At 38.1% G+C, this 54,281-nt stretch overlaps 1 protein-coding gene and 1 pseudogene across 1 annotated transcript; both read left to right on the top strand.

Annotated features, from left to right (window-relative positions):
- Positions 1-11,897: 11,897 nt before the first annotated feature.
- LOC100581285 lies at positions 11,898-13,784 on the top strand (annotated as a pseudogene).
- Positions 13,785-28,589: 14,805 nt separating this feature from the next.
- On the top strand, positions 28,590-48,040 carry LOC115834145 (tripeptidyl-peptidase 2-like). The gene is made up of 4 exons (XM_030808910.1): positions 28,590-28,754; positions 36,293-36,421; positions 45,635-45,730; positions 47,912-48,040. The coding sequence occupies exons 1-4, from the start codon at positions 28,590-28,592 to the stop codon at positions 48,038-48,040; spliced, it is 519 nt and encodes a 172-aa protein (XP_030664770.1).
- The last annotated feature ends 6,241 nt before the right edge of the window (positions 48,041-54,281 follow it).

Below are 54,281 nucleotides of genomic sequence, written 5' to 3'. Positions count from 1 at the left end.
GTTTTGAATTTTAAGGAAACATTTCTGTTTCATAAGACTCTTTTTTTTTTTTTTTTTTCTTTCCTGAAACAGAGTCTTGCTCTGTCACCCAGACTGGAGTGCAGTGGCATGATCTTGGCTCACTACAACTTCCACCTCTCAAGTTCAACCAATTCTCCTGCCTCAGCCTCCCAAGTAGCTGGAATTACAGGCCTATATCAATTATTTGGGAAAAGCTGTGAGATTTTATTCTACTCAGCAGTAGGCCAGAGGAAAGAACCCCCCGTCAGAATCAACTATTAAATGCAGTGGAAATGAAAGCCTGCAAACAAAATCACTGCACCTCAAAACTCTCCGTGAAGTAGCAGGCAAAAGGAATAGACTCTGGAGCCCAGGGTCTAATCCAGCCAAAGGTGGTGAAGTGCCCCTCCAAAGCAGTTTGCTCCCAAACCCTTGGGATCTCTTTCAAAACCTTAAGCCCCTACCTCATCAGAAATCCTACCAAGAAATCCTACCAAGAAGAACTCGCTTGGTTTCCAGAGATCAGGAGCTTAAGTTCCCAAACTCTGCTGCCCCAACTGGGAAGGGTATTTTCAACGTAAGTCAAGTTGGAATTCATGTGTCAACATTTATCTATGGCTGCATATGTTGTTGTACAGGCAGGTAGGTTAAATAAACATATGGGAGGTATGGTTTCTCTGTTCAGATTTCAAATTGCTGACTTACAGAAATTTCTGAGGAAGCAGAATAGCCTGGTAGAAAGGCTTGAGACTTTGACATCAAAGACACAGTAAATTTCAATTATGATTCTGCCCTATATTTGCTGTCAGTTAACTTCTCTGAATCTCAGCTTCCTTATTATTAAAATACGGATATATTTATATAGATACAGTATAAATGTAGACCTATATTATAATATATAATATATACTTATTATATCTATACCTATCTATGTATATATAATATATGTAATATAAATATATGTATCTATAGATATATATTTTATATAATATATGTAATATATATTTATGATCTATAGTGTATATTTTATATAATATATGTAATATAAATTATATGTATATAAATATATTTTTATATATCTATAGAGATAGTTTTATATAAGATGTAATATAAATATAATATTATATATTATATATTTATATATTATAGTTATATATATATATTATAATATTATATATTATATTATAAATATATTATATTAATATATATAATAATATTTATATATAAATATATATTTATATATTAATAATATATATATAAATAAAATATATATTATATAATTATAATATATAAATATTTAATAATATAAATATAATATATAAATATAATAGTATATATTATTATATATAAATATATTATATTAAATATTTTATATATATATTTTATTTATTTATATATATTTATATATATATAAAATATATATTAATAATATATATTTATATGTTTATATATTATTATATATATTATATAATATATATTATTATATATATATATTATATTATATATGTGTAAAGTCCAGATTATAGTATATCTATAGATATACAGAAATATATATTTATATATCTAGAGATATATTGTATCATATATATAGATTTATATCATATATATTTTATAGAGAGATATATATAAATAGGGATATATAAATAAATAGAGATAGATAGCTATATTGCTATAGCTAAAGGATTTACAAATGACATATATTAAGCATACATAAATACTACATGCTCTATAAATGGTAGCTATTATTACCAGTCATGACTAACCTGTACTATGTTATACAAAGCAGGAGCAAGTTTGATTGATGTGCCAAAATGCATAGTTCAGACACTGAAAAACGACAGGCCGTTAGGAAGGAGGGGATCGATGTCGACAGGAAATAGGAGTAGACTTTACAAATAAGTGAGATGAAACCTGATCAAAAACCTGACAGTTCATTTGGAAAAAATGTCATTACCACCTTGAAATATTTGCAGAGATAGAAGATATAAATTTACAACGCGCATTCAAGCTTGATTAAATATTAGACCACTATGAGAGATTTGTTATCCATATCAAGAAAATCACTTGAGTCATGAGATTATACCTCCTAAATATAGCTTTGATGGCGACAGATCTATATAATTCTGAAAAATGGATCCTGTTTTCAAAGAGGCATTCGATTATGGATAAGAGTTTATCCCAATAAAACACCGTATGTTAGAGGCCTTCCTGAAACTGCAGTAACAAATTATCAGAAACTTGGCAGCTTAAAATAACACAGAATTATTCTCTCATAGTTCTGGGGGCCAGGAGTCTAAAACCAAGGTGTCTGCAGGGCCACATTCATTCCAAAGGCTCTAGATAAAAATCTTTCCCTACCTCTTCCAGCTCCTAGTGGTTGCCGGCATTCATTGGTGTCCTTGGCCTGTAGCTGCAGAACTCTAGTCTTAAAAATATTTACAAGAGTATAAAACAATGCTACTCTTCTCACGCATTATGTTTGTGTTTGAAAATATAGTTTTTTAAAATTAAAATTTCATTTCATGTTAAGCATATAAATAAAATTTAAAAATTTGTGTTTTAATTTAATACAGTAAATGTCAACAGAAAAAAACGCAAAAACACAAATGCTCTTTGAGATTCTCCATGCTTTTTAAGAGTTAAAATAATCCTGAGACCAGAAGGTCTGAGAACTAACAAGTTAAGAGAATTTGATTTATTGATTTTTCATGTCTGATTTATTAAAGACATAGATGTTTCCTAAGAACCTCAGAAAATCTTCCTCATTAGATTTGTAATTCTGTCTTTTGAAGAATTTGAGAGAACTGTATTTTTTCCTGTGTAAGTGTAACTTAAAATATCCTAGGGAATGTCTGAAGTATATAAGTAGTGTTGATTATCTAAGGTAAATCAATTTGTATTTACAAATTAATTCAACGTTCATGAAAGAATCAGTGATAACTTTGTTCATATTTTTGTATAGCATTTACTAGTTTGATTTTATAAATTTAATAAGATTTTTTGCAAATGAAATTGATTTCTTGACTTCTTGCTAGTTTATTGTTGGTATATAAAACACTATTAATTTTTGTATGTTGATTTTGTATCTTGCAGCTTTACTGAATTTATCAGTTCTAAGAGTTTAAATAATTTAAATAGTAAAGGCTATATTTTTTAAAAGTTTAAAATTAAACTTTTAACAAGTTACATGTTATTTACAAGACAAGTAAGCATAATAATCCTTTCTATGCACAATAGAAATTCAGATATTAAAATATATATCTAAAACCCGTTAACAGGTGTTAGGAACATAGACAACTAAGAAAAGTGGGCACAGGACAGGCACATTTTGATAAAGGGCCAAGAGATATGAGAAGTGTCTCCAGGAAGAACCCAATAAGTAGCATCTTGGGGGTGGGGTTGTCAAGGAGGGGGTATCACAAGGCCCCTGGTAAGTGCCAGGAAATTCTAGAGAGGAAGAAAGCCCAATAGAGGCCGTAGACATTGAGGATAATCTTTATCAACCTCTTAGGTATTAATCCTTTGTCAGATAAATAGTTTGCAAATATTTTCTCCCATTCTGTAGGTTGCATCTTCACTGTTGACACAGGAAGGGGAACATCACACACCAGGGCCTGTTGGGGAGTAGGGGGCTGGGGGAGGGATAGCATTAGAAATACCTAATGTAAATGATGAGTTGATGGGTGCAGCAAACCAACATGGCACATGTATACCTGTGTAACAAAACTGCACGTTGTGCACATGTACCCTAGAACTTAGAGTGAAAAAAAAAAAAAAAAAAAAAGAATGGTCCCCCTGGCTGGGGTAAGATGGTATATTATTGAGGTTTTAATTTTTCATTTCCATGATTATTAGAGATGTTGAGCATTTTCTCATATATTTGTTGGTTATTTGTACATCTGCTTTTGAGAAATGTCTGCTCATGTCACCTGCCCACTTTTTAGTGGAATTATTTAGTTTTCTGTTGTTGATTTGTTTGAGTTCCTCGTAGATTCTGGATATTAGTGCTTTGTCAGATATATAGTTTGCAAATGTTTTCTCCTATTTTGTAAGTTGTCTGTTAATCTGTTAATAGTTTATTTTGCCCTGCAGAAGCATTTTAGTCTAGTTAGGTTCCATTTATGTATTTATTTATTTTGTCACATTTGCTTTTGACCTTAGTCATAAATCCTTTGCCTAGGCCAATGTCCAGAAGAGTTTTTCCTAGGTTTTTTTCTAGAATTTTTATGGCTTCGGGCATTAAAGTCTGTAATCTAGCTTGAGTTAATTTTTGTATATGATGAGAGATAGGGATCCAGTTTCATCATTCTACGTGTGGCTATCCAATTTTCTCAGCACCGTTTATTGAATATGATGTCCTTTCCCCAGCATATGTTTTGGTCTGCTTTGTCAAAGATCAGTTGGTTGTATGTATTTGGCTTCATTTCTGGGTTCTCTATTCTTTTCCATTGGCCTATGTGTCTACTTTTATACCAATAGCATACTGTTTTGATTACGATAGCCTTATAGTATAATTTGAAGTCAGATAATGTGATGCCTCCAGATTTGTTCTTTTTGCTTAGGATTACTTTGGCTAATCAGACTCTTTTTTGGTTCCATATGAATTTTAGAATTGTTTTTTCCAATTCTATGAAAAATTATATTGGTAGTTTGATAGGAACTACATTGATTGTAGATTGCTGTGGACGGTATGGTCATTTTCACAATATTGATTCTTCCAATATATTATAAGCTTGGTCTGTGTTTCCATTTGTTTGTGTCATCTGTGATTTCTTTGATCAGTATTTTGGAGTTCTCCTTGTAGAGATCTTTCACCTCCTTGGCTAAGTGTATTCCTAGGTATTTTATTCTTCTTGTGACTATTGTAAATGGGATTGAGTTCTTGATTTGATTCTCAGTTTGGTTGTTACTTGTGTATAGCAATATTACTAATTTGTGTACATTGATTTTGTAACCTGAGACTTTACTGAATTCATTTACCAAATCTAGAAGTGTTTTGGAGGAGACTTCCGGGTTTTCTAGATATAAGATCATGTCATCAGCAAACAGAGATAGTTTGAATTCCTCTTTTCCAATTTGAGTGCCTTTTATTTATTTCTCTTGCCTGATTGCTCTGGCTAGACCTTCAGATTCTTTCCATGGTAACCACTGTAGTGTCTCGTTTTTTTGTTTCAGATTGTATTTATTTGGGTCTTCTCTTTTTTTTCTTGGTTTGTCTGGCTAATGGTTTCTTGATTTTGTTTATTTTTTCAAAAGGCAAACTTCTCATTTTGTTAATCATTTGTAATTTATTTTAGTTTCAATTTTATTTTTTTGCCCTGATACTTTTTCTTTCCTTCTACTAATTTTGGGTATGGATTGTTCTTGCTGTTTTAGTTCTTTGAGATGCATTAGTAGGTTATTTGAAATCCTTCTATTTGTATGATATAGGCATTTATTGCTGTAAACTTTCCCCTTAATACTGCTTTTGCTATATCCCATAAGTTTTGCTGTGTTGTATTTCTATTATCATTTACTTAAATAAATTTTTTAATTTTCTTCTTAATTTCTTAATTTACCTATTGGTCACTCGGGAGCATGTTATTTAATTTCCATGTATTTGTAAAGTTTCAAAAGTTCTTGTTATTGATTTCTAGTTTTATCCTATTGTGTTCAGAAAAAAAATACTTAATATGATTTAACTCCTTGTAAATTTGTTGAGACTTGTTTTGTGGCCTAACATGTGGTCTGTCCTGGAGAATGTTCCATGTGCTAATGAAAAGAATGTGTATTCTGCAGTTGTTGGTCCATTTGGTCTAAAGTACAGTTTAAAACCAATGTTTCTTTATTGATTTTTTGTCTGGATGATCTGTCCAATGCTGAGAGTGGGATGTTGAAGTCCCCAACTATAATTCTATCATAGTCTGTCTCTCCCTTTAGTTCTAATATTTGCTTTATATATCTGGGTGCTCTGGTGTTGCGTGCATATATATTGACAGTTGTTATATCTTCTTGTTGAATTGATCCCTTTATCATTATATAATGAACTTCTTTATCTCTTTATACAGTTTTGACTTAAAGTCTATATTATGTCAAATAAATATAGCTACTCCTGCTTGCTTTTGGTTTCTGGTTTTTTGAGATATCTTTTTCTATCCTTTTATTTTCAGTCTACATGTTTCTTTACAGGTGAAGTGAGTTTCTTGTAGTACGATATAATTGGGTCATTTTTTTTTATCCATTCACTCAGTCTATACCTTTTAAGTGGAAGATTTAATTCATTTATATTCAAGACTAGTGTTGATAGATGATAAATTACTCCTGTCATTTTATTAATTGTTTTCTGATTGTTTTGCGTATCCCTTTTTCCTTTCTTCTTACTTTTGTGTTTATCATGGTGGTTTTGTGGTTTTCTTGAATTAAAAGGGTTTTCCTTCTATCCTTTGTTTATCTGCTCTATCAGTGAGCTTTATACTTCTGTATGTTTTCATGAAGGTGATATAATAATCTTTGACTTCAAATGTAGTATTCCCTCGAGCATTTCTTGTAAGGCTGATCTAGTAATAATTAATTCCCTCAGGTTTTGCTTGTCTGGGAAACACTTTATTTCTCCCTCATTTCTGAAGGATAGCTTTGCTAGGTTCTTGTATCTGTTTCTGTATTCAATATATTGTAATATGTTGTTTTGGTTAAAGTATATAAAGAATATTCAGATTAACAGAGATAAGTATTTGGAAAAGGTAGTAGTATTTTTAATTACCTTTTCAAATAATTATGGCTATTCTTTGATACTACACCAGAATTCCGTAAGTGATAGTTTCATAAAAGTTAGTCGCAATTTGGAATCTGAAATCATATTAATGAACCTTTTGTACTCTGTTACATTAAAATCCAATGGTCTTTCTTGCGATTAAAATAGATTTTTTTACCTATGTATGATTTTGTAACATCATGCATTGGTCATTTGGAATATATTGGTTCACTGAGTTAATTAATTCTTCCAAATGTGGACACATTTTATTTCAAAATATCAAAAAAAAATGTCAGTATCACCCCCAGTCTCACTAAGTGCTGGGAAACTGTTGAATTCACAGTGACAGACTCAAGTATCTAATTTTATCTTGAGAACTGAAATTGTATGATTGGCAAAAAACTGCCGGTTGTTTTCTTAAAAGTTGCAGGCTCCTAACAGGCAAATAACATGTGAAGGGGGAAGCATATAGCAACTTATATTATGAAAATAGTCTTGACTGCAAGGATCCCCTGAAAGGGTCTTGGACAACCTAAGGAGTCTAAGGATATACTTTGAAACTCACTCTTTTTTAACTGCTTTAAACATTTAAAAGCAGAGAAAGAAAAAACAGGCAAAGAATAGACTAGCTAGAGAACTTACTGTAATACCTATGTGTATCCAACTTCCACAAAATTATAAATTTATTTATCATTTCTATTCTTACTTGAAAACCTTTTTAAGGATGCAGTTTAATCCCTTAACTAAGAAAGCAGAATACCTTTCTTGGGCTTGCAACAGCAGTTGGGCTTATGATATCAAGTACCAGGGCTGAGAGCTTCTTCCAGGATGATTCAATGTAAGCCATTCCCTGAGCAGCTTCTTACAGAAAAATAACTTAGCAGATGTAACTTCTTTTTTTTTTTTAATTTTATTATTATTGTACTTTAAGTTTTAGGGTACATGTGCACAACGTGCAGGTCTGTTACATATGTATCCATGTGCCATGTTGTTGTGCTGCACCCATTAACTCGCCATTTAGCGTTAGGTATGTCTCCCAATGCTATCCCTCCCCCATCCCCCTACCCCACAACAGTGCCCGGTGTGTGATGTTCCCCTTCCTGTGTCCCTGTGTTCTCATTGTTCAGTTCCCACCTATGAGTGAGAACATGAGGTGTTTGGTTTTTTGTCCTTGCGATAGTTTGCTGAGAATGATGGTTTCCAGTTTCATCCATGTCCCTACAAAGGACATGAACTCATCATTTTTTATGGCTGCATAGTATTCCATGGTGTATATGTGCCACATTTTCTTAATCCGGTCTATCATTGTTGGACATTTGGGTTGGTTCCAAGTCTTTGCTATTGTGAATAGTGCCGCAATAAACATACGTGTGCATGTGTCTTTATAGCAGCATGATTTATAGTCCTTTGGGTATATACCCAGTAATGGGATGGCTGGGTCAAATGGTATTTCTAGTTCTAGATCCCTGAGGAATCGCCACACTGTCTTCCACAATAGTTGAACTAGTTTACAGTCCCACCAACAGTGTAAAAATGTTCCTATTTCTCCACATCCTCTCCAGCACCTGTTGTTTCCTGACTTTTTAATGATGGCCATTCTAACTGGTGTGAGATGGTATCTCATTGTGGTTTTGATTTGCATTTCTCTGATGACCAGTGATGATGAGCGTTTTTTCATGTGTCTTTTGGCTGCATAAATGTCTTCTTCTGAGAAGCGTCTGTTCATATCCTTTGCCCACTTTTTGATGGGGTTGTTTGTTTTTTTTCTTGTAAATTTGTTTGAGTTCATTGTAGATTCTGGATATTAGCCCTTTGTCAGATGAGTAGATTGCAAAATTTTTCTCCCATTCTGTAGCTTGCCTGTTCACTCTGATGGTAGTTTCTTTTGCTGTGCAGAAACTCTTTAGTTTAATTAGATCCCATTTGTCAATTTTGGCTTTTGTTGCCATTGTAAGTATTTCATATTATCTCTGATAAAAAGCATATAACTACATTTTATAAACACAGCCTTGTACCTGAAGATTTAAGTCCATTTATATTTGTCATAATTACTAAATTTATAAATTAGATTTATTTGTACCTGGTTATCTTGTGCTTTTGTTTGTTCTCCCTTATTCTATACTTCATTTCTTCTCTCTTCTCACCTTCTTTTGGACTGATTATTATTTTCTCATTGTTTTTCCTCTTCTATTTTGAAAGTTGTATACACTGTATTCTAAAGGAAAGCAGTATTTTTATCCTTCTCCCCCCAAACACAAGAAACTCAATATTATTCTCTTCCCATCTGTATGCTATTGCCAAGTATTTTAGTCCTATCATGCTTTTCTAACTCCAAAAGATATTTTAATTATGTTTCATTCCATCAATATTAGCTTTGGTTTACCCACATTTGCCATATTCTTTGTTCTTTAATCCTTTGTTTACATCAGACTTTCCATCTGGGATCATTTTCTTCTGCCTGAAAAAAATAGCCTTTAGAATTTTCCTTACTGGGTGTTTAAATGTTGCAAACTCTCTGAGTTTTGGGTTGTTTAAAAGTGTCTACTTAGCCCTCTATTTGAGAGATGTGGAACCTGGGATTCAACTTCTGCATCAGTGTTTTTATTCCTCTCAGTACAGATCTGCCATTTTCTGGCCCCCATTGTTGCCATTAAGAAGCAAGCTATCAAATTAAGCATCACTTCTTGAAAGGTTGTATGTCTTCTCTCTATGGAGGACTTTATCTTCTCATGGTTTTCAGTTTTCATTTTGCTGTGTCCAGGAGTGCAGTTCTATGCATTTATCCTGCTTTATGATTATATTTATAGCTTTATTTATTTATTTTTTTTTTTTTGGAGACAGAGTCTGGGCTCTGTTGCCCAGGCTGGAGTGCAATGGCACAATCTTGGCTCATTTCAACCTCTGCCTCCCAGGTTCAAGCGATTCTCCTGCCTCAGCCTCCTGAGTAGCTGGAACTACAGGCATGTGCCAACACACCTGGCTAATTTTTGTATTTTTAGTAGAGACAGGGTTTCGCTATGTTGGCCAGGCCAGTGTTGAACTCCTGGCCTCGAGTGATCCACCCACCTCAGCCTCCCAAAGTGCTGGGATTACAGGATTGAACCACTGCACGCAACCATAGCTGGGTTTTCTCAATCTGTAGATGGCTTTCTAAAAACCTCTCAGCTGTTCTCTCTTCGAATATTGTTTCTACCCGATTCTTTCTTTCTCCCTGTCATTCTCACATCAGACCTGTGTTAGTCCTTTTCATTCTCTCCTCCATGGTTCTCAAACTCTCCTGTTTCTCATCTTGTTTTCTCTCTATGCTTTATTCTTGTGGTTTCTTCAGGTTTGTCTTTAAATTCACTATTCTGTCTTAGGCCATATCTTACCTTCTGTTTTTAGAAGCAAGGTAGTTCTTCCAGAAAAGAACTGCACTTGGTTCCGCTAGGCAAGCAGCACTACTACCAGCCTGGGATCACTTTAAACTACATTTTTGATGGTATGTTTTTTAGACAACATAGATTGTGTGAATTTGGGTTACAAACCATGTGAGGGCCAGTGTATAGTTGCAAATTCCCAAAGGAGACTTTCCCTGTGTACTCAGTGATATGGTTTATATCTCATCTTGACAAATCTCATCCTGAATTGTAGCTCCCATAATTCCCACAGGTTATAGGAGGGACCTGGTGGGAGATAACTGAATCATGGGGGCAGTTTCCCCCATACGGTTCACTTGGTAGTGACTAAATCTCATGAGATCTGATGGTTTTATAAGGGGTTTCCCTTTTCCTTGGTTCTCATTCTCTCTTGTTTACTGCCATGTAAGACATGGCTTTTGCCTTCCACCATGATGGCAAGGCCTCCCCAGCCACATGGAAATGTGAGTCCATTAAACCTCTTTTTCTTTTAAATTACCCAATCTCAGGTATGTCTTTATCAGCAGCGTGAAAACAGACTAATACAGTCAGTGACTCCAGATAGTATGTGTCCTCACTGTCCCCTGGGGAGAGGGGCAGAGAGCATGTTTATTTGTAGGGTATAGGCTTTGGGGTCCAGGGTTTATATGTGGGGGTGGGGTTTCTATTAAATCACAACCTGGTTGGGCCCTAGTCTTTGTCTCTGTTTTTCCATATCCTGCAAGACCTTGCGCACCCAGGCTCAAATTCATGGCAAATATCCTCAATGCAAAAGTTGTCTCTGCTTTTGTTTCTGGGTGCCTGTCTCGATTCAGTTTTTAATCTGAGGATTCCTTACTTTCTTGCCAGCTTGGAGACATATTTATGATGGTGAATTTTTTGTTTGTTTTCATTTTATCAATCATTTTAATTGTTTTTAATGGAAATGAGTCAAACTGTATATATAACCCACCCTTATTTTTTAAAAATTCACAAGAACAATGAGAAGATAATACAACACGAACATAGGTGCTGCTGCTACGGAAAATTACAGAAACCCACTAGAGTGAGCAATGGATGGAGCTGAGGCAGAGCCACAGCCGCCTTTCTCAGGATGTCAGCTGTTGCTAGGGAAACCAGCTGAATAGAGGGCAATTACCTAAGGAAGACTCTGAGGAGAACTTTGATAAACTGGTCAGCAGGTTATAAGAACACATGCATCTTGTTTTATGATTGACAAGTGTTTCTGTAATATCTGCAAGACCAGCCTCTAAGTAAGTGTGGTTTACTATTTTATTCAGCAATAATTTAATAAGTGTCCACACCATTCCCGGCTCTAGATGCTTAGTGAATGTTCGATGAATTCTCTGCATTTTCAGAGACATGAAAAAAGGCATCCAAGTGGGCAGCCTTGATTAACTGGTCATCCATGTCATTGACTCCAAGTTTTTAAAAAAATGCAATAGGTGGCCGCAGTGCTCGGAACACAGAAGCTTGAGGCGGATTGTGGTGTCACCCAGAGCAACTAGACCAACATTCCAGTGTGGGCGGTGGTGGCGGCCGGCAGGCAGTGAGAGGAAGCCCGCTAGGAGTGCCCTCGTTCCCCGCCTCTCTGGATGAACCAGACGGAATAAGCCGCGCCTCCCGCAGGGGCTGCGCCTCCATGAATCCCTAGTTGTTTTTTTTTCTTTCTCTCCCCTCTCCTCACCCCCACTCCGAGCTCCGTCCCGCCTTCTCCCTTCGCCGTGGCCGCCACGGCCGCGTCCATGTGCGGAGTCCATACCAGCGCGATGGTGTCCAACCCCCAACGGGGGGAGAGTCTGCTCAGGGAACTGCAGGGGGATTCCCGAAGTCTTCCGTTTTCTGAGAATGTGAGTGCTGTTCAAAAATTAGACTTTTCAGATACAATGGTGCAGCAGAAATTGGATGACATCAAGGATCGAATTAAGAGAGAAATAAGGAAAGAACTGAAAATCAAAGAGGGAGCTGAAAATCTGAGGAAAGTCACAACAGATAAGAAAAGTTTGGCTTATGTAGACAACATTTTGAAAAAATCAAATAAAAAATTAGAAGAACTACATCACAAGCTGCAGGAATTAAATGCATATACTGTTGTATCAGATCCAGAAGGTATTAAAGATTGCCCAAGGACTCCAGGTAAAAGATTTCTCAGAGTTCCTCAAATGAATATTATTATTGCCATTTGGAGACGGCTAGTAAGAAGAGCTATTCCTACAGTAAATCATTCTGGCACCTTCAGCCCTCAAGCTCCTGTGCCTACTACAGTGCCAGTGGTTGATGTACACATCCCTGAGCTAGCACCTCCAGCTAGTGATTCTACAGCAGTGAAACTGGACTTTGATCTTGAGCCTGAACCTCCTCCAGCCCCACCACGAGCTTCTTCCCTTGGAGAAATAGATGAATCTTCCGAATTAAGAGTTTTGGATACACCAGGACAGGATTCAGAGACTGCTTTTGATATTGAGAATGACAGAAATAATATACTTCCAAAATCTCAATCTGAATACAAGCCTGATACTCCTCAGTCAGGCCTAGAATATAGTGGTATTCAAGAACTTGAGGATAGATCTCAGCAAAGGTTTCAGATTAATCTACAAGATTTCAGGTGTTGTGCTGTCTTGGGAAGAGGACACTTTGGAAAGGTGCTTTTAGCTGAATATAAACACACAAATGAGATGTTTGCTATAAAAGCCTTAAAGAAAGGAGATATTGTGGCTGGAGGTGAAGTAGCCATCCTGATGCGTGAAAAAAGAATTTTCGAAACTGTGAATAGTGTAAGGCATCCCTTTTTGACGAACCTTTTTGCATGTTTCCAAACCAAAGAGCATGTTTGCTTTGTAATGGAATATGCTGCTGGTGGGGACCTAATGATGCACGTTTGTACTGATGTCTTTTCTCAACCAAGAGCTGTATTTTATGCTGCTTGTGTAGTTCTTGGGTTGCAGTATTTACATGAACACAAAATTGTTCATAGAGATTTGAAATTGGAAAACTTATTGCTAGATACAGAGGGCTTTGTGAAAATTGCTGATTTTGGTCTTTGCAAAGAAGGAATGGGATATGGAGATAGAACAAGCACATTTTGTGGCACTCCTCTATACCTTGCCCCAGAAGTATTAACAGAAACTTCTTATACAAGGGCTGTAGATTGGTGGGCCCTTGGCGTGCTTATATATGAAATGCTTGTTGGTGACACTCCCTTTTGTGGTGAGGTTGAAGAGAAAATTTATGACAATATTGTAAATGGTGAAGTAAGGTATCCAAGGTCCTTATCTACAGTAGCCACTTCTATAATGAGAAGTCTGTTAAGAAGAAATCCTGAGCGGCGCCTTGGGGCTACTGAGAAAGATGCAGAGGATGTAAAAGAGCACCCATTTTTCTGGCTAATTGATTGGAGCGCTCTGATGGACAAAAAAGTAAAGCCACCATTTATACCTACCATAAGAGGACGAGAAGATGTTAGTCATTTCGATGATGAATTTACCTCAGAAGCACCTATTCTGACTCCACCTCGAGAACGAAGGATACTTTCGGAAGAGGAGCAGGAAATGTTCAGAGATTTTGACTACACTGCTGATTGGTGTTAAGTTGCTAGACACTGCGAAACCAAGCTGACTGACTCACAAGAAGACCTCTTAAAAATAGCAACCCTTCATTTGCTCCCTGTGCCACCAATAGCTTCTGAGTTTTGATTTGTTTTGTTTTTTTTTAGCTGAAACACGTGAAGATTTGTTTAAAAGTACCATTCTAATACTTCTTCAAAGTGGCTTCTCATTGTACTTCAGCGTAAATATGAGCACCGGGAACAGTTTCATGGAGTTTAAGTTGAGTGAACATCGGCCATGAAAATCCATCACAAATACTTTTGGATCAATAGTCTATTTTAAAAAAGAAAGAAAAAAAACCGCTTTTTTATAGTCCCTAGCTTTGCCATATGCCCGCCTTAAGTGGAAGGAAAATTAATCCCTTAACGATGTTTTACAAAAAGCATTCCAAGCCCTTTTTTTCTTTTTGTAAAACATAGTTAAGTGACTAATTTTCCTTCCACTTAAGGCGGGCATATGGCAAAGCTAGGGACTATAAAAAAGTGGTTTTTTTCTTTCTTTTTTAAAACAGACTATTGATCCAAAAGTATTTGTGATGGATTTTCATGACCGATGTTCACTCAACTTAAACTCCATGAAACTGTTCCCGGTGCTCATATTTACGCTGAAGTACAATGAGAAGCCACTTTCGAAGAAGTATTAGAATGGTACTTTTAAACAAATCTTCACGTGTTTCAATTAAAAAAAAAAAAAAAAGAAGAAGCTAACACCAGTTAGCACGTTAGGGTGATTATACCTCAGGAATAGCAAGCTGTTAAGTACCCATACTGAATTAACTATTTAATCACAGCGAGCTCATCTCTGAAAAATTGTTCAGGTGTAAATCTTACGAGAAACATGAAAAAGAACACTGATTTATGGAGAGTTGAGCTAAAAACATTTATAAATATTTGCTGGGATGTTTTAGCATCTTTTCATTGTACTCTGAGAACAATTAAAATTGTCCAGAGATGATTTATATTACCTTCCAAATTGTTTATTACCCAAGATCCTTTGGGAGTAAATCTTATAGAAAGGGGGAGCAATATGTGGTTTAAAGTTATTTTAAAATGCCAGTTAATTTCCTTGGCAAAGGACAATAGAGGAAGTTAGCATATTGTCTGGCTTTAATTTAAACAGCGTTAATACAACATTAAAATAAAACACTAAATACTTTTGAGGTACAGTCTGCTCACTTTTTCGGTTCTCAAATAGCAAAGAAAGTAATGTCTAAAATAGGCTTTTAGCATTAAAAACTGACAGCATTTTGTAACTACACAGTGTACAGAATTTTTTTTAATTGAAGTCAAATCACTAAAAAAATTAGAAGGCAGGGTCTATTTACACAATGAAGCTGAAGAAAGCACTAATTTTTTGTAGTTTAAAATATATATATTTTTTAGTCAGATATAAAATGTTAAGCTTTATAGAGTGTAAATATATTTTGCTATTACTGTATGTGTATGTGACTGCTCAAGCACTTTGTAAAGAAATTTGGATATTTTAGAATGGTACACTATGCATTCAAATGAAATGTGCCTTTCACTATGTCATTCTAAAAAACAAGTGTTTTTTTGCGTCATAAATTATCACAAATGCGCAAATTAAAATCTATATAGATTGAAATTTGTAAAAAAAAATGCAATAAAATTTGACACAATTTAAAATCATTTTTCAATACACAAGAGGGACTACATTTGTTACAGGTTTCCTGCAGTCTTTGGTCTTCCAAAGATTTTTGATCTTCCAAAGATCTTTCCAAAATATGGGGTACTTTCACCACTCCCCAACTGAGGGAGCTTACTGATTTCATTTCCTTTCTGCTATAGACACAGGCAGTATTACAAACTCCCAACAAAACAGATGTCAGTATAATTCTTTTAGCAATGTTAGTAGAATACATTTGGCCAGATTCAATGATTTATTGTCTCCAAGTTTTCACAGAAGTGGATTCCTGATTTTGATGGAGAGCTCAGGGAGCATTGCAAGTGACCTGTATGCCGTCGTGAGTTTCTCAACTGGATCCTAAATCTGGTTGTAAAGTATATCAGATGATGAGGACTTCCAGATTCTAGCTGGTCTGTAAGGACTGGCATCTTTCTATTCAGATGTCTCCATATGACATTTCCTCATGCCATCTGTCTTGGGGTTTTCTTTTCAAAAGTAGTAACACCGCTTCAACTTTTAGGAACTTCCCAAATGTTGCCTCCAAATGCCAACAGCTTTTGAATTTATGGATGAGAGTTTGCTTCTTTTGCTTCTCTTCCTCGCTCTTCTTTCATCCTTTTCTCCTTTCCAACCTCCCTCCCCAACTTCTTATTCTTTTCTCTTTCTTCTTTCCTGTCCCTTTTTTGCTATTGCTATTAAAAAGTGAATGATTCCTTTAGTCTTTCTTGGAGCTTTTCACTTCTTTTTCTTCTACTGAATTTTCATCTTATACCCTCACTTTATTAAATTGTCTATTTTTTTGTGCATAAGAATGATGATTTCTATCTAGTCCAGTAAGACTGTGGCCATTGGATGTACAAGAGTATCTATTTTGGCCGATTTGATTAATTATTCCAGAAATTCTTTTTAACATTATTACTAATTTAGCACAATTATTCTTCTTCTAGTTACTTTATATTAGATAAACATGATCATAAAAAGTGTAGAAAGAGTTATCTGTATAACTTTATTGGTTAGTCCACCTGAACAATTATTTTCTGTTAGTTTTTACTGGGTTTGACTTAAATAGATTTTTGTCCTCTTTTCATTTTAAGTTCTCTATTTGTTTTTCCTACTTCTAGTCTCTTCTCACCATGTTGTTTAGATTCTGGGTCTTCATAGTCTAAGTTTAAATTATTAAATTCAAAATTCAGTTTGTAAATCACTCTAACCTCATTTCAAGTGCTCAGTAGCTGCATGTGACTCATGGGTCTTGTACTGTGTGGTGCAGATTATAAATGCAGAAAGTTCCATTGGAAAGCACAGTTCTATATTCCTCCCAGTTTTTCCTTGCACCACAGAGGACAAAGTTCTAGTGCCAATGGAGAATAAACCTTTTCTGTGTACCCAAGTTATATTTTCTTCTCAGATATAAGGCATACTGTTCTGTCCTGTTTCTGTTTTTGTCCAAGACAACAACTTTGTCCACGGGAGCACCTTGAAGGGCATAAGGCAGACGTTGAAGGGCATGACACAGATATTACCCTACACACTGTGCTTCAATGTGAAAAAGCATGTTTTAGTTTATTTTCTGTTGCAAATAACAGTGTATACCTAAAATGGTTAATTTAAAAGAAAAACAATGTGTTTCTTACAGTTAAGGAGGCTGGGAAGCCCAAGGTCAAGTGGGGACACACCTGGTGAGAGCCTTCTTGGTGGCAGGGACTCTCTGTCTTTGGGTTTAGGGCCCACCCTAATCCAGTATGGCCTCACCTTAAATTGATTCCAAATGTAAAGACCCTATTTCCAAATGAGGTTACTCTAGGTACCAGGGGTTAGGACTTTCACAGACACATCTTTTGGAGGGACACAATTCAACACACTGCTGGGGTGAAAAGGTTAAGGGCTTCAGAATATTTCTTTTGGGAAAGAAGGCAAATAGCTGCTGAATCTTAGTTGACATAGATTTAAAGTAAAAAAAACTCATACACAGTGCACACTATACATGAAATATGCTGTCAATCCAAATAAAATAAAATGCTATCCTTATAGGACTACGAAAGGGAGGCCACTTGTCTCTTTAACCCACTCTGGGTTCTAAAATCCTGAGTGTAAGAAACAGGTAGGAGCCACCCTGCTCAAAGCCCGTATATAACACATTGAGAAATTTTATAACTCAATACTTCATAAATATACTGGAGTAATTTTAGAACAGTTGAAATGAGAATTATTTTATATTTAACAAGGCATGCATACACACATGTATTGATACATTGATACAGTTTGGATATTTGTCTTGGCCCAAATCTCATGTTGAAATGTAATCCTCAGTGTTGGAGGTGGGGCCTGGTGGGAGGTGTTTGGGTCATGGAAGCAGATCCCTCATGGCTTGGTGCTGTCCTTGTGATAGTGAGTGAGCTCTTGTGAGATCTAGTTAAGTTAGTGGCACCTCTCCCTTCCACTCTCTCACTGGCTCCTGCTCTGGCAATGTGATGTGCCTGCTCCCCCTTCACCTTCCACCATGATTGTGAGCTTCCTGAGGCCTCCCCAGAACCCAAGCAGATGTCAGCACCATGCTTCCTGTAAAACCTGCAGAACTGTGAGCCAATTAAACCTCTTTTCTTTATAAATTACCCAGCCTCAGGTATTTCTTTATAGCAATGCAAGAATGACCTGACACACATATATACATTCACATATATATATATATATATATTTTCATATATTCATGTATATGTGTATACACTCACACATACATTTAAAAACATTCATCTTCAAGGCTGGGTGCGGTGGCTCATGCCTGTAATCCCAGCACTTTGGGAGGCCGAGGCGGGCGGATCACGAGGTCAGGAGATCGAGACCATCCTGGCGAACATGGTGAAACCCTGTCTCTACTAAAAATACAAAAAAATTAGCCGGGCATGGTGGCAGGTGCCTGTAGTCCCAGCTCCTGAGGAGGCTGAGGCAGGAGAATGGCACGAACTTGGGAGGTGGAGCTTGCAGTGAGCGGAGATCGCACCACTGCACTCCAGCCTGGGCAACAGAGACTCCGTCTCAAAAAACAAACAAAAAAGCATACATCTTTGAAAGTTATATGTAGTGGGATTCTTATATAAAATTTCAGTTCTTGCAAAGAATCTAGGCAGACCCCTTAATCAGTGTGTTTTGAGAAAGAGTCTTTATTCCGGTATAGCTTGGATCTCTTTTCCTGTTGCATCATTCAAATTCCACTGATTCTCTTCCACGAGTCCCATGACATCTTGTCTCATGCCATTCTGCACGAGGATGGGACTTTTAAAACACTGTGACTATCTCTAGATGATCTTCAGTCATAGCCTATGCAAAACACAGTCCACACTGAATATAGTTGTTGTGGAGTCTTTGCTTCCTTTCTCTACACCCTGCAAAGTGCCGATGCTTTTTTACATATTAGTCAAAGGGATAATATTTGATTCTTTCCTCGATTTTGCAAGTTTCTCTTTAATGTGAGCTGAGGTCTTGCGTATGTTCTCTCTGCCAGCTGCGCTATCTCTGGGATCAGCATCCTGCACTGAGTTCCTGGGAGGAGGATATAAAATTTCTTTTAATAACAAAAGCCACTACCTGCTTAGAATATGGGCAAAGGCATATCCATCGCTCACTCTGATCAGTTTGTCAGAGCGAGCTACACATAGCTTCGATAACTTCAAGGCTACAAGTGTGATGTTAAAGCATACCCAAGTTGACAAGGACTGTCTTCCCTCACAGAGGTTTCCTGGTATGTGTTTGTCCAGAACTGTTCTTGTCATCGGGTTCATCATTCTGAAATTCCTCTATACAAGGGTTATGGTTTTATTTTCCCATAAAAGAAACCCACTGGAATGTATTTCCATAGGTAAAGAATCTCTTGCTTTGTTAAAACCACATTTAATATATCCTTTAATATTAGTAGATTAGAAATACAAGGAACAAATATAAAGAGATGAAAATCACCTTCATGTATTTCTTTTTCAATATAAGCGGTAATCAAAGACATAGAGAAGAGTAGAATTGCGTATGGTAGGTCATCCACAGATCCTTCCCACATCTCACTCTGGCTTAATAGCATTCTGTAAAAGGTGATAAATAGTCTGATTCAACTTCTCCCTGAACCCAAAAGAAGTGCCACCAGCTGCGATCTTACTGGAAGTTGGAGTTCACTTCAAAAGCTAAGCTGATCATAACTTGAGCCATATGCAGGGAAATTTATAATTTCAACATTTCCCATTAGTAAGAGTTTGCTTTGAATTAATCTTTGGCTTGGCAGGAGTACTTTTTACCCAAGTGTGGATGAGTGTGGGTGGTCTGATGTTAAATTTACAGTCAACAACACTCAAAGAGACATTTTAATAAGGTTGGGTTTCTCTCCTCAAGTATACCAATAATGATTGAAGTGAGAATATTATATGTGATTGAGAATTGGGGAAGAGTTGCACCCAAGAATTTCTAAGAATTGCTGGTCATTGAACATCTTAATTCATGGACAGACACAGAAGACCACTGAGTGAGTTGCTGAAGGTAGTGAGCAGAGTCAGAAATAATATGTAGGGCCTTATATGCTCTACTGTCCCATTGGCTAAATGGCTACCCTGATTTAATGTAACTAAATCATCTCACAGAAACATGGTGCATAAGCAGAGTAGAGGAAGGAAATCAGTATAATCCAAACTCCTTCCAGGGCAAAAAAGAGGAAACTAACTTGAATCAATTATGTGATAGAGTATTTGAAGCTCATTCTACCTGAAGCAACGTGTTCCTATGGAAGGTGATTGGAAATTCCTAAGATGATACTTAGGCAGGTAACCAAAATCTTTTGGCTTCATCCTCTGGGGCTTTAGAATTTAAGGAGTCTAGACATACCTGAGGACCCTCCTGGGTGTCAGGTTAAGATGATTTCTGTCGTGGGCCTGCAGGAGACCTGATTGTAGTCCATTTGTTGAGGACTTTAAACTGTGAGCTCCTGTAACTTGCACAGCATGTCATCCACCGGCATCTTGCTCCCTGTTTCTCTTCTCCCAAGCCCTGAGTAAAATCCGGTGTAAGGGTCAAGGCAGCTCTCAGCTGGGATAAGGGCATAAGACTCTCAGTTGCCATTGAACCCAGGACATGAAAGGTAGCAATTTCCTCTCTAAGGCCTGTGGGTGGCAGCAGGGATAGGTAGGGAGGTGAAGGAGAGCCCTCAGGTAAAAAATAATCTACAGAGACACAAGAGTTAGGCTGTGGACCCAGCTTTTTCTCTCCATTTGAAGCTTCTATCACCATAGTCAAAATTGGAAAGTTAGGGTGGGCCCAATGTCCTGACTGATAGAACTTACAGAGAATGGTTTTATTGGAGAAGTGGGATTGTCAGTCTCAAACTTTGTGGGATGAGAATGGAATGAAGTGAGAGGCCAATTAGAATACTTCGAGGCCCAGATTTTGGAGTCAGACAAATCTACCTTCACGCTGTGGCTCTGTTGCTACTCATTAGATGTCACATGGGAAAACAGTCATCTCTACTTAGTTAAAAGAATATTCAGGCAATTTGGTCATGAGCATGTGTCCAAATTCTATGGAAATCTCACAAGGAGAAAAACATCCTCTTATAGGCCAAGCAGGGTTCACTTTTGGTAGAGACATTTTACAGGAGTAGACAATGTAGGGACAACTACAGGCACAAGCCACCAGGCCCAACCAATTTTGCTTTTTATTTTTTATTTTTTTGTAGGGATAAGGTCTCACTATATTGCCCAGGCTGGTCACGAACTCCTCGGCTCAAGTGATCCTCTTGTCTCAGCCTCCCAAAGTGTTGGGATTATAGGCATGAGCCATGATGCCCAGGCCTAAAATTGTTATGTCTTAAGGTGTTATTCAGTATATTTGAGTACACATTCACAGTGGGTGGTCTTGTACTGAATAAAAGATAATTAGGAGTTGTGCCAGATACTGCTAGTTGCCTACCCAATAGTTCTTTTTCCTTCTTATTAAACAATTAATAAGAAGGAATGTATTGTGCCTGTGAAAGCAGCTAAACATCTCCCAGGCTCCCTTGTAGACAGAGAAGGTCAGCACCGTGTAAGAAGTAGAAAGTTATTTTAAAATATTTAAAATATTTACTCAACTGGCAGATACCTCCGTTTTGTCCTCCTCTCTTCTTTCTTCCTTCTTGAAACATGAATATAAAAGGCTAGAACCCCAGTGGCCTCTGTTACCCAGGAAGAAACCTTAAGGATGAAAATCCAGGTGCAAAGCAGAAATGCAGAAGGAGCCTGGCTCTCTGATACCGGCATGCCAATGAGAACCGACTACATCTGACTGTGACATTTTATTTTATTTTATTTTTATTTTTGAGACAGGATCTCACTCTGTCACCCAGGCTAGAGTGCAGTGGCGTGACCACAGCTGATTGCAGCCTTGACCTCCCAGGCTCAGGTGATCCTCCTACCTCAGCCTCCCGGGTACCTGGGACTACAGGTGTGTGCCACCGTGCCCAGCTAATTATTTGTATTTTTTGTAGAGACGGGGTTTCACCATGTTGCCCAGGCTGGTCTTGAACTCCTGGGCTCAAGCAATCTGCCTGCCTAGGCCTCCCAAAGTGCTAGGATTAAAGGCATGAGCCACCATGCCCGGCCTTCCATAATGTTTTAGGAAAGAAAAATAAGCCTTCATTTTGCTAAAGCCCCTGTTATTTCAGATCTCTGTTCTTAGCAATGAAACACATTCCTAACTCTTATAGGAGCCTGATTTTTTTCAAAGTTTTGTTTAACACTTAAATAAAGATAAAAAAGTCTGAACTAACAGTTTTAATAATATAATCAATACGTTTCAATGAAATATGATTCCAGGAAAAGTAGAGAAATAGAATTATAAACTATCACTACCATAATATTTACAAAGATAACACTTTCCAAACTAGAACTTAAATTTTCTTTAAAATATTATAATGCCTTTAAAATTCTGTTTCTTTTACTGGATTACTTAATTTTAAATACCTTTTTTGGAAAGTGGTCTTTCTTTTTAATTGACAAGTAAAAATTGTGTGTGTATCTATATGGTATACTACATGCTGTTTTGATATAAGTGTAAATTGAGTAATGGCTAAATCAAGCTATGTAGCCTATGCATTAACTCACATACTTATCTTTTTATGGTGAGAGCATTTAAAATCTACTCTCTTAGCAATTTGCAAGTATACAACATATTGTTATTAACTATATTTACCATGATGTACAACAGATCTCTTGAACTTATTCCTCCAGTCTAACTGAAATTTTGTGTTCTTTGTTTCTCATGGTTTCTAGAACAGGGGATGGCACATCCTAGATACCTTACACATATTTTCTTTTCTTTTTTCTTTTTTTTTTTTTTTTTGAGATGGAGTCTCGCCCTGTCACCCAGGCTGGAGTGCAGTGGGGCGATCTCAGCTCACTGCAGCCTCCACCTCCCGAGTTCCAGTGATTCCCCCGCCTCAGCCTCCCAGGTAGCTGGGATTGCAGGCACATGCCACCATGCCTGGCTAATTTTTATATTTTTAGTAGAGATGGGATTTCACCTTCTTGGCCAGGCTGGTCTGAAACTCCTGACCTCAGGTGATCTGCCCGCCTCAGCCTCCACAAGTGCTGGGATTATAGGCATGAGCCACCACGCACGGCCCCTTATACATATTTTCAAGGTAAGGGAGGCTGGCTCTTGGCATAGCATAGTACTTATCTAGCACTGATAGAATTTTGGGGTGATTAATCTTCTCTTGGTTTTAGTTTATGAAAAATAAACTATTTCCTAAAGAAGAATGTGGGAGAGAGAGAGAAAGGAAAGGAAATATCAAATAGATCAAAGACAAATTCACTCTTTTGTTTTGAGCCATCTTCTTTCTCAACAATCAAAATTCTGAAGTTTTTTCAACCTGATGGACAAGGTTAAGAAAGACAAGGCTGAGGTTAATAGATAATTCACCAAATTGTTTCCTAATATCCAGCTTTCAGAGGCATGACTCTGAATTCAAACATTTGCTTCACTGCTTTCTCTGATGTCCTTGGACGAGTCACTGAACCTCACTGAGACTAAGTTCTTGCATCTCTAAAAATGAGAATAATAGAACCTTATGTGACACTCTCCTGCAAATCAATAAGAACAAGTCAAATGGACAAAAGATCTGACTAGGAAACAAAGCGCCATTACATTTATCAAGAACGTTTCAAATACGTTGGATATCAGAATTGCAAATTCAAGCAATGATGAGGTTTCATTTTAGACTAATCAGACAGGAAGAACTTAGAAAACTGGATAATTCCACTGCTAGCAGAGAGACACAGAGATAGGGTTGCCTGTGCTGCTGGTGAGCCTTGGCCCGATTCTCAGCAGCCATTCTGGGGAGCAGTCAGACAGGTCCCTGTCGAAATGCAGGTAGACTGCTCACTGTGGCCTACCAAGGATGGATCCTGGGTGTGACTCTCATAGGAATTCTCACCCAGCTCTGTACGAGGCATAAGCGGAGACAGTCCTTGCTCTGCCATCCCTGGGAAATGGAGGGGTAAACCAGGCCGCAAGCACATAATAGAGCACTAGCCAGCTGTTGGAGGTAGTCGGATGGTGTACACAGGACAACACATAGAGATTTTTAAAATAGTGTTGAGTGAACAAAGAAAGAAACAAAATAAGACAATACCACAAACATAAGTTAGAATAAAGAGGCACATACAACAGCAATACACATTTTGCCGGTAGCACACACATGCAAAAGAGTGTGCACTGCACTCCTTAGAACTGCACCCTGTGAGGATGGGAGTGAGAATTTTGGCTACAGGCAAGGAGGAAAAGTAACTGAATAAATAACTTTAAAAGTAATTGAGGGGGTCAGGTGTGGTGACTCATGCCTGTAATCCCAGCACTTTGGGAGGCCAAGACGGAAGGATTGCTTGAGCCCAGGAGTTTGAGACCAGCCAGGGCAATATAGTGAGACCTCTCGTCTCTACAAAAAAAAAAAAAAAAAAAAAAAAATTAATTTGCTGGGCATGGTTGTGTGTGCCTGCGGTCCCAGCTACTCAGGAGGCTGAAGTGGGAGAATCGCTTGAACCCAGAAAGTGGAGATTGCAATGAGCCCAGATGGTGCCACTGCACTCCAGTCTGGGCAACAGAGTAAGACCCTGTCTCCATAAATAAATAAATAAATGTAACTGAGACCACAAGTGTAAAAGAATTTTAGTATAGTGCATGGTACAAAGTAAATGCTGAAAGAATATTAGCTCATATTACCTCTTCTTCTTTCTTTAAAAATTAAAAAATAATAGTAAAATAGGTTGGGCGTGGTGGCTCAGCCTGTAATCCCAACACTTTGGGAGGCCAAGGTGGGAGGATCACTTGAAGCCAGGAGTTTGAGACCAGCATCGGCAACAAAGCGAGACCCCCGTCTCAAAAAATAAAATAAAATAAATTAACCAGGCGTGGTGGTGTGGTCCCAGCTACTTGGGAGGCCAAGGCATGAGGATCATTTGAGCTTAGTAGTTTGAGGGTGCAGTGAGTAGTTTGAGGTGCATGATCGCACCTCTGAACTCCAGCCTGGGCAACACAGCAAGGCCTTGTCTCAAAATAAATTAATTAATTGTTTAATTAGAATAAAATGAAAATGGGAACATATGGTACATTAGCATTAGCATAGCCTTTGGAATCAGAGACGTTGTCAGCTATTCTATGAAACTGACCAAGATACCCAACTTCCCCCCACTGCCCCTCGAGACAGAGTCTCACTCTGTTGCCCAGGCTGGAGTGCAGTGGTGCAATTTTAGCTCACTGCAACCTCCGCCTCCCAGGTTCAAGCAGTTCTCCCTGCCTCAGCCTCTGGAGTAGCTGGGATTACAGGTGCCCACCACCATGCCCAGCTAATTTTTGTACTTTTAGTAGAGACAGGGTTTTGCCAGGCTGGTCTCAAACTCCTGACCTTGGGTGATCCGCCCGCCTTAGCCTCCCAAAGTGTTGAGATTACAGGCGTGAGCCACAGTGCCCGGCAACATACTTAACTTTTTGCGCTTCTGTTTTCTGATATCTGAAAGGATGATAAGACCAATTGTAAGGCGTGGTTGTCTAGACAACTAAATTTAGATCATATAGGTAAAATACCTACTATATAGTATGTTCATACTTTATTTTCCATCTCCCTTCACCCTAATATCTCCCCAAATTTGCTATAATTTGTAGAGTGTGGCTCTCTTTCGTAACTTTTGGCTGTGAGAGTCTCCTTCGCCCCACAATATCATAATTATTTTTTCAGAACAGTCATTAAACACTGCATTGCCTCTGTCTGTTTGTTCCAAACTGTAGAAAAACCCTAGTCTTTTGGACATAATCATTTTATTTGACCTTTTCTGCAACTTATTCAGCTTCATTCTATCTTTCCAAAGGAGCACTGATCAGTCCAAAGAAAACAGCATTCCAATCCATACTCTTGGTTTGTTTATATTCTTAGCATAACTTCTCGGTTCTATTTTCTTTATGTTGTCCTGCATTCTGTATGCTTTTTCATCTTCCAGCACATATCAAGCCAACATCTTCAGGGAGTGGTCTGCTGGGACTGGTTGACCATGCCTCACTCAGGTGTCTCCTAGAACAAAATCACAATTTACCAAGCGCAGTAGGATGAGTCTAGACAAGATGCTGTCTTGTAAAGAAGGAATTCAACCAGAAGGTGGCACTATTGCAAAGCCAATCTAAATACGTTGCTTTTTAAGACGCATTTTCTAGGATTTAATCGTATACACAAAATAAATATTGAATCAAATTTCATATCACTAAAAGAATAAAGAAATGTGTACTCCTGCTTATGATAACTATAGTGGAATTATAATTATAAAACTGAACATGTGTTTTAAAAGTTTGCTATCAGGACAGCATGCTTCCTTACAATATGTAGATTTGCAGTTAACTATCAATTGTGGCCAGTTTTAAATATCACAGCCATCTAAGCAAAAAGGCAAACACTTTTCTGGCTCTCATCATGGGCTAGGGATAGTTCTAAATATTTTGTACAAAGTCATTTAATTTTTGCGGCATCCCTATGGAATTGGTATTATTGTTGGATTAGCATCTTTATTTTTTTTTCTAGATGAGGAAACTGAGGCACAGAGAAGTTAAGTCACTGGCCCCAAGTCACAGAGCTGACAGGTGAGAGAGCCAGGACTCAAACCCATCCAGGCTAGCTCCACTCCGTGCACTTAACTACTGCAGTGTGCAACCTCTGCAAGTCAGAAGGAACTGTCAAGGTCATCATGTCTCATTCCCACTGGCAGCAGAAGCCCTTCCTTGGCTACTCTGACAGGACAGTGGAGGAATCCCACTCTTCAACATGAGCACACATCAGGGATCCATGGGCCAGATCACCCCCATGGGTGATTACTGTTTTGTAATCCATGACAGTCAGTTAACTTTGTTTCTTTATCTGTAAAATGAAGTGATTGGACTATGGTTCATTTGAAACTGGGAGCCATTCTATTCTATCACTATAAGCTCTATACTGAATGTCTTCTGCAAGTTTGTTATTCTGTTTTCGTCTGTGTTAATTTGAAATTCTTTTCTAGAGTAATGTAAACAGTTGGGAATAAGAAGAAAAACATTCAACTTTTCTCTTTTTCCTCTGCACTAAAGAGAACAAGCTTGTCTAAGACTTAAGGACTGAATAAATGATCAAGGAATCAGCTGAAACCATTGCACAGCCATGAGAATAATTTTTGAGACTTCATGGAGGATCTCTGAAATTCTGTGGGTTGGAAACCGCATGCATAAGGCTTTCCTTTATACCAGGTATTCTTAACTTGGTGTCCATAGACAGAATCCAAGGGGTTCAAAAACTTCCGTAGAAAAAAGATACAAACCTCTTTTTTTTTTTCACATTAAGTATGAATGTAGGCAAAAACCAGCTGTTATGTCACCAATAAAAATCAGTTCATCATACTGCAGTTTTCACTGCTATCTCCAAATAATTATATTCTTCACTATTTTGAAGTTATGGTAGTTCATTAGCCTTGGCCCTAACTCCTGTTGTTTAATGCAAAAGAAGCACACCTGTAACTATATACACACATGTAAAGCCCCTGCTATATAACAAAATTGCCTTTAGTATTTTTGATAACTGCATTTAAACATAATTTATTTCCTGGGTAGTCCTATATATTTCATTGTATGCATTTTAAAACACTGCTTGAGAAATAGGCCTCACCAAATTGCCAAAGGGGTCTTCGGCACAATAAAAGGCTAAGATTACCCGGGCATGAGCTTAGACATAAAGATCACCAGAGGACCACTGTGCAGCTTGCAGCAACTGACGGCAGGCACTGTGAATTTGGAAAACTGCAAATTATGGCTCTATAATTGAGTGGAGAGCCGTAAGGAGCAATCAGAAACTTCAGTGTAAGAGGAAAAAATGATGTTTTTCAGAAATCCCGGAAACTAAGGATCAGCAGAGGATAGGAGGGGCCCATTTCAGTCTCGTGCTTTGTTACTGGCTACAAAGGCGACGGAATGGCCAACAACCCACTTCCTGTTGACTGAAACTATTGCCTGTCTCCACCCTATTGCTCCCCGTCACCACCTCACCCTCATCAAAGGGGCATAACAACACAGGGGAACCCAAAGTCTACACCCCCTAACCTACGACTTTCCAAAATCATGTCCGGAGCTTTCGCCGACACCGCAGGCTCCTTAGCGGCTAAGCGTGCGTGCGCCGGCTCCCTTGCCTCGGGTCAGCACCCCGGGGCTGAGGCCCCTGCAGCAGCCGCACCAAAATGTTTCATCCACAACCTTAAGTTTGGAAACTATCGTTTGCCCAGCGAAGGGTTCCCATTATTCCTGGCTTGCGGTCCATCTCCTTGCCCGTCGCTCGGGGAGCGATTCGGTCCGGGACAGCAGGACTCTTTGCTTGGAGGCCTGCTGTTGCCTAAAAACCCCAAGCGCGGGCCTCTTCAAGACCCCAGGTTGGAGATCCGAACCCTCCAGTAATGGCCTCAGACTCCGCCCCCTTCACTGCAGCCCGGGCAATACTCGCGCCCAGCTCCTGAGAGCGGCGCCGTTGGCTTACGTGGAAGCACGTGATTGGTCACCGTTCCTGGGCAGGCCGGGATTGGTGGGAGATGGGCTGACCCCGCCCCTCGCCCCCGCCTCCGGCCCGAGGCCGCACGGGTGTCCTCGCGCTGCTAGTCCGCGCGCAGCCTGGAAGTTTGCCGCTTCCTCGTCCTCCATCCTGCGTCCATGGCCACCGCTGCCACTGAGGAGCCCTTCCCTTTTCACGGTCTCCTGCCGAAGAAGGAGACCGGAGCCGCCTCCCTCCTCTGCCGCTACCCGGAGTATGACGGGCGGGGGGTGCTCATCGCTGTCCTGGACACGGGGGTCGACCCGGGGGCTCCGGGCATGCAGGTGAGGCAGCCCCCGAGGGCCCGGGCGCGGGGGCGCGGGCGGCCGGGGACGCGGGTGGGGACACAGTCTTGGAGCCCGGCGGGCCAAAGCCCCACTCTGCGGCCGAGTCCGGGCCGGGGTGGGCAGAGGTCACAGCCGGGCGCGGGAGGGACGGGCGCCCGTCAAGGGGACTCAACGGTGCACAGTGCCAGGGTCGCTGGGCGGGCGAGGGCCCGGACCCCGGGTTGGACCGTGTTCCCAGCTCAACAAAAGCAGCGTGCCCGGCGCGGCTGCCTGGGGGAGCCTGGGTCCCCCTTTGGCCCCAGGGACTCCCCTTCCTTCTCGCTTCGGCGCTGCCAGGCCGGACCCCCCCAGGCTCCTTCCCTCCACGCCGCCTTCCTCTGCATACCCCTGGTGCCTCGGACACCGGTCGCTGCCTGACGTTTTTAAAGAGAATTTTACAGCTTTTATCATTGGGGTGGGGTGGAGACACCAGATAGGCAACTGACATGTGAGAACTTAATGTTTAGGGATCGGGAGATTTGGTTTGGGGAAGAATAGTTTGTCTTTAAGCACGAAAGCTGGGTTTCCAGAAGATAACCCAGTCCGCTTCCGGAATTGTTTCCTGTGGTAGTTTTGTGTATTCTATTTTTAAACGATCTTCTGCAGCGTATTTGCTTAGGGTCATTGAATCTTGTGGCTAGTCTTCGTTTACATAAGGAGAATTCAGTTAGGTTTGGTTTGGGCGAGCTTCTCAGACCTTATGAAATTATGCGACTTTTTTTTTTTTTAAACCTGAAAACACGACATTTTAAAAACATTGCTTAGTTTTTTGCCTTAGGCAACTTTAAAATCTGTAGATTCAGGGTATCATACCAGAAGGTAGTTTTTTTGAAAGTATGTTGTCTCTCGTTAAAAGCATTCTGTTTAAAGTCTTTAAAGTTTAACTTTTGTACATTTAGCCCTTTACTGAATTCCAGTAATAAAATTTCACCATTGTTCAAGATCCATCTCCCAGCATCCCTGACTAATCCTACTGTATGCTGATCTCTCGTTGATCAGCCCCTGGCTATCTTATCCTCCTTTCTACACTAAACACTCATCCTCCTCCCCACAATGTCCCTTCCCTTCTGGATCCTTTATCGTGCTTTCTGATTATTGAGGTAGCATTTTGGAAGTAACGAGGGGGAGTCTGGCCGAATCTGCTTAGAAACCCCTGGGAATCTTGATTTCTGGTGTGTGTTCTTCAGCACCGCTCTGGAGTACAGCACACCTTTTATGAATCAGGAGAGGATCAGGTACTGAATTCCCTCCCGGTAACTGGAGTTGTATAATTGTCGTTGTATTAATAACTTAGACTTAAAACAATGACAGCTATCAACTCATTGAGGCTTTATGACAAAGTAGTAATGCTTTCCATTCTGCTGTGGAGTGTGTTTACTTTTTATAGGATAAGTGGGAGGAGAACAGCTGGGATAAGTGGTTCACGGGTTCTTTTGTCAGGATAATAAGAGGGTCAGAAAAGTTTGGAGAAGTGCTGCTTGGTAGAATTTGTTGGTAGAATTTCCAGATCTGTTTCTCACATTCTTCTGTTACTCTCTCTAAAGTAGCAATAATTTTCACCCCACAGCATTGTTGTGAAAATTGATTATAAGAGGACTAATTACATGTGACTTTTTAAAATGCTCAAGAAAAATATTAAACTATCTTGGCAATGATATTTTATTCTTTTATATATGTATAATTTCAACTTTTATTTTAGATTCAGAAGGTAGAAGTACAGGTTTGTTACATGGGGATATTGCCTGATGTTGAGGTTTGGGGTGTGATTGATCCTGTCACCCAGGTAGTGAGCATGGTACCCAGTAGGTAGTGTTTCAGCCTTATTTCCTCCCCTTCCCTTTGGGATCCCCAGTGTCTGTTGTTCCCGTCTTTGTGTCCATGTGTACCCAATGTTTAGCTGCCACCATAAGTGAATAGAAGTTTACGCTGGATGTTTCATCACCAGCTATTTGGAGGGTAAATATATGTTAGATATTTGCATGTAATAAATATTCAGATAATAAAATATTGAAATAAAATGAAAGCATAACTCTTCTCTTTTAACAACCTTGACTCAGATGTTGACCTAAACATAGCCAGTTAAAAGAAATTGGGTACGGTGGCTTGCAAACATGAGGATTTTTTTTTCCTGTACCTTTAACAGATTTATTTTGTAGATATATGTGTACGTCATTAAGATTAGAAGATGGATAGAAAGAAAAAAGGAAGGAAAGAATGAAATAGGAGGAAGATGAGGCTGAATTGGCCATTTGGAAAGCCGGCGGGGTCTGAATAAAGGACTAGAGGCACAAGTGAAAACTTGGAAGAACACAGTGGGTTGTCTCAGTCTTTGGTGACTTCCTTGGGCCCAATTCTTTTGTGACAGCTCTGTGGGCATGATAAAGTGGAGGATGGGTGGCATGAGAAGAGTAGTAGTTACGTAAGTGATTTCATATTTCCTCAGCAGATATTCAGGCACCTATCAGGTGCCTAAGTTTGTGTTAAATGATACAATCTTGCAAACTGTCACTCTTACAGAGATTGACAAGGGTTATTGGGGGGATGGGGCAGGGATTGGGGGCAGCACTGGCCAGTAAGAGCTGGACTGGTCAGGTTTCACAGACCAGATGGAACTTGGACTAGACCAGAATATATATATGCAATAGCCAGGAGGTCTCCCTTCCACCAGTCTTGATCCATCCTTCACATTTCTAGAGTTAGATTCCTTAAAAAAACAAACCTTGTATTATACCCTCATTTAAAACAAAGCCATTTTGGAATCTCAATTGCTTTTGTGTAAAAATAAAAAAAAAATTGAATGGTATCTATGAGGCCGTTTGCCATCCAACTCTGGCCTCCTTATGTAGCCTCAGTTCTCATCATTTCTTATGTCCATAGCCCCTTCATCCCCACCTTTCATCCTTTGCCTCCCCTCCAACATTTCACTCTTTCACTCACCTAGATGTTTCAGGTCTTTTTGCCAATACATGCCTTTGCATGTGGCGTTTCATCTTCCGTCAGGCTTCTACCATCCATCATCTGTAAACTCCTGCTTCATCCTTTAAGATCCAGTCGGGTCTTGACACCATTATGTTTTGGAAAATCAACTGATTTAATTCTCCGCCCGCCCCCCCACCTCGTATTTATGTGTGTGTTTGCCATTGTGTTAGGGCCTGCAGCTTCAGAGGTGAGTAAGGCCCAGTCCCTCCTGAGAGTTATTTAGACTTTTTGTCTCTTTGCTGTTACAGCAATTTGCTCAGATCCCCTTAATAGCACCTGAAATATGTATTTTAGTATTTCTGTTTAGATAACTTTTTCCTGGTTAACTTAAAAATCTTTGAAAGCATGTATCAAAATTGTATGAAATGTGCTTGTAATGTTAAATGTTTTTGTTGAATGGAAAAAATATATATGGGCATAATGAAGGAATATAACTTCCTCACGGAGGGAAAAAAAAGGTTTGAGGAGGTTATGAGTAGTTTCGTAAAACTCTATTTTTACATTCACTAAAATTTTATTACCTTTCAGTTAGCTTTCCCTCATTCCCCCCAAGCTGGGTTTTGTGTTCTTACATGTTTTTATATGCTTTCATAGATAGTGTCCCAACCTTTTTTTTTTTTTTTTTTCCCTCAAAGACAGGGTCTCACTCTGTCACCCAGGCTGGAGTACAGTGGCACAGTGGCAGGATCACCGCTCATTTCAGCCTCAAACTCCTGGGTTTAAGCAAGCCTCCTGCCTCAGCCTCTGCAGTAGTGGGACCATAAGCATGTGCCACCATACCTAGCTAATTTTTTTATTTTTTTGTAGAGACAGGGTCTCACGGTGTTACCCAGACTGGCCTGACCTCTATTATGTATTGTCCTGTTTTGTCATCATCTCTCTACTTAGTTTTTCTTTCCAACTGATAGTAACCTTTCCAAAAGCAAAGATTGTCTTATTTATATTAATCATTATATTCTCAGAATAAAAGTCACTGGTTAATATTTACTAAATCTTTATTTGCTTAAAAGAATATTTTCAGTACCTTTCCTGAAATTTTAAGTCAATTCATTAACTTTGTGTTGTTTATGATAGATTGCAAACTTCCCGCCATTTGTTCTCGTCCTCTCTGCAAATGTCCTACCTTTTGTTCTGGTCCTCTCTGCAAATGTTTGACAAATCTTCCAACCTTCACTAACTCCTCTACCTTAATGGTTACATTGGAGACATACACTCACTTAGATTCTTGACATTTTGGGAAGGTCTTTGGACAATTTCTCTTTCATCCAGCCAACATAGCCCAGTAAGCATTTCCCAGTCTCCCACCCCAGGACCCAGGATTTAATACCGAAGCTCTTACCGACACTAACTGCCCATGCTTTCAATCCCTCTTTCCCATGTGAAGCCTCCCCCATCTCAGAGATGAGGGATATAGTTCCATTGTTAGCAGTTCGCCTTCCTCCTTTCCTTTACTTCTCCCAAAACACCATGGCAAATCCTCAGGGGGTTTGCCTTTTTAAAACCCTCCTCTGACCCTACATTTCTGTTTTTGTCTTTTTATGTCTAGTGAAGTGGTTTTCTTTATCTAATATTAAAGTAAGAAATTCATGGATAGGATAATTGCATGTATAATAATTTGTAATGAAAATTTGTGTGTGTAGGAGAGAGATCCTTGTAAGTAAAGCATGTGGAAGTAGGTGACAAATAAGCCATTAAATCCCATTAGGCTTTTTTCTTTGCTCATATATTGATAATGAGGTTTCTAATGAGAGAGATGTATCTGACTTGTTAGTGCTCTCTTGTTATTCTTGATCTCAAGTCACTCAGGTTTGCTTATTGAGGTGAAGATAGGTGATTTGGGTTCTTAGTGTTACTGTGTATCTTTCAAATTCCATATTGGAATACATTTTAAAATAGGTTATTTTCTTATATGATTAGTACATGACCTAGCTAGTTTTAATTTTATAAAGTAGTATCAACTTTATTTTGTTTCCATTTTTATTTTGGTAGATTTTCTTACATTTTTCTCTTTTTTAATTATATTTTGAGACACATAGCCTTTCTCTTCAGAATCAGTATCTGATTTAAGTTTTATAGCTGTATCAGGGTTTGGTATGATTCCCACAGTGATTTTTTTTAATTATGACTTTGAGCTTTCTGAGTATTAGAATTCTTATTTGTTACTATTATAGGACAGTTCCCAAGAAGTAAACATCCAACTTGAGAATTACCATACATGAAAATAACAGCTGTGCCTGGGAGGCCTTTATGACCCCTTCAGCTATGAGGCCCTCAGTTGTTCCATGGCAACAAGATTGAAATGAGATTTGGGGTCCACCAACTACCCATTTGCTTTGTCTGATAAAGGAAAAAAAGAAATGTGTGCTTTTGTTTTCTCCACATCATGAATTTCCCTCTCCTTCTTTAGGGTATACCTTAATTACAGAGCTTGGAGGTTATTGCAGAGGAAATACTTGTATTGGGGAAAGGGGCGTGTTGGTCAGAAAGACCCAGAGCAGTGGACATTAAGCTTTGTCTTAAAGAATGTGAATTCTCCAGGTGGAATTGGAGTCTGAAGACTGTGCTCTTCCACTTTACTGACAGTTTCTACGGTTTTTATGTTTCTGTTTCTTTCTTGAGGATGGAGTTTTTTTTTTGTTGTTTTTTTTTCCCCCCCAGTCTTCGTGTCTCTGTTTTCTGGCTGATTCCTGCTGGTAACTCAGTACCTATTCCCGAATGCAACAAATTCCCTTTGGAAAGCCAGTCAAGAAAGAGCCCAGAAATTATTTTCCCACAAAAATGTATAAAAATATATACTGTTACTTGTAGCAATCATGTTATGGCTCAAATGAAAATTTGTGGACTGGCAAGAAATCAGACCTTTGAAAATCAGTCTTAGTGCTGAGTAACTTGTGTCTTGTAATTCAATACTGAAGTATTCATTGAATGCCTGACAGGCACTGCTAGGTAGTGGGTATATGTTGGTGAATAAAGTAGACATGGCTCTTGCCTTCATGGAGCTTTCTATTCTAATAGGGGGAACAGATGAAGATCACCTACCTGTATAATTAGAAATAGAATTATGTTCTGTGAAGGAAATGAGGTAGAGTGAGAAAAAATAATCCAGTTTAGGATGGCAGCTACTTAAAGGAGGTCATCGAGGAGGCCTTTCTGCAGGAGGGACTTTAATAGAAAACTGAGAGAAGCTGGAATCCTGTGGAACGACTGAAGAGATAAAGAATTCTAGGCAGAAGGAACCTGTTTGAAAAGTCATGAGGCAGGAAAAAGTTTGGCATGTTTCAGGAATTGAAAGGAGGTTGGCGTGGTTAGACTCCTGAGTAACGGGTTGGCAGGGGTCAGATGGTGCGAGGCTTTCTATGCGAGTATTCTGAGTGCTCCATGAATACATTGATGGGCTTAAAGGAGAGGACTGATAAAATACAGCTTGTTTTAATACAGGTTGAGTATGACAAATTTGAAAGTCTCCAATGAACATGTCCTTTGAACTTCATGTCGATGATTTTGGAGCATTTGGAATTTTCAGGTTAGGGACACTCAGCCTGTATTACTTTTGATGGGGCCAAGAGTGGAAACTGAGGGACCACTTAGGAGGTGATTCACTTCATGGAGGCAAGAGATGGTGGTGGTTTGGAAAGTTAGGATAGTGGTAGTGAAAATGTGATGGATTTGAGCTATCTTCTAGACAAAGAATTAACAGGATTTCCTGTTAGCTTCGCTGTGAGGAGTCAACTGAAGTAAAGAATCAGAGGAGGATTGTTAAGTTGCTGGCGTGAACAGCTGGGCGTGGGGATTCCTGGGTTGGCAAAGCCTGGAGAAAATCAGGTGGCGGGGGGCATGTTAAGCTTGAACTTCGTTGCGTTTGAGGCGCTAGTGTGGCATCCAATAATGGTGCCATTAAATGGTACCATTATTACTAAACATTTTTCTCCCTGAAGCTCTAAACTTGTCCAGCCCACAGCTCACCATCTTTAGATCTTTTCTCAAATGTTACCATCTCAGCAAGGCCTTCCTTGACCAGCCAAACTTATACTGAAAGCCCCACACTAACCGTCTCCCTTCTCTGCTTAATTTTTTCTCCATAGTTAATTTTCACCACCTGACATGTTCTTTTTTTTTTTTTTTCCTAATACCCAGTGTGATAGCACATCTGACATGTTTTTTATTTTACTTTGTTATTAACTGAACTGCTTTCTCGCTATAAGATCGTCAGGGATTTTTGTGTATGGATCACTGCCATATCCCCAGCACCTAAAATAGGGTGTGGTCTATAGTAAATGCTCAGTAAATATTTGTTAATTGAATATATGAAACCACTTGAAGGATTCTGTAGTGTTTCCACGATTAAATTTTCTTACTAGCATTTGTTCAGGCTTTTGGCTTAAAACAATTCAGTTCTCTTTTTTAAGTGAATGTAGATTTTGTATATACACACACATATATATGTGGATTTGCATTGTTCTCTTTAGGAATAAAAACCTAAAGTCTACCATTCATATTTTATTTTTCTTAATTTTCAGGTTACAACTGATGGAAAACCAAAAATCGTTGATATCATTGATACAACAGGAAGTGGCGATGTGAATACTGCTACGGAAGTAGAGCCAAAGGATGGTGAAATTGTTGGCCTTTCAGGAAGAGTGCTTAAGGTGAGACCTTTTGTCTTCTTTTTGAATTTTTTTTTTTTTTTTACTCTTGCCTCAAAGCATCTAATGTTTTCACCTTACATTTGGTGGTGGTATTAGTTATCCATTGCCATATATCAGATTACCTCAGAACCTCCTGGTTTAAAATGACAAATATTTATTACCTCGGAGTTTCTGTGAGTCAGGAATCTGGGTGTGGCTTAACGGGGTTCCGGTAGTTCACAGTCGCCCTGGAGGTTGCAAACGGTTAGCCATGGCGCTGACTTCAGCTGAAGGCTCAGCTTGGGAGAGGAAGGGGAAGTTTGTTTCCAAGCCTACTGGAGGGTCACTGGCAGGCCTTAGCTCCTTGCCATTGGGCCTCTCCACAGTGCTGCAGTACCTGGCAGCACCTTCCCTGGGGGAGTGAGCCGAGAGAGTCCCCATGATGAAAGCCACAGGCTTTTTATAAAAGTGACCTTGGAAGGGACCGCTATATTCAGCTCATTGGAAGTGAGTTAATAAATCTAGCACACGCTTAAGGGGAAGAGATTTCACAAGAAGTGAATCATTGAGGCTGTCTTAGAAGAAGCCATTATTTTGTTGTTTGATGAGGTACTTAGAATTGGGCCGTATTTTTCAGTGAGCTTGCCAAATTTTATGTTTTGAATACAAAGATAGAGAAAGTAACCACATCATAGCTTTGCCTTCATCTTTTGCTGTCCCTTCATAGTATTCCCAGTGAACATGACCATGAAGAAATACTTAGGTTATAGTAGCTGTTAAGTTAAGTGGCCGGCTTTGTCTTTTTTTTTTTTTTTTTTAAACTTCTTTTTTTCTTTTTGAGACATAGAGTCTTGCTCCGTTGCTCAGGCTAGAGTGCAGCGGTACAATCTTGGCTCGCTGCAACCTCCGCCTCCCGGGTTCTAGCAATTCTCCTGCCTCAGCCTCCCAGTTAGCTGGGATTACAGGTGCCTGCCACCACGTCCAGCTAATCTTTCTATGATTAGTAGAGACAGGGTTTCACCATTTTGGCTAGGCTGGTCTCGAACTCTTGACCTTGTGATCTGCCTGTCTCAGCCTCCCAAAGTGCTGGGATTACAGGCGTGAGCCAGGGCACCTGGCCTACCAGCTTTGTCTTATTCTATGTCCTTGGTAGAAAGGCCTGGGTAAGCTAAACATAAAAAATAATTATAAAGCAAGCACAGAGGAGCTCATGAGCTAAGGAGCATGAAGGATGACAAGAATTTGTGATCCTGTACTCTTAAGCAGCATTAGTTTGGTATATAAAATTATGATTATTTAGTTAGCTTTTCTCACCTTTTACCATCTATCTGAATTGTTCTTAGGCCTTGTCTTTTAAATAAGCTTTTTGTGGCAGCATATTGGCTTTCTGTGCCGTGTAATAAAGCACCACAGACTTAGCCGCCTAAAACCTTGTGTATTTCTGTATTTATTAGATCACTGATTCCATGGGCTAGGAGTCCAGGCATGGCTTTTTGTGGGTCTCTGCTCAGAGTCTCACAAGACTGCAGTCAAGGTTAAAGGCTCAGCTGAGGCTCAGGCTTCTTTTCCAAGTTTACATGATTGTTGGAAAAATTCATTTCATTGCAGCTGTAAAACTCATGATAGCTTGCTTCTTCAAGGCCAGTAAGAGAATCTCTGACCTTGGCGATGACCCCAGTCTTTCTTTTAAAGAACTCACCTGATTCGTTCAGGCCCACTGAGAATCGTCTCCCTTTTGATTTGCTCAGAGTCCTTAATTGCATCTGCAAAATCCCTTCACCTTCTTTACATACCATAACGTAATCATGGGAGTGACATCTCATTATATTCACAGGTCCTGCCTTCACTTAGGGGAGGGACTTGGGTCTTCTTAGAAATCTGCCTGTCACGGGCAGATGGCAGCCATTAATAATCCAGGTTATACTTCCTTTTCCGTGTGTTATGAACTGATTATCTGTGTCCCATCCCTTGCCAAAATTCATACATTGAAGCCGTATCCCTCAGTCTGATGGTATTTGAAAGTTGGGCCTTTGGGAGATATTTAGGGTTAGATGAGGTTATAAGTATGTGTCCCCTCAGGATAGGATTAGTACCCTTATAAGAAGAGATATCAGAGAGCTCTCTCTAGAGCAAGCTCCTTCTAGGGCATATGAGGACACAGCAAGCAGGTGGCCTCTGTAAGCCAGGAAGAGGGCTTTCACCTACGCCCAACCATGCTGGCACCCTGATGCTGAGCTTCCAGTCCCTATATGAAAAAATAAGTTTCAATTGTCAAGAGTCGTCCAGTTTACGGTGCGGGTTGAGAATCCCTTATCTGAAACGCTCGGGACCAGAAGTGTTTTAGGTTTCAGATTTTGGAATATTGCACTGAATATACTAGTTGAGCCTCCCTAATCCAAAATCCGAAATGCTGCAAAATCCAGAACTTTCTGAGTGCCAACATGACACTCAAAGGAAATGGTCAATGGAGCATTTCAGATTTTCGGATTAGAAATGCTCAGCCATCTGAATTACTCTAGAGTTTGGCCTGTCTTCCCCCAAGTCAACCTTGTTATTGGAATATGTTTCAAAGGGAAACTTGGGATTCCTGTGAGTTATGGTACTCTGAGAAACCAGAGAGAATTCCTAGTAAGTCCTGCAGACTTAGAGCCATATAAAGTATTACTCAATCATTTATTTATTTATATTAATTTTGAGATGGAGTCTTACTCTGTCACCCTGGTTGAAGTACAGTGGCGCAATCTCGGCTCACCTCAACCTCTGCTTTCTGTATTTAAGTGATTCTTCTGCCTCAGCCTCCCGAGTAGCTGGGATTACAGGCATGTGCCACGACACTTGGCTGATTTTTTTTTTTTGTATTTTTAGTAGAGATGGAATTTTGCCATGTTGGCCAGGCTGGTCTCAAACTCCTGACCTCAAGTGATCCACCTGCCTCGGCCTCCCAACGTGCTGGTATTATAGGCATGAGCCACCATGCCTGGCCTCATTGATTTTTAAATAGCTGCAGTAATCCCTGCTTTAGATAAACCACATGAACTAATAATATCACTAGTGTTCAAAGGTAGAATTATATATGTACCATATATATTGCTATTAAATAAAGTCAAAAAAATTATAAGGTTTGTCTTTTCTCAGCTTGGTGATGTATTTCTTTAGCTCTACTATTAAGTATTCTCAGCCCGTCATTGTGGGTTTTTAAACTTAATTTTTAATTGTGTTCAGTATGTCTTAATAGTTTAAAAAGACAAATATTTTTACAAGGCTTCTAACAAAAAGAGTTAAATCCTGTCCCACCTCTCCCCTACTGTTTTCTACTTCAACAGTACGTTAATACATTAAATTCTCTTCAGCTTAAAATAACATGCTAATATTTTTTATTTCTTGATTTTTTTTTTCTAGTCTTAGTCTTTACTTGTAGAATTAATATGTGGAAGAAGAGAGTTTAATTCTCAGGTCCTTTATTTCCAAGAAATTTTTTTGCATTTTCTCTTAGGTAACTTCCTCTCCGTTGTTTTGCTGTTTTTTTTCTGGAACTCCTGTTAATGGAACGTTGGACCTCTTGACTTGATCCTCCAATTTTTAAATTTTTTTCCACCTTTTCTTCACTGCCTTTATCTTTTTCCTTCCTGAGAGATTTCCAGCATTTTCTCAACATCGTAACCCTTGTGTGAATTTTTTTTAATTTTGCCTATTTTTAATTGCAAAAACCCCTTCATGTTCACTGGGAATTGCAAAAACCCCGTCATGTTCACTGGGAGCGTATTTTTGTATCATATATGCAACATTTTATCTCTGAGATAAAATTTTAATTTTTTTCTATTTCATTGTTTCTTCCCTCTCCTTCCTCCTGTTCTCCTTTCTCAGTCTCCTATTCTGCTTCCTCCTCTCCTTTCTCCCTTTTTCTTCACCCTCTCCTTCCTCCTTCTCCACCTCCTCTTCTTGTTCTCTGCTTTTTACGTTAGATATTTTGTTTAGGTGTCTAACCATCCCTAGCTGTCTTATTTTAGCAAGGCACAAGAAAAGGTGACTGGAAGCTCCTCTGCTTATGTAGGGTCTTTTGGTGGATTTCAATATAGGGTAATGATAACATTTAGGGGAACCCCCATAATATCAGTATACACTATATTTTTTTCCATCGGGGTGCCCAGTTACCTTAAAGAAGTACTTAGCCCATTTGGCCTGGGGTTTAGGGGAGGAGTGAGCAAGAAGTCTGGCCGTAGGTATTCAGGTAGCCACACCATGCAAGGGGCCTGGAGTGATGTCATGCAGACTCATTTTTATGTCTCATCCTTTTTGTATTAGTTCCTTTTCACATTGCTATGAAGAACTACATGAGACTGGGGAATTTATGAAGAAAAGAGGTTTAATTGACTCACAGTCCCACAGGCTTAACAGGACGCATGACTCGGGAGTCCCAGGAGACTTACAATCATGGTGGAAGGTGAAGGGGAAACAAGACATGTCTTCTCATCATGATTGAGCAGGAGAGAGAGCCAGCAAAGGGAGAAGCGCCATGCTTTTTTTTTTTTTTTTTTTTTTTTTGAGATGGAGTTTCACTCTTATTGCCCAGACTAGAGTGCAATGGCGTGATCTCAACTCACTGCAACCTCTGCCTCCCGGATTCAAGCGATTCTCCTGCCTCAGCCTCCTGAGTAGCTGGGATTACAGGTGCCTGCCACCAAACCCGGCTAATTTTGTGTTTTTAGTAGAGACAGGGTTTCACCATGTTGGCCAAGCTGGTCTCAGACTCCTGACCTCAGGTGATCTACCTGCCTCAGCCACCCGAAGTGCTGGGGTTGCAAGCATGAGCCACCGTGCCCAGCCCCCATGCATTTTAAACCATTAGATCTTGTAATAATTCATCATCACGAGAACAACAAGGGGGAAATCCACTCCCATGATCCAGTCACCTCCCACCACGTCCCTCCCCTGACACGAACAGATTATATTTCGACATGAGATTTGGGTAGAGACACAGAGCCAACCATATCACCTGTTCTTTGCTTTGTTGACATGTCAGCTTTTCTCTGGTTCAGCTTGGTTGGTGAAGTTTGGGCAGGATGTGGGATGGGGCAGTGGGAGTGCTCTTATACAAATTTTCCACCAGTCTTCTTAGTTAGAACTCTCTTCTCCATCCATCCATAAAATGTACTCACACACATGTTCAGTTTAGTTTTTTTTCAAGGATGTCCAGGTATTTAGATATTTTGCAGTAGTCAATAAAAGGAAGAATTATTAATCACTGGGATTCTGACTAGTTGCATCTCTGCAACTCTTTAGTACACAGTTTTCAGAAAGCAGCACAATGAAGTCTTCAAGTTTCTTTGATGTAGTCATGCATTTATTTATTGATTTATTTATGACAGAGTCTTGCTCTGTCGTCCAGGCTGGAGTGCAGTGGCATGATCTTGGCTCACTGCAACCTCCGTCTCCTGGGTTCCAGCAACTTTCCTGCCTCAGCCTCCCACGTTGCTGGGATTATAGGCGCCCGCCACCATGTCCTGCTAATTTTTTGTATTTTTAGTAGAGACGGGGTTTTGCCAAACTGGCCGGGCTGGTCTCGAACTCCTGACATCAGGTGATCCACCCACTTCGGCCTCCCAAAGTGCTGGGATTACAGACGTGAGCCACCGCGCCCAGCTGTCATGCTTTGAAATGAATTAAATGTTTATAGTCTGTTTTTTCCACATAGCCCATAAACTGCTAACAGACTTTTATTTTTCTGTCAGTTTAAGATCAACTGTTAGTTAGGTGCTTTGAACACTTCAGTAGCCTCATTCTCTAAGGATGATATTCCCAGGCCTCCTTGAGAAACCAGTGGTAAGCTACTTATGGCCTGTGGTACTCCCATGAGTAGATAAAAGTACGAAAGTGAATAGAACTTTAAAAGCTTTTATTGTAAAATATACATACATAAAGTACATAAAACACATATATGCAGTTTTATGAATAGTATAGCTAACACCACTGTACCCACCAGATCCAGATAAAGAGTATTGCCATACATCAGAAACTTCCTGCATCCTCCTACATCACAGCCTATTTCAACTTCTGTGATAATCATTCCTTTGCTTTTTTGTGTGTAGTTTTACCATCTGTGTGGCTACATAAAATATATTGTTTAGTTTTGAACTTTACATGAACAGTCTCGTTTCTTTCATAAAATTTCATCATACATCATTTTTCCCTTGGTGTTGTGAGATTTCAGATTCGTGAGACTTGCCCATGTTGTCACTGGCAGCAGTGATTTATTCAGTTTCCTTGCTGTGTAATATGCCGTGGTTTGTACCTACCACATTCTATCCATTCTGCTGTGATGTTTGTGTATCCTGTGCACGTGTGTGGATGTCTCCAGGATGTGTGCCGTAGGAGTAGAATTGCTGAATCATGGAGATACGTCACTAGGTCGTGCCAAACAGTTTTTCCAAGTGCGTGTTTGTTTGTTTTTTAATTGGACAGGACATCTCCTTGACCAAGTGTTTGTATTAAAAGACATTTCCAGGCCAGGCACAGTGGCTCACACCTGTAATCCCAGCACTTTGGGAGGCCAAGCACTTTGGATCGTCTGAGGTCAGGAGTTCGAGACCAGCCTGACCAACATGTCGAAACCCCCTCTCTACTAAAAATACAAAAATTAGCTGGGCGTGGTGGTGCAAGTCTGTAATCTCAGCTACTAGGGAGGCTGAGACAGGAGAATCGCAGAGGTTGCAGTGAGCCAATATGGCGCTACTGCACACCAGCCTGAGTGACAGAGCGAGACTCCTTCTCAAAAAAATAAAAAAAACAGACATTTCCACTAGCAGTGTATAACAAGTGTTTTCTGACCCCATGATCATAGAGATATTCTCCTGTATTTCTAAGAAGTTTCACAGCTTTTCTCTTCTGTTTGTTCTAGAATTCACCTGGAAGTGATTTTATATGCTTAGTTTGAAGAGTTCTGTTTCCTGTTTTCTGTAAAAATACCCAGTTGTCCCAACACCATGTGTTCCACAGTTTTCACTCTAATTTTTAGTGCCTTCTTTTCACATGGCACCCTTCAAAATGTGGTGAGCTTCTGAGGTCTCTTTCGTATTCTCTTTGTCCCTTTGTTTGTGGATGCTTCCCCCACTTCCTTTATTCTAATTTTAGTAGCATTTTGGGAGGAAGCACAGTACCTTTTTCATTTTACCACATTTAACTGGAAGTCATTTTAAAAATCAACACTTAGTCTTAAATATTTTTGGTTTAAAAAAAAAAAAAAGAAAAATCCAGGCATAATAAATGACTTGGCCAGATTCAGCATGGTACTTAGATGCAGTGACAGCCAAAGGAAACTGTGCATGTGCCCTGGCCTGTGTGATGAGGCTGGCAAGACTGAAATCATTTGGAAGCAAAAAAAGCCTCTAAGAGGACTTCACTGCATGGTACCCTAACACTCAGATGACACTTGGCCCGTTAAGAAAAATGTTTGATTTGTTAGGCATCCTGTCTTTAAGAGAGTCAGAGAAATGAGGTGTAATTGGTAATTAAAAAGATTATGTGTATCATATGAAAACCAGTCTTAATACATTGTAGTTACTGTGTAATTAGAACCATTTTTAAGATACCAACCTAAAATGGTCAAATGTAAAGATTTTATTCTTAGAAAAAATAACTTTGTTCATGTAGAATACTCAAATATGCAAAATAAAATTTCATAATTGCCTCATAAAGTTAGCTTTACTCTAACTCAGCTAAAGTTAGAACAGATAGCCCTGATTATATCTTTTATCTGATGTTTTTGGTGTAATTTTTGTAACTAGTCTGCCTTTGTGGTAAGGAAGATACACAGTTGTGATTTGAGAAGTATCTGGTTCCATGGACCGTGCAGACTTTATTCTCATTTATAATTAAATTATGTCTATTGGATTGTTTTTTGTACTTTATATTTTTTAAGAAATTGTGATTAAATATAACTTAACACCTTTCTATTTTGCAGTTATTTTAATTAGTTACTTCATTTAATCTTTTGGCATTTCATGATTTTCTGTAATGTCTTTGTACAAAGAAGTTGCTGCTAGCCGAGGGTTACAAAGCCACCTGTGTAGTGGGACAGCAGTGAATCAATACTCAGAATTTAAAAGCTAGTGACTACTTCCCTTTTTGTTGTTGCAGTGCTTTATTGTTTTGCCATGGGCTGTTGCAAAAACATTAAAGTTCAGAATTCCTATTCTCTAAAGAAGGTTAAGTTTTGAGTGAAAAGTGCTAGCTTGTATGCCAGCGTGTTTGAAATTACACATTCTCCAGACGTGCAGTTGATTTGGAAGTGATTAATGACACAGAGGCCTCCAGAAGGTCACTATTTGGTATTAATAGCTCCTTGAAGCTCTGTGAAGGATTGTTTTCCTCTCTGTAGTTGTGAGGAAATTTCATCCAAAAGTTTTTTGCCTGGGAAGTAATTGGATGAAGGACATGAGGATGAGTTAAAGATATTGCACAAGTGAGGATTGATGAGGCTACCAGCTCTGAGTGTTTCAACCTTGTCATTTATTCATATTTAAAAGCTGTTTTTGATGACCACGGTTCCATGATTGCAAAGAATATGAATACCCTACATTTTCTTGATTGATCATTCGTGTTGGTTGATGCTCAGTTCACTTTGTTGTTCACAAGAATAAGGTAGAGATTTTCTTCCTTTTACAGATAAAGAAGTAGAAGCCTGTGGGTTCCTTCTAGTTAGTGATAGAGTTTGGATTCAGAGCCAGATTTATCTGACCTTAAATCCCATATCCTTTGTACAGAATTTTGGTTTCCATGATAGAACTAGGTTCCAGTTTTCAGCTTTCCTGTTGTTCCGGCAAGTAATTTGATTTCTCTGCTGCTTTGCTTTCTCTATTTGTAAACTAGGCATACTGTTTGCATCGCTGTACCAAAAATTTAAAGTGTTTTAAAATACTTTGAGATAGTTTGAAAGATTATTACAAGATTTTAGCAGTTTATTGAGATAGTGTATGTTGAAAGCACTTTTTAAACCATGAAGCATTGTATAAATGAAAGGTATTATTCTAATTGAATTATTTATGGATGAGAAAAAAGAAGTGATAAAGACATTAAGTAACTACTTAGAGTATTAAACACATTGTTGTCGTACATGAGCATCCTTATCCAATTTAAGCTTATTAGAGTAGAAGTAATACACTTTTTTGCTCAGTAGTGTATCATTGGAATTGGAAAGCATTTAGTGAATGAACAGGTTACTTTTTTTTTTTTCTGTAGATTCCTGCAAGCTGGACAAATCCCTCAGGCAAATACCATATTGGCATAAAAAATGGCTATGACTTCTATCCTAAGGCTCTCAAGGAAAGGATACAGGTAATGTACAATCTGGTACCAATGACTTGTATTCTTCTGACTTGTCTTCTTCCTCAGATTTTATTCCTAGTGAAGAATAAGAAAATATTTCATAAAATCTCATTAACTCTTAGTCTTTTGGGTGGTTGGTGGCTTTCAAACAATGACTGCTTAAAGATTCTGCTCAATGGAATGTCATCCATGTAAAGTCGTGATTCTTAATCTTGGGTACATGGACAAGTTTAGGGAATCTGTGAATACACTGAAATTATATTCAGATTTTGTGTTTTTCTGGGAGATGGGATATAGCTTTCACTGGATTTTTGAAGGACTTACTTGAAAAAGGCTAAAGACAGTGGATTCAAAGTCCAGACCACCTTTTCGTTTCTGTTCCTGTAGTTTCTGTGATAATGTCCCTCCCCTGTTTAACTAGCCTTCTGCTCCCAGTTAGTCATCATTTAGTATTAAGGTAAGTGTTAATCAGACCTAAAACTGCTGAAGTGTAAGAAGTACCAGTGTGCCATTAGAAAAATAAGAGTGGTAAGCAAATAATAAAGGGCCTGCTTTAAAACAGTTCAATAGAACTTTCTGTGATAATGGAAATGTTTGAAATGTTCAGTTTCTGCTCTAACCATTATGGTAGTCACTAGCCGTGTCGCTATTGAGAATTTGAAATATGTCTAGTGTGACTGACGAATTGAAATTTTCTTATGTAATATTTTTAAATTTAAGTTTAAATAGTGTCATGTGGCTAGTGACTACCATATTGAGAATGCTGATACAAGTAGCTGATACAAGTACCTAATACAAGTCCAGGGTTGCAGCTGTAAAATGAGGTGTAATCCTGGGAAGTGAGCTTGATGGACAAGATGTATGGGCCCTTGCCTCTGTAGTGTTATTTCCCCAAGGGCCTGTGAAGCATAAGAAGTTACTCAGATTACCTTATTTGTCAGTTTCTAATCATTCTGCAAAACAAACAAGAATAATGCGTATAACTTTTATTACATAATATGTTATTTTAAAATTTCAGGCTGGAATGCAGTGGCATGATCATAGCTAATTACTGCCTCAACCTCCTGGGCAATCCTCCCGTGTAGCTGGGACTATAGGCACACACCACCACACTCATCTAATTTTTGTATTTTTTGTAGGGATAGAGTTTCACCATGTTGCCCAGGCTAGTCTGGAACTCCTGGGCTCAAGTGATCCACCTGCCTCATTCTCCCAAAGGGCTGGGACTACAGGTGTGAACCATTGCATGACTGCATTTTAGATAGTATATTAAATGTAATCAGCTGTGTTGATAAGATGTAATTTAATATGCCAATATAGTGTTGTTAAAGTGGACTGTTCCTTTAGCTGTGTTGGGAGATACCAAGAGTTAAAGACACTGAAGATAAAGGTTAAAACCAATTTCAGTAACATAGAACCCTATCAAGTCAAAGAGGATGGAAAAAAAAATAGAGCGGGAGGAAATTGAGGAAGCCTGCCTTGTCTGTCAAAATGCAGCTGTAGTCCTCTGCGTACACTAGGCTTATGGCATTTCCCAATTTTGTATGGGCCCAGAATACAACATTTTCTTCCTTTTAATGACTGGGAATTCAGTCAGTATTCTTGGAGAAGAGAAGGTTTTAAATTGGGGAATATGATACATAAAAATACATCTAGATGTGTCTTGGTAAACTTATCTTAAACCCTGGGTACAATGAATTGACTGACTAGTTTTTAATAAGTGATCCATGGCTTTATCTGCTTCATTAGAAACTTTTTTTTTTTTCTTTTTGAGACAGAGTCTCACTCTGTTGCCCAGGCTGGAGTGCAGTGGCTCAATCTCAGCTCACTGCAGCCTCCGCCTCCTGGGTTCAAGTGATTCTCGTGCCTTAGCCTCCCAAGTAGCTGGGATTACAGGCACCTGCCACCCCACCTGGCTAATGTTTGTATTTTTAGTAGAGACGGGGTTTCACCTTGTTGGCCAGGCTGGTCTTGAACTCCTGGCCTCGGGTGATCCGCCTACCTCAGCCTTCCAAATTGTTAGGGTTACAGGCGTGAGCCACCACACCCGGCCAGAAATGATTTTTTAAAACCTCTCTGAGAATTGTGTAGTACCACAACTGTACCAACAAAGTCCACTTATAAATGCCTGTCTAGGTTTACCTGAGTATTTGTCAGCCTAATGATAAGGTAATTTTTCTGTCTTTGCAGAAAGAACGGAAGGAAAAAATCTGGGACCCTGTTCACAGAGTGGCCTTGCAGAAGCCTGTAGAAAACAGGAAGAATTTGATGTTGCCAACAACTGCTCTTCTCAAGTTGGTGCTAGTCGATTTCATTTAAACATTACCCTAGAACCATATTCCCATAGAGTTTTTAGAGAACTGATAGACTGTTTTTTTGCAAATTTTCTTTTTTCACAAATTTTCTTTTAAGTTGGTTAATTTAACTAACTTTTCCTTTATTATTTATCCTCAGGTCAATGTACATATGTATGAATTTTTAAAATTTAACACATAATACACATAGGGTAAAAGTACATAGATTGTGTTTGGTTATGAATTCTCCCATGAAAGCTGCACCTGGGAATTTCTCTTGTGCCCCTTCCTCGTCACTGCTCCCTTTCTCCTTCCGAAAGACAACCACTGCCTTGACTTCTAACACTGCAGATGATTTTGCCTATTTTGATTTGTGTAAAATGGAACCATATAGTATGGGTTTGGGTTTTTTTTTTTTTTTTTTTTTTTTTGAGACGAGTCTTGCTCTGTTCCAGGCTGGAGTGCAGTGGTGTGATCTCGGCTCAATTGCAACCTCCACCTCCGCCTTCCGGGTTCAAGCTATTCTCACCTCAGCCTCCTGAGTAGCTGGGATTACAGGCACGTGCCACCACACCCAACTAATTGTTTTTTTTTGCATTTTTAGTAGAGACAGGGTTTCACCATGTTGGCCAGGCTGGTCTTGAACTCCCAACCTTGTGATCTGCCCACCTTGGCCTCCCAAAGTGCTGGGATTACAGGCATGAGCCCCGTGCCCAGCCTATGTATTCTCTAATTATATGTATTATTGTCACTTTTTAAAAAAAGGGATTTCAAAATACTTCATTTTTCAGTTAATATATTAGATCTCAAGGTCCTTGTTTGAAAACATGGGAGGGTGTAGTCCTTGGTTCCCATATACTGATTTGTGGAATTGATACTGATGAACTGATTATCTCTAAGTCACCTGAATTATTTTAAAAGTAATTAAGATTTCTGGGCTTTATCGCCTGATAATTCTGATTAACTAAGTGGGATGAGAAACAGCATTGATGTTTGTGATAGCCTTTACATGATTGTGATTTGCGTGAAATTTAGTAATTATTGGCCAGATAATAATTTGCTATCCTACTAGTTTCTGATGTGACAGCCTCAGATTATCATAAGGACAAATAACTTGCTCAGAATTGCGCAGCTAAGTTGCTGAATTGAGATTTGAATCCATATTTCTTCCCTCTAGGTTAATACTCAACACACTATTTATAGAAGGCAGATTGATTTTAAGCAATATTAAGTGCTTTTGATCAAAGACGACTACCTTTTTCAATAAATTGCCCATATAGTAAATATTTTTAGTACTCTCTTATGACTACTCAGCACTCCCCTTGTATCATGAAAACCTAGGCAATATGTAACTGAACCAGGAAGGCCATGTTCCAGTAAAGCTTCATTTACACAACTTTGTCACAGGCTAGATTTGGCCCATGCACCATGATTTGTCAACCCCTGCTGGATCTTAATGTAGTAACATAGTGAGTCTGGAGATATTCGTCTCAATTTCAGTATTTATATGCCTTTCTATCTCCCAGCTTATTTCTGTTTAAACCAGTCATTTTCCTAATTATTTGAGTACTAACTTATTTTTTATATATACCGGTAGGTTAGAGAAATGTTTTGGAGAGGTAACACATTTAGTACCAGTTGTTGTCTAGTTTGTACATATCGAATTTAAAGCACTTGGTTTTATTCATGACCACAGAGCTAATATAGGCTTCACTTACCCCATTAAATGTTTCTATTTAACATGGCAGTTTCTAAAGATACAAGATGATTCATGGGTTTTATTATTATGGATTCTTAAGAAATAAATTTGAGATAGAAAGATCCTGATATAAAAATCTAAAAGTCAATAGATAACCTATTTTATAGCAGTATTTTGAGTTGCTTTTGGAAATGAGTTAGATGACAATATGTAACAACATATCTTGGCTAAATGGAATCACCAGCGTGTAGCACAGTGTATTTCCCAAAGCAGGCCTAGTGCTATTTGGTTAAACTTACATTGTTGAGAAGGGCAGAGTTTTAGATGAGTTTGCCAGTTTTTTTTCTGTTGGTTTTACTTTTTTCAGTATTTTCATTTTGATTAACAGTCTCATCTCAGGGACAGATCATTAAAATAAATGAAATAGTTTCATTGTTACATGGAGAACATCACTATTCTGAGTATAAATTCTTATTCCTATGTCCATAATTCTTCATTTATAAGAATCTAAAGAAAAAGTAGGGACTTGATATCTTTATATAGTAGTGATGGCCTTGTTTTAAATATTTTTGACATTTGAACTTTGGTGAAACGAAAGCCCTAAGCTTTTATAAAGCATCACAGTCATAGGGCCCACATACCTGTGGCTCATGTTTTTGAAGTTATAACTTACTTTGAGCAATTTTGGGTGAGATCCAAAAGTAAACAAGTTCTGATTGAGAAATGAAGTTTATCTTTTTGTTCCCTGAAGCCCTCTGAACTACATTTATCTGATTCTGTGAACTGATTTTCTCAAGAGGTATATTAAGTCCTAATTATACCATCAACGGGTACATGCACCTTCTGAAATAAAGCCTATTTTAATTCATCTCTTTGGAGTTAATTTTATAAAAAGAATAGACTTTGAATTTAGTTTAGCAAATACCTTAGTGCCTACAGTGGGCAAGGCATAAACGAACAGTTTGTGATCTGAGTTTCAAATGCCATTTTAGTATGATGGGACTCCAGAGGTGGGAGCAATCACTTGAACCCTTCATGGAGGAGATGGTATTGAAGTTGGCCTTAAAGGATGGGTAGGATGTTGAGAGACAGAAGAAAGGAGTTCTATATTCCAAGAATAACATGAACTAAAGATGAGCAGGTTTTAGTGTAAAGTTTTTTGAGGACATAACTAGTAACTGAGTGTGTTTGAAGTATAAGATTAGTGGGGAATATTGGAAGATAAATTAGAAAAATTGATTGTGCTCAGTGAGATGCAGTAATGTTATATTCTTTGAGTTACAGGATCTTCCTCATTTTCTCTAGGTGATTTCCTCTTTAAAAATAACTTAGTAGCTTATTGTAAGATGTCATTGAAAACAACCAGGCCGTGGACACCACATGGTCAGAAAGCTTTGCTTTGCACTTCATTGTAGATGCCCCTGCCAGCCCCAGCTAAAGACACTCAATAAGAGTGGCTTAGGAGAAAAGCCAAAAGTCAGCAAAGCTGATGTGTTTTGTTCAGTTAATAAAAGTGTAAAATTATTAACTTATTCTCTTCTAAACTGAGTTTGGAATTGTAAGTTTTATCTTATTGTCCATGTAAAAACAAAGTATTAAGAATTTTTAAACACCTTTGCTGATACTCGCCATAGAGCATTTAAAGAATATTTAAAAAACACCAAGGAGTTCATGAATTATGGGGAAGCTTCGATTAAAGTAATACTGATTCACAAACCGGATGTTAAGAATTGAATTTGTTTCATTTTTCATAAACATGAAATATTAGAAATAATTTGCTTTAATATTACATTAGATGGTACAAATATGAAACATTGACTAATGGTCCTGAACAGAGCATGTTCTGTAATCTTTGAAAAACGCTGCTCTGCATCAGCATTGACTGAGACACACAGCATCTACTGACTTCCAGGCATTTTGCACGTGTGGCATATTTCTTAAAGACGTATTATCAGATGTCTGGACTGGGTGCAGTGCCTCACGCCTGTAATCCACCACACCACTTGGAGGCCAAGTAGGTGAATCACTTGAGTCAGGAGTTCAAGACCAGCCGGGCCAACGTGGTGAAATCCCATCTCTGCTAAAAATATAAAATTTAGCTGGGCATGGTGGTGGCTGCATGTAATCACAGCTACATAAACAGGTCGTGAAGTTGTATTATATATTGTAATTGAGAAGAAAAATATTACTGGCTTTTTTTTGAATTTTAAGGAAACATTTCTGTTTCATAAGACTCTTTTTTTTTTTTTTTTTTCTTTCCTGAAACAGAGTCTTGCTCTGTCACCCAGACTGGAGTGCAGTGGCATGATCTTGGCTCACTACAACTTCCACCTCTCAAGTTCAACCAATTATATATTACATATTATATAAAACTATATCTCTATAGATATATAAAAATATATTTATATTACATATATTATATATATGTATATATTATATGTATATTTATTATATAATATATAATATATAATATATGTATATTTATTATATAATATATAATATATATTATATATAAATATATATTATATATAAATATATATTATATATGAATAAATAGAGATAGATATACATATATTATAAATAAATAGAGATAGATAGCTATATTGCTATAGCTAAAGGATTTACAAATGACATATATTATATATTATAAATATATAGTATATATTATATAATATATACATATATATGTCATTTGTATCTTCTATCTCTGCAAATATTTCAAGGTGGTAATGACATGTTTTCCAAATGAACTGTCAGGTTTTTGATCAGGTTTCATCTCACTTATTTGTAAAGTCTACTCCTATTTCCTGTCGACATCGATCCCCTCCTTCCTAACGGCCTGTCGTTTTTCAGTGTCTGAACTATGCATTTTGGCACATCAATCAAACTTGCTCCTGCTTTGTATAACATAGTACAGGTTAGTCATGACTAGGTAATAATAGCTACCATTTATAGAGCATGTAGTATTTATGTATGCTTAATATATGTCATTTGTAAATCCTTTAGCTATAGCAATATAGCTATCTATCTCTATTTATTTATATATCCCTATTTATATATATCTCTCTATAAAATATATATGATATAATAAATCTATATATATGATACAATATATCTCTAGATATATAAATATATATTTCTGTATATCTATAGATATATCTATAATCTGGACTTTACACATATATATATTTATATATAACATATAAATATATATTATATATAATATATACATATATATTATATAATTATATAATTATATAACATATATGTATATATTATATAAATATATTATATAATATATATTATATATTTTATATTTTATATTTTATAATATATAAATATATATGTCATTTGCAAATCCTTTAGCTATAGCAATATAGCTATCTATCTCTATTTATATATCCCTATTTATATATACCTCTATATAAAATATATGATATAATAAATCTATATATATGATACAATATATCTCTAGATATATAAATATATATTTCTGTATATCTATAGATATATCTATAATCTGGACTTTACACATATATAAATATATATTTATATATATTATATAAATATATAATATATAAATATATTTAATATATATATTATTTATATTATTATATTATATAAATAATAATATATATATAAATTATAATATATAAATATATATTTATATATATAATTATTATATATAATTATATATATAAATATATAATATATAAATATATATTTATATATAAATAAATACATATTATATAAATCTATATTTATATATTACATATATATTTATATATAATATATAATATATATTTATATGTTATATATAAATATATATGTGTAAAGTCCAGATTATAGATATATCTATAGATATACAGAAATATATATTTATATATCTAGAGATATATTGTATCATATATATAGATTTATTATATCATATATATTTTATAGAGAGATATATATAAATAGGGATATATAAATAAATAGAGATAGATAGCTATATTGCTATAGCTAAAGGATTTACAAATGACACATATTAAGCATACATAAATACTACATGCTCTATAAATGGTAGCTATTATTACCCAGTCATGACTAACCTGTACTATGTTATACAAAGCAGGAGCAAGTTTGATTGATGTGCCAAAATGCATACTTCAGACACTGAAAAACGACAGGCCGTTAGGAAGGAGGGGATCGATGTCAACAGGAAATAGGAGTAGACTTTACAAATAAGTGAGATGAAACCTGATCAAAAACCTGACAGTTCATTTGGAAAACATGTCATTACCACCTTGAAATATTTGCAGAGATAGAAGATATAAAATTTACAACGCGCATTCAAGCTTGATTAAATATTAGACCACTATGAGAGATTTGTTATCCATATCAAGAAAACCACTTGAGTCATGAGATTATACCTCCTAAATATAGCTTTGATGGCGACAGATCTATATAATTCTGAAAAATGGATCCTGTTTTCAAAGAGGCATTCGATTATGGATAAGAGTTTATCCCAATAAAACACCGTATGTTAGAGGCCTTCCTGAAACTGCAGTAACAAATTATCAGAAAC

Source organism: Nomascus leucogenys, unplaced genomic scaffold, assembly GCF_006542625.1.
Source record: "Nomascus leucogenys isolate Asia unplaced genomic scaffold, Asia_NLE_v1 001086F_55305_qpd_obj, whole genome shotgun sequence".
NCBI lineage: Eukaryota > Metazoa > Chordata > Mammalia > Primates > Hylobatidae > Nomascus > Nomascus leucogenys.
This window is presented reverse-complemented; position numbering and strand designations above follow the sequence as displayed.

Bases quoted from the DNA above. Each gene is read 5' to 3' on its own strand.
- LOC115834145 (XM_030808910.1), top strand. From the start codon at position 28,590: ATGGCCACCGCTGCCACTGAGGAGCCCTTCCCTTTTCACGGTCTCCTG. The intron at 36,422-45,634 runs GTGAGACCTTTT...TTTTTTCTGTAG, and splicing joins TTTCAGGAAGAGTGCTTAAG to ATTCCTGCAAGCTGGACAAA. The intron at 45,731-47,911 runs GTAATGTACAAT...CTGTCTTTGCAG, and splicing joins CTCTCAAGGAAAGGATACAG to AAAGAACGGAAGGAAAAAAT.